At 43.3% G+C, this 71,790-nt stretch overlaps 2 protein-coding genes across 4 annotated transcripts; both read left to right on the top strand.

Annotated features, from left to right (window-relative positions):
- The first annotated feature begins 1,330 nt into the window (after positions 1-1,330).
- LOC306784745 (dual specificity mitogen-activated protein kinase kinase 7-like) lies at positions 1,331-8,280 on the top strand. Of its 2 annotated transcripts, XM_079278852.1 has the most exons (12): positions 1,331-1,460; positions 1,963-2,010; positions 4,533-4,677; positions 4,927-4,993; positions 5,816-5,929; positions 6,356-6,475; positions 6,566-6,673; positions 6,776-6,955; positions 7,089-7,169; positions 7,417-7,559; positions 7,769-7,814; positions 7,924-8,280. In XM_079278852.1, exons 3-12 carry the CDS (start codon positions 4,628-4,630, stop codon positions 8,065-8,067), a joined length of 1,053 nt encoding a protein of 350 aa, XP_079134978.1. In that variant the 5' UTR covers positions 1,331-1,460; positions 1,963-2,010; positions 4,533-4,627; the 3' UTR covers positions 8,068-8,280. The 2 variants fall into 2 exon arrangements, with proteins under 2 accessions (XP_079134978.1, XP_079134979.1); XM_079278853.1 differs by lacking the exon at positions 1,963-2,010 and having other exon boundaries at positions 1,381-1,460.
- A 38,394-nt stretch (positions 8,281-46,674) lies between these two features.
- On the top strand, positions 46,675-69,914 carry LOC306784502 (myosin-9-like). 2 transcript variants are annotated; one of them, XM_079278527.1, is made up of 43 exons: positions 46,675-46,836; positions 49,959-50,149; positions 50,337-50,477; positions 50,607-50,763; positions 51,069-51,096; positions 51,624-51,717; positions 52,127-52,147; positions 53,227-53,319; positions 53,601-53,664; positions 54,038-54,136; positions 54,285-54,428; positions 55,146-55,241; positions 55,382-55,458; positions 55,743-55,937; positions 56,319-56,492; positions 56,694-56,867; positions 57,402-57,516; positions 57,944-58,134; positions 58,289-58,410; positions 58,694-58,763; positions 58,851-59,011; positions 59,106-59,214; positions 59,454-59,585; positions 59,757-59,963; positions 60,040-60,177; positions 60,298-60,421; positions 60,887-61,058; positions 61,197-61,409; positions 61,566-61,710; positions 62,221-62,427; positions 62,567-62,671; positions 63,334-63,486; positions 63,738-63,986; positions 64,338-64,550; positions 64,750-64,962; positions 65,099-65,260; positions 65,444-65,572; positions 66,250-66,338; positions 66,483-66,606; positions 66,983-67,191; positions 67,426-67,534; positions 67,699-67,871; positions 68,921-69,914. In XM_079278527.1, the coding sequence occupies exons 2-43, from the start codon at positions 49,964-49,966 to the stop codon at positions 69,027-69,029; spliced, it is 5,886 nt and encodes a 1,961-aa protein (XP_079134653.1). In that variant the 5' UTR covers positions 46,675-46,836; positions 49,959-49,963; the 3' UTR covers positions 69,030-69,914. The 2 variants fall into 2 exon arrangements, with proteins under 2 accessions (XP_079134653.1, XP_079134654.1); XM_079278528.1 differs by lacking the exon at positions 46,675-46,836 and adding an exon at positions 49,170-49,256.
- Positions 69,915-71,790: the final 1,876 nt, after the last annotated feature.

The following is a 71,790-nucleotide window of genomic DNA, read 5'->3' as shown; positions in this document are numbered from 1 at the left end:
GTGAGTGTGTGTGCGTGTGTGTGTGTGTGTGTGTGTTTGCTCCGTCTCGTTCATGCTGCGACACGCTACCCCTACATTTTTATCCGCTCATCTTTGATGTGTGACAGATCAGGAGGACCGGGGCTCCGGGTAATGACAGGGTTTGAGAAGAAACTTTACACCCGCACTGCAAAAACACAACAATAGACCACGCCCCCCTCCACCTCTGCTGTTTCTGCAGATCTTACTCTTTCTCTGTCTCCTCGCTCTGACCATATATGGTAGAAAATTAAACCAAAAGCTCATTGGTTGATGGGAGGCAAAGTGCAGGTAGATATTCCCCCTGGTTTGGGGTATATTTTGGTAAGATTATGTGCTCATTTACTTGTTTTGCTTATGTGACTGAAATGATTGTAAGTTACTCTTTTAATTTTATTTTTACAGAGAGAACACAATACCAGAATTGCAAAGAAGTTGTGTTTCACTCCTGTGAACTGCACTGTTTTTACATACTTCACTGACATTAGACCCACTGTTTTGTCTCTAGAACCATGAACAGATAAATATGGACATACTCTTCCATGCCGGTTGGCCCTCTTTACATTTGTTTCCTCTCTGCAGCCAGTTTTGTGTTTTGTGTCATATTTCCAGCAGTGCCACACACCTGCTCCTGTTGCAGGTACAGACAGGGCTCTGCATTCCTAAACACACACACACACACACACACACACACACACACACACACACACACACACACACACACACACACACAATACTCTCGTACAACAGATAATCACTGACTCTCTTCCAATAAAGTAAACATATCTCAACATATAAACACTTAACCCCTTTACAGTTTACAGCGTTGTGAGTTTCTTGTTCCTATTTTTGTTTGAGGTGCAAATTTTAATTTGAAAAAAGGGATGTCTAAACTTCACACTAGGTGTCCAGATATATCTGAGAGCAAAAATATTATAATGAGAAATATTTGAAAAGCTATATGCATATATATTTATTCAGAATAGTGCTGCACCTAATTACTAGTTGAATCATTTTTTATTTGTTATTATTCAATTAGTCATTTACGAAAAAATGTCTTGAGTCTTCAGATTGCTTGTTTGATTCAACCAAGACCAAGATGTAAACAAAGAATGTAATTTTTGATCGATAAATGACTGAAATGATTCGACAACTCATACCTCCAGGTTTTAACGTGGAGCTCTTGAACGCACCACAGACCGCGGGGGGCGGGGCGTTTTAATTTACCTGCAAATAACTAAACCTGGGCGGATCAAAGGTGCAGACGGTCCATCCTCGCAGAGCCACGCCTGAGCAGCTGGACCACATGAGAGCGTCGAGACGCGGCGGAAGACAGAGACGTTTAGTGGACAAAGTGTCTTTCAAAGGGACTTTGCTGCTGCAAACACCGGACAGGAACAGACGACACGAGCTCACGCACAGTGCCTGCCTTTGAAAAACAGGTGTGTTCTCATTATTGTTAATATTACGGACAGCTGGGTGGTATTAACTGTGTCTTCTTCAGCAGATGGGCGTTCTTATGAGCTGCTGTACACTAACATTTTGAGCAGCATAAGTTTAGTTTTTAGTTCAAGGAAGGACGAGTAGAAATATGCTTGTTTAGAATCTGCCCAGGTGTTTTCATCAGGCGACACAGAGGAGCCATTTAAACCCGCGCATGCTCAGGTATCACCTGGTTGTCTCCGAATATTAATTCATTTGTATTATATATTATGCGCTGGGCTCTTAATTTATTGACAATAAGAAAAAGATAGAATAGAGACAGATCTTATCCTCTAATATACACTCCTATTGAGAACAAGGGCCTTATAAAGAAGAAAGTGTGGGTTTTGTCCCCCCCATTTGTTATATGATGGAGTGTGTGTGCGTGTGTGTGTGTGTGTTTGTCTCAGTAGAACAGTGCAGTAATATGTGTGTGTGTGTATATTTTTTCCCTCTGTCTAGTCATCGTGATCCAGCTCAGTCCTGCTCCAGCCCCTTCCCAGCGTGCAGGTATCATTCAATCCATCGCTCTCTCTGCCACTGCACCTTTCTGTCTCCCCCCCTCAACCCCCCCCCCCCCTCAAAAAAAACCTGTTCCCCATCCCCTCCTCCCTTATCTTTGATGGGATTCAAAAAATAAGAAATACAGCGATAAACACAGGCAGTTATCACATTTTCACGAGTCAGGTTTCCCTCCTTTCCTCACGTTCGTCTTTTTAACACTTTGATGCACGTTTCTCACATCCAGTGTAATTAACAGTCTTTAAAAAAAGTCTTCTTATGCCTTTAACGAGTGACTGTAAAAGTCCATTCACCCTCTCCAGCAAATAAAGGGGCATGTTGTATTCCAGCCAGCTTGACGAGATGGTCTTTTAAGTAATCAAGTAATATTTAAGAATTAATTTATGTTGGCATCAGGTGACCAGGTTGGTGTCATAGACATGTATTAACCACATCGTTGAGCAAGCCAGCGTAAACACATGCACGCACGTACTTAGTTTCTTATTCCGGTTCTCACACCATTATCTGTGGAGTTTACTCCTGAATGAGAACCTCCACTGAGCGGCAGCAGTTAAACCCGTGTCTGTGAGACTACTTCTGATATTTAGGCCCATCAGTTATGTCGAACCTCCCCTAAAAGTCACGTCCTCGCTCCATCTTTCCATTCTGACTCCTCTCTCTTGTCAGTGTGTGCCAGTGGCAGGGCAGTGTTGGTGTGCGTTGATGTTCACTGTGTGTGTGTGTGTGTGTGTGTGTGTGTGTGTGTGAACGTGTGTCTGATGATTAACCTTCGTTTTGCGGGAGGCGGAGAATCACGGTGCATGCGGCTTTTTCTGCACGACACGATGTTTTGGGTTGTGTTTTGTCCGACACAGCCTCTAATCCAGCATCCCCACTGGTCCGTCTGCAGTGCCGTGAACACTCCGGCTGCTCTTTCTCCCTCTGTTATCTGTGTGTGGCGCCCGAGGACTTCCTGTCCGAGTCTAACTGACTGACTTCCAGCTTAGTCTGTGCTATGCAGTTTTGGCCGAATTTCTCCCCTCTCTCCGTTTGATGTTGTTTGCCCGTTATTCATCCTCTGGCATCCCCCCCCCCCCCCCCCCCCCCCCCCCAATGCTCCTTCGTTTTGCAGCAGCACTGTGTGAGCTGGAGGCGGTGCAGCGGTGCCTGCGAGAGAATCTGTGTGTTTTGTGTGTCTGCCCGTCTGTCCTCGCATCCGTCCATCTGGAGCCAGCCGAACTCTGGAGATGCGGCCTGTGCCAAAGACTGCCTGAGTCGCTCTTCCTCTCCCCACTAACCCCGACCTCCTCTTCACTAACTGATTCTCCCCTTGCAGGCTGATCCATCCTCAGGTGGCGCAGAAGAGCTGCCAGCCTTCTGCCACAAAAACTACAACAATGTTAATGATAAAATGTATAACAGCTGCATGGTCCTGTGCGTGTTTTGCAAAAAAACGTTGCTGGAGTGAAATTGTGAATAAGTAGGCATTTAAACTCCTCTCGCACTTAGCGTTCATACTCATCGTTGGTGCTAATACTACTTTAGATTGTTCTCCATTTAAAAACGTGGCAGTGCTTGCTGGCACGTACACCTGATATTACCAGGTCGGCTGAGTTTTAACACGTCCTTGAATGCATGACGTCGACCTATGGTTGAGAACGGGACCTACGTCCGTCAACGCTGTCCAGGGTTTTAAAGTCGTCTTGGGATCACGGTGACACCGCAAAGAAGATGTCCAATGGGGCAACAAATACGAGAAGTTAAATGATGATGTAGGTTAAAAGAAATACTCAGCTTCGCCAAAGTAATTTGGGAGAGACACAAACACTGTTTTCACAGATTGACTTCCTGGTTCAGCTTTGACCAATGGTTCGTCGTGGTTGTGCCCCCTCCCAGTTTTCCTGTGCAATGACGGATTATTAACATCATAACGGGAGCGCTCACTTCTGATTTTCCATCCAAATAAACAGTTGAGTCGTTTACAACCTGTATGATCGACTTTTTCCCGCGTTGACCGCATGGTTTGTAATGTTGCCACATTCTGAAATCTCAGCAGTCGTGTTGGTGTGTACAATGCTGTCATAACTAATAAAACCAATGGCTGCAGCTAATGAAAGACAACCCGAGTGTTCATAAACCTTAGTTTCCCTTTAAAGACGATCTGTGGACGTCCACATCCCTAAACTGAACCTCCTAAGCTGCGGGGCTAATCCTGCGCCGTCCCTCGCAGGTGGTTTTGCTTCTGCTCCGAGATAACCGTCGTGTTTGTTTCAACGTGAGGTCGGGACATCGGTGAAAAAACAAAATTGTAGCTTCGGGGGAAACAAAAACACCAAGTTTATGTGGCGGTTAAATTATACGTCAAAGAGAACATTGACATCTGTAACCCACTAAAACGGTGGAGTCAGTGAATGCATGAATACACATCATCTTACACCTTCTGGCATGCTGGCCTCGGGCGAAAAACGTACTGTGCCATTCGTTCTGTTCTGTTCTCTGTTTCTAATGTGTCATGTCCCCCCCCCCCCCAGCCCTCCAGCTGCCACTGGCCAACGATGGGGGCAGCCGATCATCTTCTTCAGAGAGCTCTCCTCAGCACCACCCCTACCCCAGCCGCCCGCGACACATGCTCACCCTGCCCACGCCTCCATATGGCCTGCAGAAGAGCTTAGAGAAGTATGTGGACACATGCTGATGTTCATCTGAGGACCTGTATTTATGGTTCTTATTGTGTTTATGTGGTATCAGTAAGAGGTGTACAGAAACACACACACACACTCTCTGCACGTGGATCCATCATGTGTGACACAGCATCCATTTGAGTCAGAAGCCTCATCTTGCTGTGGACGTTTCACACTGAAACACACTTCACGTCTCGTTTCCGCTCCCTCACGTTGTGCGTTATCGTGTGTTTCGTCCCCGCAGTGCAGAGATCGACCAGAAACTGCAGGAGATCATGAAACAGACGGGTTACCTGAAGATCGACGGTCAGGTGAGATGTGACGCGCGATGACACACGTTGACTTTCTCTCGTGTGGAAATGTCAATGCCCGACATGTGATGCATTACATGAGAGGTCATGAGGCAGGTGATATTTGAGTGATACATCTTTTTCCTCTTTGCCATTTATCTCTGTGATGCTGCACTGCTGCACAGGGGGACATGTTCCTTCATTACGATGAACATGGGCACTGTAGTTTATTTTGAATCAGTCCCACACACTCCGTCCTGCTGCTGTGAATACTCCCAACAGAGTTAAGTGTGTATTAATCCACAGCTGAAAATAGTCCCCAACAAATGTACGTGCTACACCTGTTTGCTAGAAACTACAGTGCTCAGTTCCTTTAGGAAATTACTTTGACTTTTGTACTCGTGAGTTGTGTTGAAAGATTTATATTTTCGGTCGGAGTCAAAGCCAGTCAGGGTTTAAAGGAAGCTGGAGAAAACGATTTGACTCATCGTCGCTGTTTGTTTGTACTTCCTCTCATTCGCCCAGAGGGGTCGCTACATCAAGCACTCGACGAGGCACCACTCACAGCATCTCAGTCGCACAGTGATTCAATTTTAACGAAGCGGGGAGATGACGCATCTGCCCACTGTGTGCTGGTATTCTGAGACATGGCCAATGAGGGAGCAGCTTAATTACACATCATTTGTTCCTGAATGACCCAGAGGGGTTTACTGTTTCCTCACGAAGCAGAAAATCTGAACTTGCCTCTCTCATCTATTTTCAGCTCGGGAGTGTTTGCACAGAAACAACATTGACCAGAAACAATATCTTGAGCGTGATTCCAAAGTCTTGTTTTGCCCACAGCGGTATCCAGCGGAGGTGACGGACCTGATCAGCGAGGGGGAGATCGGCAGCGGGACCTGTGGACAGGTCTTCAAAGTGCGATTCAAGAAGACCGGCCATGTCATCGCTGTCAAAGTAGGAACTTTATGCACCACCGTTCACGAATCACGCAGCACGTCCTTTGCTCTAAAAATACAGACTAACTTTTGATAGGTTGATAAGAGGCAAACAGAACAAATGCACATTATGCGGGCGGTCTTTTCTTGAGGCTTAGTTTCAAAATACAAGACAGAATTTCCCCACAGGGACCACAAAGACTTCAACAAGATCAAAATACAGCAGGAGCTCGACGCTAACCCCGGCTTAGCGCTCTGATTTTGTGTTGTGATCTAATTGTGACTAATTTACCAACACAGTGGCAGTAATAACCCCACATAACAACCCTCCTATTTAAGAGATGACTTAATTGTAGCCGCCCGAGCTGTTTAACAACCAGGCAGTCAGTCAGCGCACCAGAGGAGTCTTTTCTGATGGCTTGTTTCTCTGTGTGTGTGTCACCAGCAAATGCGTCGCACAGGAAACAAGGACGAGAACAAGAGGATCCTGATGGACCTGGATGTGGTGCTGAAGAGTCATGACTGCCCGTACATCATCCAGTGCTACGGAGCCATAGTTACCAGCGTGGGTGTCTCCAAAATACATACACGGGCACCTTAAACAAACCTTAAACAAACTGCTAAAAGCTGGATGTGCGTGTGTGTGTGTGTGCAGACGGATGTATTCATCGCCATGGAGCTGATGGGAACGTGTGCGGAGAAGCTGAAGAAGAGAATCCAGGGCCCCATCCCAGAGCGAATCCTTGGAAAGATGACAGTGGCAGTAAGTGGCAGAAACACACACACAGATGGGAAAATGTGACACTGCTCTCTTGATTGCTTTGTTCTCATATTCTTAGTGTGTGTGTGTGTGTTTCCGCTCCAGATAGTGAAGGCGTTGCTGTACCTGAAAGAGAAACACGGCGTCATCCACCGGGACGTCAAACCCTCCAACATCCTCCTGGACGCGAAAGGTCAGATCAAACTGTGCGACTTCGGCATCAGCGGACGCCTCGTCGACTCCAAGGCCAAGACCCGCAGCGCCGGCTGTGCTGCCTACATGGCGGTGAGTGAAAAACCCACTCAAGCTACACCCGAAACGCAAACGGAAGAATACAAAATAGACACATGACACACACACACACACACACACACTGATCCCCTAAACCAATGTGTTGCCTGATCTCGTATTCTTGCAGCCCGAGAGAATAGACCCTCCAGATCCCACCAAACCTGACTATGACATCCGAGCAGACGTGTGGAGCCTTAGCATCTCTCTGGTAAAACAGACCTGAGATCAGCAGCCAAAATAACATGCACCAAACATAAAAGGATGAAAACGTTTTAAAAAATGTTAATCATCTGTTTTTGTTGTTGTTATTACTATTGTTCTGTATAAGATAAATCCATGGGCCGTCCCGGGAGATATATGGCCTTACGCACAGTTCGTTGTAAGCATACAGGAAGAGGTGGCGCTGCTTTGTCGTCGATGGCGGTGGATGTTAATGGCTCCTTGTTTTCCTCCAGGTGGAGCTGGCCACGGGACAGTTTCCCTACAAGAACTGCAAGACAGATTTTGAGGTTCTGACCAAAGTGCTGCAGGAAGATCCTCCTCTGCTGCCTCTCGGCATGGGCTTCTCCCTCGACTTCCAGTCCTTCGTCAAAGACTGGTGAGTACAAATCTCACTCTAAAACGGATCCAGTCAGAGCTCTCAGGTCATCAGGTGAGTTTCTAACTGCAGATAGAATAAGATCCCGGTGCTACATTCAAGAGCAAATCATTTTCTTTAGTATAGTCAAATGTCACTGTTGCTCTATGTATCACATTGAATTTCCCTGGCAAGAAATGTTTCATAAATTTATCGTTTACAATTCACAGCCTCACAAAGGATCACAGAAAAAGGCCAAAATACCACCAGCTGCTGGTGAGAAACCAGTCATAAATGTATGAGATTCACCAGAATTACCCAAAGGTGAAATGTAACTGAACCGTCTCCCTCCCTCTGTATCTCTGTGCCTGTCTCCCTCATCGAGGAGCATAGTTTCATCCACCGTTACGAGGTGCTGGACGTGGACGTGGCCGGTTGGTTCCAGGCGGTGATGGATCGCACCGAGTCGCCCCGCAGCAGCCAGTGTTACAGCCATCAGCACCAGCTCCACTCGCTCTTCAGTAGGTAGCCTAGCACCTGCCCGGCCGTTAGCTTAGCCAGACGCTGGTCTTTGCCAAGCCCAGACTCGGTCTGTCCTAGTCTAGCCTAGCGTTAGCAGCTAAGCCTAGCGTTCGACCCAGCCCGCCTGTCCGTCCGTCCGTCCGCCGGAGAACCTGAAGAGCCCACAGAGGAGAGAGCGGGACGGAGACTCGGTGGAGCGATGGACTGATGGACGGATGGATGACGCTGGTGGTTCTGTTAATCAGTGTGTTGAATCTGGACAGACAGACACGGGAGGGAGGGAGGGAGGAGAAAAAGGTGCACACTGTAGTTAGCTTCATTCTTTACAAGCGTTGGTTCACATCACGTCACGTCAGTATCTCCTATGTGTTTCTACATTTCCTCCACCTGTCACTAGTTTTTCACCCACATGTCTGTCTCAAGCATTGATCCAAGCCGTTGGATTAGTCAACAGAGTACCGGTAGTCACTACACACTGGAACAAAGCATCTGCTGCATGAGCAAACATGAATCTGTCTTGTACATAAACGTTAAGGAGGACACAACAATGTCCGGTGCAATTATGCTTCTTCAGGTGTTTCTACTATCACACATGCTCAGGCGGAATGTGTGTGTGTGTGTGTGTGTGTGTGTGATTGTAAGTGTGTTTGTGCGCGAGTGTGTGTGTTTATGGATAAATATCAAGACACAGTCACTTTCCCAGTCGTTTATTCACCCTCACATTACACCCGTAACACACACACACACACACACCGTTATGTATTAATCCATCGGCTGTGCTTCATTTTTAACATCCAAGGATAGTAACTCATTAACTTTGAGATTAAATATGTTTAGAATACCATCATTGTATTTAGCAGCTGCACAATTGGAAAAAACACGATGAAAAAGACTTACAAAAAAAATTAGTGTTGCATTCTAGCGTCGTAGAAAAGGAGTCGATTCGTGTTTTTGTTTTTGTGCGTTCAGACGTAGATGTACTAAAAGAGATGGAGGGATGCGAAGAAGAGAAAAAGATGCGTTGGAGAGGAGGAGACTCTTTGTAGCAATGTGGGAGAGAAAAGCAGAGAAAGTAGAAGAAGAAGAAGGGAGTTGTGGTCGCGTTGAAGACCACTTGGAAGCTCGAGGATCCGTTTGTGAGAGAGGCTGGAGGTAAAAATGGGAGCGGAGTGTTTTTTCATTGAGAGCGCTTATCTTGTACAAAGAATACACATGGAGTAGATCCTACGACCTGTGGAGCTTTTCTTTCCTCTCTTGTTCGTCGACCTCTTCCTCTTCGTCCAGCTCTCTGTCTGCCTCTCTGTTTAGTGTGACGTAGTGCTCCACAGCGTTACCGGTCAGGGGTCTCAAACTACTCGTTTGAATAGACTCTAAAGTCTGCCTCTCAAATCAAGTTTGTTGTGTTGTCTTACGTTTTTAGTCTTCTATTGTAAAGTCATTATTTACTTTTTCCAGGGCTGCAAGTACCAATTGCAATACCCCTCAAATTGCTAATCATCTCCTAATTATTTTCTTAATTATTCATTCAGGGGTTAGTGTCCTTTTTAAAATCGGACAATTTAGTTGTTTGCTATCTTTTATGACAAAGAAAAGCAGAACATCTTCTCTTTTTCAATCCAGAAATCAATGCATTTTACACAATTTGTCAAAATTGTTGCAGATAAATGTTTCCGCTAATCGACTCATCGTGAAATCGTCACCTAACTACCATGAACGAAGACCAGCAGCACGCAGATTTAATTGTAAATATTATTTACGGTTGTCTTTTCTTGGAGTTAAGTGTGAGAGTCTGCTCTCCCATCTGTGAGGACAAAGGAGCATTAGCGGTCGCTACTTTGAGACCCCTGAACTAGAGGAGTATTTCAATACAACTGAGTGCGTCCGGCTTTATAAACCAGGCACAGCAACTGTGTTCAAACTGCGACGTGTCGATTAACGATGTGAGCGCAGGTCAAACCAAATCACTGCTAGACACAGAGAACTGAGAAATGGCGACGATACAGAGAGGAAACCGTTAAGTGTCGGAGAGCGAGAGATTCAGGGAGGTTGTCGAGGTGGCAGACAGGATGAGCGGAAATGTAATGTCAGGAAAACGAGAGAGAGAGAGGGAGGTAGAGAGAGAGCACGGAGTGAGGTGGGGAGTTTAAAGAAGGTGGGATTGAAAGTTAACGAAAGGTCTGAGACAAACTGGAGTTTGATGACGTGAGTGTGAATAAGGAGAGAGGAAACGAGGAAGGCGAGCCGGTCATTGTAAAAAGCTTTCATGGTGTTACACCAGCGTACCAATTCAGATTTTAGCGAGTGAGTTAGCGCGTTGTCTCGATGATGTTTACTGTTTGAACAATGTTATTTATTTACATTGCTACTGCTGCTACTTTATATTGCTTTAGACGCTGCGGTCACTTCTTTTTCCCCAAAGGACAAATACTTTATTATTATTTTATTTTTATTTTTTTGTCAAAGCCAAATAAGTGAAATACCAGTAATGCAATGTCAGCACGTGTTACCAAATACAGAGCAAGTCTGAAGAGAGCAAAAGCAAGTGAGGAGTGGATTAGAAGAGAGAGAGAGAAAGTACAAACTAACACTTAATATAAACACGCCTCACCTCACATGTGGCTCTACGTGTACTGCAAGTAGTGATTCGTTTGTATCCTGACGTCACACTAAACTGTACAGTGTCCGTACCGTTGGAGGGGAAGTCTGTCTGTCCGGATGCTTTTTTTTTTTTTTGACTCAACCATCCTTCACTCCGTCCATCCGTCCCGCCGTCTGTCCACTGGTCGCCCGCAAGCTCGACAACCCTGACAGTCAACACCAAAGGTGTCCACAACTCAACAGAAATACGAAAGAGCGTTGTTATTGTTATTATGACGATTGTTATTGACCTTTATAATTGATGACTCTCAGCTACGATATATATGAAATCTTTCTATAGCTAGTGGGGGGGTCAGCGCTGTTCTATAGCAGTGCTGTGTGTGTGTGTGTGTCATATACTGTACAGGGGGAGACTGGTGCACTAACCTGGCATTGAAACCAGCTGGCTCATCCTTCTGCTCAGTGAGTCGGCTGGCTGGGGGCCTGTATCTAAATAACCTCACGCCTACTTTGACGTCTCTGTACTGCAGTGTCTTGTTACTTTTCGGGCGACGTATACACCGGTACTGATATATTTGCAACAAGCTAGTGTCAATTCATTGGTCTTGCTCTACTAATTTCCCCTTAAAAATAGCCTTGATGATCATCAGGCCTACTTTTCAAACTTAGGAAAGCTCATACAACTGGTGAGTAAACTAAACGTCATGTGTTGAAACAGTGAGACTCTGACTGTGTTTCCTTGATACAGGCCCCTGAGCCGGCACAGCTGCGTTAGCTCAGCTTCTGTTTCGGTTTTAATCTGGTCGCTGCGACCTGGAACTGACTGATCTTCCAACAGTCGACAGGGACTTTTGTTGCTGGTGGTCCCGCTCTTGTAAAATCTGCAGGGCTGATTGCAACAGATCTGCTCCGCCTCCCCGTTAAAACTCCTGTTTACATAGGCCTGGATCTGGTGCTTGGCATCCATCAGCTATACTGCACTGCCAGCGCAGTCTCCGTAGGCGTGTCTCGGCTCACTTGTGTCCGAACACAAAGCTGGTCCCAGTCTCCCGATGCCGAGGGTCTTTGTTCTTGAGCTGATGTGTTTTTTACGAACACGCGCACACACACTCGCTTGTGTGCATTTCCATCCAAACGCCTGATTGGGTGACGGTGCCACGCTCCACCTCTGTGAAACCTGCGTGCGTGCGTGCGTGTGTGTGAGAGACACATCTGTGTGTGTGACATCTGATTACTAACCTACACACTCACCAAATGTTAAAGTTCGACACAGCAATGCTGGCTCCTGCCAACAGTGGCTTTATGTGTATATTAGCTTGCCGCGGCTGTAAGAAGAAAAAAAACAGCGAGCTCATAGCGTGCACCTGCGCCGTGCCTTGGCACTGAGGGGGAGTGTGTGTGTGTGTCGGTCGGTCGTAAACCCATCTGTAAGTAAACCAAATATCATCTTCACTATGCAGTCATTCAAATCATGTCAGCTTGCTTCGATGGCGGTTAAAAAAAACAAATCCTCCTGTACATACACAGAGTTACGGATCAACTGGAGTCAGCGACGGTGTGTTTTGCTACACATGTCCCCCATCACCGCCTTCAGCTAGTTCAAAGAGAAAAGAGACGGCAAGAGATGTGTTTTGAGTGAGCTGACAAATATTTAAGGATTGTATTGGGGTTCGGGGAGGGACGCGGGGGTTAGATTGGGGTTTGTAGTTTTGGGGAGAGACAGATCAACGCTGTAAAGTATATCAATTGCATGTTGTTTGTCACCGTTGTAACTGCCATTGTTTTGTTTTCCGTTGTTTTTTTCCAAGACAATGGTTGGTCGGGGCGGGGATGCACAAAACGTTCTCCTTATTTATAATTTGTACACTTATAGTTTGTATGTTTGTTTTTGAAAATGTTGAATTATTGTGTACTTAGGAAAAGACACACTTCTGCCTTTTTTCCTTTTGTTTGTTTTTTTAAAGTTCTGTCAACTTTGCTATATATACTTTGTCGATGGTTATTATTAGCTTTTATTTTTGTCCATTGTTTTTTGTTATTATGATTACTACAATTACTGTTGTTATTATTATTATTCAGGGCAAAGATGACACCAAATTGAACAAAGAAATAAATGGGTGATCCCAGACAGAGCTGGACATTGTCGTCCGTCTTTCTGAGGGTTTTTTTTTTTTTACTGGTGAGGTGGAGCGATCGCTTTTGTCCCGTTACGCTGTAGAGTCTCCACCTTATTTAAAGCGCCACAAAAAGATAACCTCTGAACTGAAAATTTAATAGTATTTTTTTATTATTGTATGTTTTCCTTTGATCAGATCTCATGATCAATTCATTTCTTGTTACCCCAGTTTGGGTCATAAATTGTGTGCTGTTATTTAATTTCTTTGTTCCTCATCCCTGCCCACTGCTTTTTGGGTCGTTTTTTTTAAATTCTATTTTACGAGTATTATTATTTTTTTATTCTTTCTGGTTTGTCGGATGCTGTCGCAGTGAGCTGATTGGTCAAATACCAGAGTTTTTTTGTTTTTCCTAATGCTGAAACTGCCGTGACTGATGTTGCATTAGTGATGGGTTTTATTTTGTTTGTTTTGTTTCGTGTTGCAGATTTGGGATTGTTGTGCGGAGAGGAGAATATCGGGTGTTTTCCTTATTTCCTTTAAGTCACAGCAGTTATTTTATCAATCATAGATCTGTGACACAGAGCAAGAAAAAGATTCAACGGTGTATTTTTTTCACTGATATTTATTTATTGGTCATTTGTTTGTTTTATTTGGTTTTATGTGAATTGCTTTTTTTGTGGAGGGCAAACAGGACTCGAGGTAGAGGAGTAGCCTCTCATTGGCGTTTTACTTTGTGTACAGAAAGCTAAATATTGTATCCAGCCATCACACTAACGTACAGTCTATAAAGTAACAGATAAACAGGTTGAAATAGAAACCTACAGCACAGTAAGGTGCACTGTTTCTGGCTTTACTGTGTCTGTCCGACTTATTTTGTTTGCTGTTTACCCTCTCAGAAGGCCCCAACAAACAAACTTCTCATGGTTAAATGTAGCAATGGCAGGATAGTGCTTTGCTAAAACTCACAGTTAAAGCTTGTATTGTTTGAAACTTGTATGGTTTTTCATCTGAATGCCAGCTACAAAGCAGACTAGATTTGTTAGTTTTTTTTAAGTTGAAGGTATTCCCGCTGATGATAACTACTATGATAGTGGACTGATTGGCTTGTTATTAACCTGCACTCTCTGTTAGCGAGGTGGGACACGCCTGCTTTGAAACATCATTGAGGTTTGTTGCTTTTTTTTTTTTAAATGCAATCTAGATTGCATGACTCTGCTAGTTTGCAGGGTGGGGGAAGGATTGACTATAGTCTCCGTTGTTGCAGTTCAAAAGCTGCTTGTATGTACGACATCATGGATTTATCGTCTCGACAGTTGTATCAATCGACACAGCTTAACTGCCTTTTCTTTTTTTCCTCTTTTTGTTTTGTGTTTTCACTGTATTTTATCCCTCCTTCCCCCAGCCTCATTTCAAAAAGAATGAATGCCATTATATTGTGAATACCTCAGGATTTATTTGGAGAGAAAAAATAATAAAACACTTAAAAATCAAATAAATAAATAAATAAAAACTCATAAAAAGTTGGTGTCATTTTGTCTTTCTTTTCCAGCAGGAGGGTTTCATTACGTTACGTCATCGCGTCAACATCAAGTCACAAACCACGTTATAAAGCAACACACGTCACAGAATTCTGGAATGTCTATATCTATATCTATGACAATGTCCAAACATTCAGTCATTTTGCAGAAGAGTTTATCCGAAGCAACTTACAAAATGACTGAACCACAGATGGACAAGATTTTGAACATCAGATTAACCCTTGAACAGCTGATCAAATCCTTCTTTAAAAAGGTGACAGCTGAACAGAGGGAACAGCTGAAATCAGGAACCCTAGACCACACCACCCTAGGCCTTGTAATGGGTCTGCTTTGGGGCTTGATAAATACATTAGTTGAAGTGATCAGTGATCACCCGGCCACTGTTTGGGACAGGAACCTGGAGGTGATGGAAGGACTCACCAAGTCCAGTCTGAGCAACATGGTCACCGACAGCTTTAAAGCTGCTCTGGGCATCACAGACATCACAGACCTCGATCAGTTGACGGACATGATCATGAACGAAGTCAGGGTTAGAGTCCATGCCTTCCCTATTCAGAAATCTCTCACCATGCCCGACAGAAACGGGTTTCTTCCACTCACCTCCATAATGATCAAGGTGTTAGGAAGGGAGAGGAATACCTCGCTCACGCCACAAAATTCTTGGAGCCCTGGGCTGGCCGTCAAGGAGAAGAAAATGTTTTCGTCAACCCCTGAGATTGAAAGTGATTACTCTGATTCTTCCAGTCCTGTGGAGATAATAGAACGGCCGCCCCGCGAGGAGGAGCAGACAATGAAGGAAACCTCAAGCTCTGAGAGTGATCACCTGGCGGAGAAGGAGAAGAAGAACTACTCTAATTCTTCCAGACCTGTGTGGATAATAGAACGGCCTCCCCGCGAGGAGAAGAAAAAGTTTTGGTTGGATTCGTGGCTTGAAAGTCATTACTCTGATTCTTCCAGTCCTGTGGAGATAATAGAACGGCCGCCCCGCGAGGAGGAGCAGACAATGAAGGAAACCTCAAGCTCTGAGAGTGATCACCCGGCCGCCAAGAAGAAGAAGAAGAAGAAGAAGAACTACTCTGATTCTTCCAGACCTGTGGGGATAATAGAACGGCCGCCCCGCGAGGAGGAGAAAAAGTTTTGGGGGGATTCGTCGATTGAAAGTGATGACTCTGATTCTTCCAGTCCTGTGGGGATAATAGAACGGCCGCCCCGCGAGGAGGAGAAAAAGTTTTGGGGGGATTCGTCGATTGAAAGTGATGACTCTGATTCTTCCAGACCTGTGGGGATAATAGAACGGCCGCCCCGCGAGGAGGAGAAAAAGTTTTGGGGGGATTCGTCGATTGAAAGTGATTACTCTGATTCTTCCAGTCCTGTGGGGATAATAGAACGGCCGCCCCGCGAGGAGGAGAAAAAGTTTTGGGGGGATTCGTCGATTGAAAGTGATTCCTCTGATTCTTCCAGTCCTGTGGAGATAATAGAACGGCCGCCCCGCGAGGAGGAGCAGACAATGAAGGAAACCTCAAGCTCTGAGAGTGATCACCTGGCGGAGAAGGAGAAGAAGAACTACTCTAATTCTTCCAGACCTGTGTGGATAATAGAACGGCCTCCCCGCGAGGAGAAGAAAAAGTTTTGGTTGGATTCGTGGCTTGAAAGTCATTACTCTGATTCTTCCAGTCCTGTGGAGATAATAGAACGGCCGCCCCGCGAGGAGGAGCAGACAATGAAGGAAACCTCAAGCTCTGAGAGTGATCACCCGGCCACCAAGAAGAAGAAGAAGAAGAAGAACTACTCTGATTCTTCCAGACCTGTGGGGATAATAGAACGGCCGCCCCGCGAGGAGGAGAAAAAGTTTTGGGGGGATTCGTCGATTGAAAGTGATGACTCTGATTCTTCCAGTCCTGTGGGGATAATAGAACGGCCGCCCCGCGAGGAGGAGAAAAAGTTTTGGGGGGATTCGTCGATTGAAAGTGATTACTCTGATTCTTCCAGTCCTGTGGAGATGATAGAACGGCCGCCCCGCGAGGAGGAGCAGACAATGAAGGAAACCTCAAGCTCTGAGAGTGATCACCCGGCCACCAAGAAGAAGAAGAAGAAGAAGAAGAACTACTCTGATTCTTCCAGTCCTGTGGAGATAATAGAACGGCCGCCCCGCGAGGAGGAGAAAAAGTTTTGGGGTGATTCGTCGATTGAAAGTGATGACTCTGATTCTTACAGGCCTATGCAGATGATAGAATGGCCGCCCCGTGAGGAGGAGCAGACAATGACGGAAACGTCAGGCCCCGTGTCTCCACATGACACTCAGAAGAAAATGGACGTGCAGACCTTAGTGGAGATTCTGGTCCTGAAAATATTGAAGAAGTCCAAGGTGAACTCAATCATTGTGGACATCACTGACATCATCGCACAAATGTTCGCGAGGACGTGGGCCGTGCTCGAGAAGGTCGACTTCGATGTCTCCGAGCAAACCTTCGACCTCAACAAGGTTGTTAAGAAGGTGTGCAAGAAGTGGGGCAATGCAGAAACAGTGCTGATCTGCATCAGCACCACAAAGTACCCGGAACTTGAGAACCTCATCATTTCCGCCCTCATAGATCACCTCGTGACACCACCAAAGAAGAAGAGCGCCATCAGCCGGTTCTTCTCGTCTGTGGGCCAAGCCATCACTAACATCAAAAGAAGACGAAGGTCGGCATCGTACAGGTGATGGGTCAATGTTAGGGTTTGAGAGTGGTTCTCATAGCCCCGTGGCTCCATCAGCGACTCGTCCCGACGCAGGAAACGAAGGAAACGTCAGGCTGTGAGAGTGGTTCTCACAGCCCCGTGGCTCCATCAGCGACTCTTCCTGCGCAAAGATGCAGGAAACTAAGAGGAAAATGGCCGTGAGGATCTTCGTGGAGATGCTGGTCACTCAAATATTGAGGAAGTCCAAGGTGAACTCGGACGCTGTGGACCTGATGTTTCCTTCGTTTCCTGCGTCGGGACGAGTTTGTGCCAAATTTAAAGAAATTCCCTCCAGGTGTTCCTGAGATCGGACTGGGCAGACGGTAGGAAAAGGATGGTCTTGTAGTCATAGGTTTGGGTTAAAGGGGCGGTGATGAAGAGACAACCCTTATCATGGCATGCAACTGAAGGCTTCACTTCTATTATTGGATATAGAGTATACATTTTAGGGTTAAGACTTGATTTAAGGTTAGGGGTTAGGATTAGGCTGGTAAACACGGGTTAGGGTTAGGGTTAGGTTTAGTTAAGAGCGGGGCCCTCCTAAGAGGGCCACGAGGGGCACTGGCACAAGGGGGCTGTCCTTTAAAAAGGCTTTAAAAAAAACCCTAAGAAATAAAAAAACAATTAAACAATTTTATTAAAAACAGCCTGACAGCAGAGCAACCGCCAGCGGGACAGACGGAGAGGAGATGCTAAAAGGGGAAGGGAGGTTAAAAAATTAAATTTTCTGCTTACCACAGATAAGCTGAAAGCACGGGCACATGAGGTTCCTCTTAATCCCTCTTCTGGGTTAGGGTTAGGGTTAGGGTTGGGGTTAGTGTGACAATTACATCAATGAGGTAGATAAATGATGCTTAATGTTCAAACAAAATAAACCAAACATCTTTATTTTTTCAATTGTCATTATTTATAGCCTCATGATCATGAACACATGCTCGCTCTTCCATGTAGGTATGTTTCGTTCTTAAATGACACAAATATAACTTGTAAATGCATGATGTATAGGCCTACAACTCATGCACATTAACCATGAACATCAGAGCACAGTATCGCGATATTTTGCGTGGCGATATTGTATCGATACACGGACGCCAAGTATCGATCTTTTATGATATAAACTATGAAAAAAAAAAAAAAAAAAAAAAAAAAAAAATTACTAGAAAAATCAAATCAATTGCTTTTTCAGTCCACTAGATGGTGCTGAGTTGTTTTCTAGTGAGGTCAGCGTGATTGGTAGGAAGTTGGTCAAAACAAAGAGAGAGACATCTGGCCTCACAACGGGGTTAAATCTGCCAACAGCAGCCAGGCTCATGGGGAGAGTGCAGCGCATAACTGTCTCTCTGCCCTCGACGTCCACGCATCGCAAGTTACACTGAGTTCTATAACTCTTATAGCCTACTTATACAAGTTATAGTTCATATACTGAGTCCAGACGTTTGAATTTAGTTAAGTTGGACGATGTAGTAATACAAACAGGTCAGTTTGTATTACTAAATCTATGGTTTAAATGCAGTTATACTGCCATCTACTGGTAGAAAGGTGAACACTTGCTTTGCGTGTCCTTACAGGCTATGCGTTCACTAAATCAACAGCACAATATAGTGGACAAATAAATATCAGTGCCAACAGCAACATTTCTGTGGGTCAGAAACAAGATGCAGCAGTTTCTACACGAGGCCGAGGTTGGTGCTACGAGTTTTCAGTGATCCCGAAAATATTTTACATTTTTATAAATACTGTATGGATCCCATGTGGACTTCAACAAAAATATATATTCACCTACAAAAGTGTTTGTTTTCTCCATTTTTATGATTCTGTAACTTCTCTTTTCAGTTTCTTTTGTGCTGTTTATTAATAAAGAATCCTCTTGTGACTCGTTTATATTTGAATGAATGAATTATTAAAGTGAGGACATTAAACAACATTAATCTTTCTTTACGTGAAGAAAACAAACAGATTGGTGATTGTTGTAAAGATTCAACAGTGAAATATATATATAGATAGATATATATATCTATATAGATATATATATCTATATATATATCTATATATATATATATATATATATATATATATATAGATATATATAGATATATATCTATATATATATCTATATATATATAGATATATATATAGATATATATATATATATCTATATATATATAGATATATATATATAGATATATATATATATATATAGATATATATATATATATATCTATATATATATATATATATATATATATATATATATATATATATATATATATATATATATATATATATATATAGATATATATATAGATATATATATCTATATATATATAGATATATATATCTATATATATATATATATAATAAAAAAGTCCAAGTCCAAGTTGTTGTTCTTTGAGAATTTGATCGGCTGAATTTGCACCACTGAAGAAAAAATATCAACCGGTTTCTTGCATATTATGTGATTAATATGATTAATTATTTTAGTGTACAAGCCTGATTTATACATTTAATTCCTAAACATGTGGAAAACATTATTGATTGTCTCTGTTAACCGTATTTTCTGATTTATGGAGTGATGAAAAGAGATTTCCAAAATTCTCTCCAAAAAAAACCTGTTGACTCTAATCTGTCAACGAAATGTATCAATAATGTTCAACTGGCTTTATCCAATATTCACATTTTTATTGTGTGTTGACATATCTGTTGACGTGTGTATGATCCAGAAAAGTATTGTCATCTTACTCACTCACTCACACACACACACACCTCATAATGACCTCAGTGTGAGTCGGTTTCCCTGTGCTGAAGGGAGCAGCAGGAAGCTGCTTCATATGTGAGGTGGTGTAAGAGAAGACAGTGCCCTGTGGCTGCAGAAATGAACCAACAGGATGACGACCGAGTGAAAGAGTAGAGCTACGGATGGACACTTTGTTTTCACAGTGTGCACATTTAAACACCGTATTGCAGTACGTTAACTGTTTAAAGGCAGAAAGATGTGCACTGAATTTGCAGAATGATAGCAAAACTCTTCTTCTGTGGTAACTGCTGACTGAGGGGAATTGCAGTAAAAGCCAGTGAACTCCCTTTTATTCAATCACAAAGGAAGAGAAGCCGGCAGCTCAGGAGGATTTACAAATGTTGAGGGTTTTTTTAAGTAGCTGAATTTGTAAATATGTCTGTAATATTTAATATATTTGGAAACACTTGTACTAACTGTACATACCATATAGGAGAGATAGGAGGCTTTTTTATCTGAAGCAGGATGGAGGCTGAACAATGAACAGTTAAAGGAAACAATACTTGCATGCCAATATGCACATTGAATGCGCTATTGGTTATTAAAATCATTCCTCCTCTCCATACAACGTAATATAAAGTTGATGTGTATTTTGTGTAATTGTATTGCTTACATAGTGTAAGCACACACCTTGCAATGCTAACAGTGTGTGAGTGTGAGTGTGAGTGTGTGTGTGTGTGTGCGTGTGTGTGTGTGTTTGCTCCGTCTCGTTCATGCTGCGACACGCTACCCCTACATTTTTATCCGCTCATCTTTGATGTGTGACAGATCAGGAGGACCGGGGCTCCGGGTAATGACAGGGTTTGAGAAGAAACTTTACACCCGCACTGCAAAAACACAACAATAGACCACGCCCCCCTCCACCTCTGCTCTTTCTGCAGATCTTACTCTTTCTCTGTCTCCTCGCTCTGACCATATATGGTAGAAAATTAAACCAAAAGCTCATTGGTTGATGGGAGGCAAAGTGCAGGTAGATATTCCCCCTGGTTTTGGGTATATTTTGGTAAGATTATGTGCTCATTTACTTGTTTTGCTTATGTGACTGAAATGATTGTAAGTTACTCTTTTAATTTTATTTTTACAGAGAGAACACAATACCAGAATTGCAAAGAAGTTGTGTTTCACTCCTGTGAACTGCACTGTTTTTACATACTTCACTGACATTAGACCCACTGTTTTGTCTCTAGAACCATGAACACATAAATATGGACATACTCTTCCATGCCGGTTGGCCCTCTTTACATTTGTTTCCTCTCTGCAGCCAGTTTTGTGTTTTGTGTCATATTTCCAGCAGTGCCACACCCCTGCTCCTGTTGCAGGTACAGACAGGGCTCTGCATTCCTAAACACACACACACACACACACACACACACACACACACACACACACACACACACACACACACACACACACACACACACACACACACACACAATACTCTCGTACAACAGATAATCACTGACTCTCTTCCAATAAAGTAAACATATCTCAACATATAAACACTTAACCCCTTTACAGTTTACAGCGTTGTGAGTTTCTTGTTCCTATTTTTGTTTGAGGTGCAAATTTTAATTTGAAAAAAGGGATGTCTAAACTTCACACTAGGTGTCCAGATATATCTGAGAGCAAAAATATTATAATGAGAAATATTTGAAAAGCTATATGCATATATATTTATTCAGAATAGTGCTGCACCTAATTACTAGTTGAATCATTTTTTATTTGTTATTATTCAATTAGTCATTTACGAAAAAATGTCTTGAGTCTTCAGATTGCTTGTTTGATTCAACCAAGACCAAGATGTAAACAAAGAATGTAATTTTTGATCGATAAATGACTGAAATGATTCGACAACTCATACCTCCAGGTTTTAACGTGGAGCTCTTGAACGCACCACAGACCGCGGGGGGCGGGGCGTTTTAATTTACCTGCAAATAACTAAACCTGGGCGGATCAAAGGTGCAGACGGTCCATCCTCGCAGAGCCACGCCTGAGCAGCTGGACCACATGAGAGCGTCGAGACGCGGCGGAAGACAGAGACGTTTAGTGGACAAAGTGTCTTTCAAAGGGACTTTGCTGCTGCAAACACCGGACAGGAACAGACGACACGAGCTCACGCACAGTGCCTGCCTTTGAAAAACAGGTGTGTTCTCATTATTGTTAATATTACGGACAGCTGGGTGGTATTAACTGTGTCTTCTTCAGCAGATGGGCGTTCTTATGAGCTGCTGTACACTAACATTTTGAGCAGCATAAGTTTAGTTTTTAGTTCAAGGAAGGACGAGTAGAAATATGCTTGTTTAGAATCTGCCCAGGTGTTTTCATCAGGCGACACAGAGGAGCCATTTAAACCCGCGCATGCTCAGGTATCACCTGGTTGTCTCCGAATATTAATTCATTTGTATTATATATTATGCGCTGGGCTCTTAATTTATTGACAATAAGAAAAAGATAGAATAGAGACAGATCTTATCCTCTAATATACACTCCTATTGAGAACAAGGGCCTTATAAAGAAGAAAGTGTGGGTTTTGTCCCCCCCATTTGTTATATGATGGAGTGTGTGTGCGTGTGTGTGTGTGTGTTTGTCTCAGTAGAACAGTGCAGTAATATGTGTGTGTGTGTATATTTTTTCCCTCTGTCTAGTCATCGTGATCCAGCTCAGTCCTGCTCCAGCCCCTTCCCAGCGTGCAGGTATCATTCAATCCATCGCTCTCTCTGCCACTGCACCTTTCTGTCTCTCCCCCCCCCCCCCCCCCCAAAAAACCTGTTTCCCATCCCCTCCTCCCTTATCTTTGATGGGATTCAAAAAATAGGAAATACAGCGATAAACACAGGCAGTTATCACATTTTCACGAGTCAGGTTTCCCTCCTTTCCTCACGTTCGTCTTTTTAACACTTTGATGCACGTTTCTCACATCCAGTGTAATTAACAGTCTTTAAAAAAAGTCTTCTTATGCCTTTAACGAGTGACTGTAAAAGTCCATTCACCCTCTCCAGCAAATAAAGGGGCATGTTGTATTCCAGCCAGCTTGACGAGATGGTCTTTTAAGTAATCAAGTAATATTTAAGAATTAATTTATGTTGGCATCAGGTGACCAGGTTGGTGTCATAGACATGTATTAACCACATCGTTGAGCAAGCCAGCGTAAACACATGCACGCACGTACTTAGTTTCTTATTCCGGTTCTCACACCATTATCTGAGGAGTTTACTCCTGAATGAGAACCTCCACTGAGCGGCAGCAGTTAAACCCGTGTCTGTGAGACTACTTCTGATATTTAGGCCCATCAGTTATGTCGAACCTCCCCTAAAAGTCACGTCCTCGCTCCATCTTTCCATTCTGACTCCTCTCTCTTGTCAGTGTGTGCCAGTGGCAGGGCAGTGTTGGTGTGCGTTGATGTTCACTGTGTGTGTGTGTGTGTGTGTGAACGTGTGTCTGATGATTAACCTTCGTTTTGCGGGAGGCGGAGAATCACGGTGCATGCGGCTTTTTCTGCACGACACGATGTTTTGGGTTGTGTTTTGTCCGACACAGCCTCTAATCCAGCATCCCCACTGGTCCGTCTGCAGGAGTGCCGTGAACACTCCGGCTGCTCTTTCTCCCTCTGTTATCTGTGTGTGGCGCCCGAGGACTTCCTGTCCGAGTCTAACTGACTGACTTCCAGCTTAGTCTGTGCTATGCAGTTTTGGCCGAATTTCTCCCCTCTCTCCGTTTGATGTTGTTTGCCCGTTATTCATCCTCTGGCATCCCCCCCCCCCCCAATGCTCCTTCGTTTTGCAGCAGCACTGTGTGAGCTGGAGGCGGTGCAGCGGTGCCTGCGAGAGAATCTGTGTGTTTTGTGTGTCTGCCCGTCTGTCCTCGCATCCGTCCATCTGGAGCCAGCCGAACTCTGGAGATGTGGCCTGTGCCAAAGACTGCCTGAGTCGCTCTTCCTCTCCCCACTAACCCCGACCTCCTCTTCACTAACTGATTCTCCCCTTGCAGGCTGATCCATCCTCAGGTGGCGCAGAAGAGCTGCCAGCCTTCTGCCACAAAAACTACAACAATGTTAATGATAAAATGTATAACAGCTGCATGGTCCTGTGCGTGTTTTGCAAAAAAACGTTGCTGGGGTGAAATTGTGAATAAGTAGGCATTTAAACTCCTCTCGCACTTAGCGTTCATACTCATCGTTGGTGCTAATACTACTTTAGATTGTTCTCCATTTAAAAACGTGGCAGTGCTTGCTGGCACGTACACCTGATATTACCAGGTCGGCTGAGTTTTAACACGTCCTTGAATGCATGACGTCGACCTATGGTTGAGAACGGGACCTACGTCCGTCAACGCTGTCCAGGGTTTTAAAGTCGTCTTGGGGTCACGGTGACACCGCAAAGAAGATGTCCAATGGGGCAACAAATACGAGAAGTTAAATGATGATGTAGGTTAAAAGAAATACTCAGCTTCGCCAAAGTTATTTGGGAGAGACACAAACACTGTTTTCACAGATTGACTTCCTGGTTCAGCTTTGACCAATGGTTCGTCGTGGTTGTGCCCCCTCCCAGTTTTCCTGTGCAATGACGGATTATTAACATCATAACGGGAGCGCTCACTTCTGATTTTCCATCCAAATAAACAGTTGAGTCGTTTACAACCTGTATGATCGACTTTTTCCCGCGTTGACCGCATGGTTTGTAATGTTGCCACATTCTGAAATCTCAGCAGTCGTGTTGGTGTGTACAATGCTGTCATAACTAATAAAACCAATGGCTGCAGCTAATGAAAGACAACCCGAGTGTTCATAAACCTTAGTTTCCCTTTAAAGACTATCTGTGGACGTCCACATCCCTAAACTGAACCTCCTAAACTGCGGGGCTAATCCTGCGCCGTCCCTCGCAGGTGGTTTTGCTTCTGCTCCGAGATAACCGTCGTGTTTGTTTCAACGTGAGGTCGGGACATCGGTGAAAAAACAAAATTGTAGCTTCGGGGGAAACAAAAACACCAAGTTTATGTGGCGGTTAAATTATACGTCAAAGAGAACATTGACATCTGTAACCCACTAAAACGGTGGAGTCAGTGAATGCATGAATACACATCATCTTACACCTTCTGGCATGCTGGCCTCGGGCGAAAAACGTACTGTGCCATTCGTTCTGTTCTGTTCTCTGTTTCTAATGTGTCATGTCCCCCCCCCCCCCCCAGCCCTCCAGCTGCCACTGGCCAACGATGGGGGCAGCCGATCATCTTCTTCAGGGAGCTCTCCTCAGCACCACCCCTACCCCAGCCGCCCGCGACACATGCTCACCCTGCCCACGCCTCCATATGGCCTGCAGAAGAGCTTAGAGAAGTATGTGGACACATGCTGATGTTCATCTGAGGACCTGTATTTACGGTTCTTATTGTGTTTATGTGGTATCAGTAAGAGGTGTACAGAAACACACACACACACACACACACTCTCTGCACGTGGATCCATCATGTGTGACACAGCATCCATTTGAGTCAGAAGCCTCATCTTGCTATGGACGCTTCACACTGAAACACACTTCACGTCTCGTTTCCGCTCCCTCACGTTGTGCGTTATCGTGTGTTTCGTCCCCGCAGTGCAGAGATCGACCAGAAACTGCAGGAGATCATGAAACAGACGGGTTACCTGAAGATCGACGGTCAGGTGAGATGTGACGCGCGATGACACACGTTGACTTTCTCTCGTGTGGAAATGTCAATGCCCGACATGTGATGCATTACATGAGAGGTCATGAGGCAGGTGATATTTGAGTGATACATCTTTTTCCTCTTTGCCATTTATCTCTGTGATGCTGCACTGCTGCACAGGGGGACATGTTCCTTCATTACGATGAACATGGGCACTGTAGTTTATTTTGAATCAGTCCCACACACTACGTCCTGCTGCTGTGAATACTCCCAACAGAGTTAAGTGTGTATTAATCCACAGCTGAAAATAGTCCCCAACAAATGTACGTGCTACACCTGTTTGCTAGAAACTACAGTGCTCAGTTCCTTTAGGAAATTACTTTGACTTTTGTACTCGTGAGTTGTGTTGAAAGATTTATATTTTCGGTCGGAGTCAAAGCCAGTCAGGGTTTAAAGGAAGCTGGAGAAAACGATTTGACTCATCGTCGCTGTTTGTTTGTACTTCCTCTCATTAGCCCAGAGGGGTCGCTACATCAAGCACTCGACGAGGCACCACTCACAGCATCTCAGTCGCACAGTGATTCAATTTTAACGAAGCGGGGAGATGACGCATCTTCCCACTGTGTGCTGGTATTCTGAGACATGGCCAATGGGGGAGCAGCTTAATTACACATCATTTGTTCCTGAATGACCCAGAGGGGTTTACTGTTTCCTCACGAAGCAGAAAATCTGAACTTGCCTCTCTCATCTATTTTCAGCTCGGGAGTGTTTGCACAGAAACAACATTGACCAGAAACAATATCTTGAGCGTGATTCCAAAGTCTTGTTTTGCCCACAGCGGTATCCAGCGGAGGTGACGGACCTGATCAGCGAGGGGGAGATCGGCAGCGGGACCTGTGGACAGGTCTTCAAAGTGCGATTCAAGAAGACCGGCCATGTCATCGCTGTCAAAGTAGGAACTTTATGCACCACCGTTCACGCAGCACGTCCTTTGCTCTAAAAATACAGACTAACTTTTGATAGGTTGATAAGAGGCAAACAGAACAAATGCACATTATGCGGGCGGTCTTTTCTTGAGGCTTAGTTTCAAAATACAAGACAGAATTTCCCCACAGGGACCACAAAGACTTCAACAAGATCAAAATACAGCAGGAGCTCGACGCTAACCCCGGCTTAGCGCTCTGATTTTGTGTTGTGATCTAATTGTGACTAATTTACCAACACAGTGGCAGTAATAACCCCACATAACAACCCTCCTATTTAAGAGATGACTTAATTGTAGCCGCCCGAGCTGTTTAACAACCAGGCAGTCAGTCAGCGCACCAGAGGAGTCTTTTCTGATGGCTTGTTTCTCTGTATGTGTGTCACCAGCAAATGCGTCGCACAGGAAACAAGGACGAGAACAAGAGGATCCTGATGGACCTGGATGTGGTGCTGAAGAGTCATGACTGCCCGTACATCATCCAGTGCTACGGAGCCATAGTTACCAGCGTGGGTGTCCCCAAAATACATACACAGGCACCTTAAACAAACCTTAAACAAACTGCTAAAAGCTGGATGTGCGTGTGTGTGTGTGTGTGCAGACGGATGTATTCATCGCCATGGAGCTGATGGGAACGTGTGCGGAGAAGCTGAAGAAGAGAATCCAGGGCCCCATCCCAGAGCGAATCCTTGGAAAGATGACAGTGGCAGTAAGTGGCAGAAACACACACACAGATGGGAAAATGTGACACTGCTCTCTTGATTGCTTTGTTCTCATATTCTTAGTGTGTGTGTGTGTGTTTCCGCTCCAGATAGTGAAGGCGTTGCTGTACCTGAAAGAGAAACACGGCGTCATCCACCGGGACGTCAAACCCTCCAACATCCTCCTGGACGCGAAAGGTCAGATCAAACTGTGCGACTTCGGCATCAGCGGACGCCTCGTCGACTCCAAGGCCAAGACCCGCAGCGCCGGCTGTGCTGCCTACATGGCGGTGAGTGAAAAACCCACTCAAGCTACACCCGAAACGCAAACGGAAGAATACAAAATAGACACATGACACACACACACACACACACACACACACACTGATCCCTAAACCAATGTGTTGCCTGATCTCGTATTCTTGCAGCCCGAGAGAATAGACCCTCCAGATCCCACCAAACCTGACTATGACATCCGAGCAGACGTGTGGAGCCTTGGCATCTCTCTGGTAAAACAGACCTGAGATCAGCAGCCAAAATAACATGCACCAAACATAAATGGATGAAAACGTTTTAAAAAATGTTAATCATCTATTTTTGTTGTTGTTATTACTATTGTTCTGTATAAGATAAATCCATGGGCCGTCCCGGGAGATATATGGCCTTACGCACAGTTCGTTGTAAGCATACAGGAAGAGGTGGCGCTGCTTTGTCGTCGATGGCGGTGGATGTTAATGGCTCCTTGTTTTCCTCCAGGTGGAGCTGGCCACGGGACAGTTTCCCTACAAGAACTGCAAGACAGATTTTGAGGTTCTGACCAAAGTGCTGCAGGAAGATCCTCCTCTGCTGCCTCTCGGCATGGGCTTCTCCCTCGACTTCCAGTCCTTCGTCAAAGACTGGTGAGTACAAATCTCACTCTAAAACGGATCCAGTCAGAGCTCTCAGGTCATCAGGTGAGTTTCTAACTGCAGATAGAATAAGATCCCGGTGCTACATTCAAGAGCAAATCATTTTCTTTAGTATAGTCAAATGTCACTGTTGCTCTATGTATCACATTGAATTTCCCTGGCAAGAAATGTTTCATGAATAAAGTTGCCTTGCCTTCAAATATATCGTTTACAATTCACAGCCTCACAAAGGATCACAGAAAAAGGCCAAAATACCACCAGCTGCTGGTGAGAAACCAGCATAAATGTATGAGATTCACCAGAATTACCCAAAGGTGAAATGTAACTGAACCATCTCCCTCCCTCTGTATCTCTGTGCCTGTCTCCCTCATCCAGGAGCATAGTTTCATCCACCGTTACGAGGTGCTGGACGTGGACGTGGCCGGTTGGTTCCAGGCGGTGATGGATCGCACCGAGTCGCCCCGCAGCAGCCAGTGTTACAGCCATCAGCACCAGCTCCACTCGCTCTTCAGTAGGTAGCCTAGCACCTGCCCGGCCGTTAGCTTAGCCAGACGCTGGTCTTTGCCAAGCCCAGACTCGGTCTGTCCTAGTCTAGCCAAGCGTTAGCAGCTAAGCCTAGCGTTCGACCCAGCCCGCCTGTCCGTCCGTCCGTCCGCCGGAGAACCTGAAGAGCCCACAGAGGAGAGAGCGGGACGGAGACTCGGTGGAGCGATGGACTGATGGACGGATGGATGGCGCTGGTTGTTCTGTTAATCAGTGTGTTGAATCTGGACAGACAGACACGGGAGGGAGGGAGGGAGGGAGGGAGGAGAAAAAGGTGCACGCTGTAGTTAGCTTCATTCTTTACAAGCGTTGGTTCACATCACGTCACGTCAGTATCTCCTATGTGTTTCTACATTTCCTCCACCTGTCACTAGTTTTTCACCCACGTGTCTGTCTCAAGCATTGATCCAAGCCGTTGGATTAGTCAACAGAGTACCGGTAGTCACTACACACTGGAACAAAGCATCTGCTGCATGAGCAAACATGAATCTGTCTTGTACATAAACGTTAAGGAGGACACAACAATGTCCGGTGCAATTATGCTTCTTCAGGTGTTTCTACTATCACACATGCTCAGGCGGAGTGTGTGTGTGTGTGTGTGTGTGTGTGTGTGTGTGTGTGTGTGTGTGTGTGTGTGTGTGTGTGTGTGTGTGTGTGTGTGTGTGTGTGTGTGTGTGTGTGTGTGTGTGTGTGTGTGTGTGTGTGTGTGTGTGTGTGTGTGTGTGTGTGTGTGTGTGTGTGTGATTGTAAGTGTGTTTGTGCGCGAGTGTGTGTGTTTATGGATAAATATCAAGACACAGTCACTGTTTGTTTTTAATAAGTGAGCTTATCTTTCCTAGTCGTTTATTCACCCTCACATTACACCCGTAACACACACACACACACACCGTTATGTATTAATCCATCGGCTGTGCTTCATTTTTAACATCCAAGGATAGTAACTCATTAACTTTGAGATTAAATATGTTTAGAATACCATCATTGTATTTAGCAGCTGCACAATTGGAAAAAACACGATGAAAAAGACTTACAAAAAAAATTAGTGTTGCATTCTAGCGTCGTAGAAAAGGAGTCGATTCGTGTTTTTGTTTTTGTGCGTTCAGACGTAGATGTACTAAAAGAGATGGAGGGATGCGAAGAAGAGAAAAAGATGCGTTGGAGAGGAGGAGACTCTTTGTAGCAATGTGGGAGAGAAAAGCAGAGAAAGTAGTAGAAGAAGAAGGGAGTTGTGGTCGCGTTGAAGACCACTTGGAAGCTCGAGGATCCGTTTGTGAGAGAGGCTGGAGGTAAAAATGGGAGCGGGGTGTTTTTTCATTGAGAGCGCTTATCTTGTACAAAGAATACACATGGAGTAGATCCTACGACCTGTGGAGCTTTTCTTTCCTCTCTTGTTCGTCGACCTCTTCCTCTTCATCCAGCTCTCTGTCTGCCTCTCTGTTTAGTGTGACGTAGTGCTCCACAGCGTTACCGGTCAGGGGTCTCAAACTACTCGTTTGAATAGACTCTAAAGTCTGCCTCTCAAATCAAGTTTGTTGTGTTGTCTTACGTTTTTAGTCTTCTATTGTAAAGTCATTATTTACTTTTTCCAGGGCTGCAAGTACCAATTGCAATACCCCTCAAATTGCTAATCATCTCCTAATTATTTTCTTAATTATTCATTCAGGGGTTAGTGTCCTTTTTAAAATCGGACAATTTAGTTGTTTGCTATCTTTTATGACAAAGAAAAGCAGAACATCTTCTCTTTTTCAATCCAGAAATCAATGCATTTTACACAATTTGTCAAAATTGTTGCAGATAAATGTTTCCGCTTATCGACTCATCGTGAAATCGTCACCTAACTACCATGAACGAAGACCAGCAGCACGCAGATTTAATTGTAAATGTTATTTACGGTTGTCTTTTCTTGGAGTTAAGTGTGAGAGTCTGCTCTCCCATCTGTGAGGACAAAGGAGCATTAGCGGTCGCTACTTTGAGACCCCTGAACTAGAGGAGTATTTCAATACAACTGAGTGCGTCCGGCTTTATAAACCAGGCACAGCAACTGTGTTCAAACTGCGACGTGTCGATTAACGATGTGAGCGCAGGTCAAACCAAATCACTGCTAGACACAGAGAACTGAGAAATGGCGACGATACAGAGAGGAAACCGTTAAGTGTCGGAGAGCGAGAGATTCAGGGAGGTTGTCGAGGTGGCAGACAGGATGAGCGGAAATGTAATGTCAGGAAAACGAGAGAGAGAGAGAGGGAGGTAGAGAGAGAGCACGGAGTGAGGTGGGGAGTTTAAAGAAGGTGGGATTGAAAGTTAACGAAAGGTCTGAGACAAACTGGAGTTTGATGACGTGAGTGTGAATAAGGAGAGAGGAAACGAGGAAGGCGAGCCGGTCATTGTAAAAAGCTTTCATGGTGTTACACCAGCGTACCAATTCAGATTTTAGCGAGTGAGTTAGCGCGTTGTCTCGATGATGTTTACTGTTTGAACAATGTTATTTATTTACATTGCTACTGCTGCTACTTTATATTGCTTTAGACGCTGCGTTCACTTCTTTTTCCCCAAAGGACAAATACTTTATTATTATTTTTTTTTTATTTTTTTGTCAAAGCCAAATAAGTGAAATACCAGTAATGCAATGTCAGCACGTGTTACCAAATACAGAGCAAGTCTGAAGAGAGCAAAAGCAAGTGAGGAGTGGATTAGAAGAGAGAGAGAGAAAGTACAAACTAACACTTAATATAAACACGCCTCACCTCACATGTGGCTCTACGTGTACTGCAAGTAGTGATTCGTTTGTATCCTGACGTCACACTAAACTGTACAGTGTCCGTACCGTTGGAGGGGAAGTCTGTCTGTCCGGATGCTTTTTTTTTTTTTTGACTCAACCATCCTTCACTCCGTCCATCCGTCCCGCCGTCTGTCCACTGGTCGCCCGCAAGCTCGACAACCCTGACAGTCAACACCAAAGGTGTCCACAACTCAACAGAAATACGAAAGAGCGTTGTTATTGTTATTATGACGATTGTTATTGACCTTTATAATTGATGACTCTCAGCTACGATATATATGAAATCTTTCTATAGCTAGTGGGGGGGTCAGCGCTGTTCTATAGCAGTGCTGCGTGTGTGTGTCATATACTGTACAGGGGGAGACTGGTGCACTAACCTGGCATTGAAACCAGCTGGCTCATCCTTCTGCTCAGTGAGTCGGCTGGCTGGGGGCCTGTATCTAAATAACCTCACGCCTACTTTGACGTCTCTGTACTGCAGTGTCTTGTTACTTTTCGGGCGACGTATACACCGATACTGATATATTTGCAACAAGCTAGTATCAATTCATTGGTCTTGCTCTACTAATTTCCCCTTAAAAATAGCCTTGATGATCATCAGGCCTACTTGTCAAACTTAGCAAAGCTCATACAACTGGTGAGTAAACTAAACGTCATGTGTTGAAACAGTGAGACTCTGAATGTGTGTTTCCTTGATACAGGCCCCTGAGCAGATGTGGCGGTGAGCCGGCACAGCTGCGTTAACTCAGCTTCTGTTTCGGTTTTAATCTGGTCGCTGCGACCTGGAACTGACTGATCTTCCAACAGTCGACAGGGACTTTTGTTGCTGGTGGTCCCGCTCTTGTAAAATCTGCAGGGCTGATTGCAACAGATCTGCTCCGCCTCCCCGTTAAAACTCCTGTTTACATAGGCCTGGATCTGGTGCTTGGCATCCATCAGCTATACTGCACTGCCAGCGCAGTCTCCGTAGGCGTGTCTCGGCTCACTTGTGTCCGAACACAAAGCTGGTCCCAGTCTCCCGATGCCGAGGGTCTTTGTTCTTTAGCTGATGTGTTTTTTACGAACACGCGCACACACACTCGCTTGTGTGCATTTCCATCCAAACGCCTGATTGGGTGACGGTGCCACGCTCCACCTCTGTGAAACCTGCGTGTGTGTGTGCGTGCGTGCGTGCGTGTGTGTGTGTGTGTGAGAGACATCTGTGTGTGTGACATCTGATTACTAACCTACACACGCACCAAATGTTAAAGTTCGACACAGCAATGCTGGCTCCTGCCAACAGTGGCTTTATGTGTATATTAGCTTGCCGCGGCTGTAAGAAGAAAAAAAACAGCGAGCTCATAGCGTGCACCTGCGCGGTGCCTTGGCACTGAGGGGGAGTGTGTGTGTCGGTCGGTCGTAAACCCATCTGTAAGTAAACCAAATATCATCTTCACTATGCAGTCATTCAAATCATGTCAGCTTGCTTCGATGGCGGTTAAAAAAAACAAAGCCTCCTGTACATACACAGAGTTACGGATCAACTGGAGTCAGCGACGGTGTGTTTTGCTACACATGTCCCCCATCACCGCCTTCAGCTAGTTCAAAGAGAAAAGAGACGGCAAGAGATGTGTTTTGAGTGAGCTGACAAATATTTAAGGATTGTATTGGGGTTCGGGGAGGGACGCGGGGGGGATCAACGCTGTAAAGTATATCAATTGCATGTTGTTTGTCACCGTTGTAACTGCCATTGTTTTGTTTTCCGTTGTTTTTTTCCAAGACAATGGTTGGTCGGGGCGGGGATGCACAAAACGTTCTCCTTATTTATAATTTGTACACTTATAGTTTGTATGTTTGTTTTTGAAAATGTTGAATTATTGTGTACTTAGGAAAAGACACACTTCTGCCTTTTTTCCTTTTGTTTGTTTTTTTTAAAGTTCTGTCAACTTTGCTATATATATATATATATATATATATATATATATATATATATATATATATATATATATATAATTTTCACTTTGGACCCATCACTCATCGTGGAGGAGGAGCTGTATCAATAATAGCTGACAGTGTGTGTTTCTTTCACTTAGCTGCGTGTGTGTGATGTTTATTCGTCTACCAAAAGTCTTTGTCGATGGTTATTATTAGCTTTTATTTTTGTCCATTGTTTTTTGTTATTATGATTACTACAATTACTGTTGTTATTATTATTATTCAGGGCAAAGATGACACCAAATTGAACAAAGAAATAAATGGGTGATCCCAGACAGAGCTGGACATTGTCGTCCGTCTTTCTGAGGGTTTTTTTTTTTTTTACTCGTGAGGTGGAGCGATCGCTTTTGTCCCGTTACGCTGTAGAGTCTCCACCTTATTTAAAGCGCCACAAAAAGATAACCTCTGAACTGAAAATTGAATAGTATTTTTTTATTATTGTACGTTTTCCTTTGATCAGATCTCATGATCAATTCATTTCTCGTTACCCCAGTTTGGGTCATAAATTGTGTGCTGTTATTTAATTTCTTTGTTCCTCATCCCTGCCCACTGCTTTTTGGGTCGTTTTTTTTAAATTCTATTTTACGAGTATTATTATTTTTTTATTCTTTCTGGTTTGTCGGATGCTGTCGCAGTGAGCTGATTGGTCAAATACCAGAGTTTTTTTGTTTTTCCTAATGCTGAAACTGCCGTGACTGATGTTGCATTAGTGATGGGTTTTATTTTGTTTGTTTTGTTTCGTGTTGCAGATTTGGGATTGTTGTGCGGAGAGGAGAATATCGGGTGTTTTCCTTATTTCCTTTAAGTCACAGCAGTTATTTTATCAATCATAGATCTGTGACACAGAGCAAGAAAAAGATTCAACGGTGTATTTTTTTCACTGATATTTATTTATTGGTCATTTGTTTGTTTTATTTGGTTTTATGTGAATTGCTTTTTTTGTGGAGGGCAAACAGGACTCGAGGTAGAGGAGTAGCCTCTCATTGGCGTTTTACTTTGTGTACAGAAAGCTAAATATTGTATCCAGCCATCACACTAACGTACAGTCTATAAAGTAACAGATAAACAGGTTGAAATAGAAACCTACAGCACAGTAAGGTGCACTGTTTCTGGCTTTACTGTGTCTGTCCGACTTATTTTGTTTGCTGTTTACCCTCTCAGAAGGCCCCAACAAACAAACTTCTCATGGTTAAATGTAGCAATGGCAGGATAGTGCTTTGCTAAAACTCACAGTTAAAGCTTGTATTGTTTGAAACTTGTATGGTTTTTCATCTGAATGCCAGCTACAAAGCAGACTAGATTTGTTAGTTTTTTTTAAGTTGAAGGTATTCCCGCTGATGATAACTACTATGATAGTGGACTGATTGGCTTGTTATTAACCTGCACTCTCTGTTAGCGAGGTGGGACACGCCTGCTTTGAAACATCATTGAGGTTTGTTGCTTTTTTTTTTTTAAATGCAATCTAGATTGCATGACTCTGCTAGTTTGCAGGGTGGGGGAAGGATTGACTATAGTCTCCGTTGTTGCAGTTCAAACGCTGCTTGTATGTACGACATCATGGATTTATCGTCTCAACAGTTGTATCAATCGACACAGCTTAACTGCCTTTTCTTTTTTTCCTCTTTTTGTTTTGTGTTTTCACTGTATTTTATCCCTCCTTCCCCCAGCCTCATTTCAAAAAGAATGAATGCCATTATATTGTGAATACCTCAGGATTTATTTGGAGAGAAAAAATAATAAAACACTTAAAAATCAAATAAATAAATAAAAACTCATAAAAAGTTGGTGTCCTGGTGTCATTTTGTCTTTCTTTTCCAGCAGGAGGGTTTCATTACGTTTTGAAGCCGTAAACCCATGTGTATGAATATGTAGGAGAACGCTGACTATATTACAGATTACATGAAGTGTTTTAAATGCTGTATAGCACTCATTACAAATATACAGATATAATATTGACTATATTTATTATTCTCCGATTTTCAATAGAAACTAATTTCACTTCCTGTTTCTGTTTCCCCACCGGTATAAACCAATATCAATATTTATTTTATATAGTTAATAAATGATACTGGCATTAATAAAACGGTGAACATGCAGCTCAAAAATGCTCCAAATGTGGGCACGCGTCATGGACAGCTTTGTCCACTGCACGGTGCTCTATTCATTCAGAGACCGATGGCTCCAGGTCGGTGTAGCTGTCACCAACACAGGCAGAGGAACATCGTGAAACATCTTCTGTCGCTGTGTTTCAAATATAACTCCTGAGGTGTTTTAGTGGGGCAGCAGCTGTGATCGATGGACTGGATGTGGACGGGTGTTGTCCCAATCCCCTAACATAAGGTGAAGTCATTGTAGGTCAAATCTGCCTTCTACACGCCGAACACAAGCAGGCCGATGTGCTCAAACACGTCAGGATAATAAACTCATGCAGACCTATACTCTTGACGACAGTCCACCACCTCTCTTCATGTTACGGCCTCTGCACTTCCCCCCTCAGTGAAATTTACCACAATTACCAACATGACTCGACTCGACTCTGCTGCTCCTCGTTGAAAGCTTCCTCAACAGCAGATGATACATGATTGAAATAACTTGAAGCACTTTTTAATGGTATCCACGGATAGGTAGATACTTTTTTAATCCCGCAAGGGGAAACGTGTTCACCGCAGCAGCATTATGAGACAGGTAAGCAGTCAAAGTAACAGAGTAAAACATAAACGATATTGAGTACTATAACAATGCACAATATATACAACAGAAATATAATGATATTAAATGAACTAACTAAACAGCAGTGCAAAGATTTAACCAAACAAACAGTGTAACGGTGTTATCGTTTGTGAATGATTTGGCCAGAGGTGATTGTTGTGCTAGTTACGTCGTCGCTAGCTGCTAAGCTAACGTACGGTAGCTAACGTTACCGAGCAGAACTGAACAACGTGTAAACAACTGTTGGATTGAGCCAGGAGTCACTAAAAGATGGAGCGAGCTACGAGTGTTTACATGTTTAGATGTACAGCAGCTGGTACTGAATAATAAACATACAGCGAGACAACCGACAGGCTGGAGACCGGAAGTGAGACGGTACGCTTAGCGTATTGCGTCATCGCGTCAACGACGTCATCGCGTCAACAACATCAAGGCGTCAACATCAAGTCACAAACCACGTCATAAAGCAACACACGTCACAGAATTCTGGAATGTCTATATCTATATCTATGACAATGTCCAAACATTCAGTCATTTTGCAGAAGAGTTTATCCGAAGCAACTTACAAAATGACTGAACCACAGATGGACAAGATTTTGAACATCAGATCAACCCTTGAACAGCTGATCAAATCCTTCTTTAAAAAGGTGACAGCTGAACAGAGGGAACAGCTGAAATCAGGCACCCTAGACCACACCACCCTAGGCCTTGTAATGGGTCTGCCTTGGGGCTTGATAAATACATTAGTTGAAGCCACCCTGCCAACTGTTGGGGACAGGAACCTGGAGGTGATGGAAGGACTCACCAAGTCCAGTCTGAGCAACATGGTCACCGACAGCTTTAAAGCTGCTCTGGGCATCACAGACATCACAGACCTCGATCAGTTGACGGACATGATCATGAACGAAGTCAGGGTTAGAGTCCATGCCTTCCCTATTCAGAAATCTCTCACCATGCCCGACAGAAACGGGTTTCTTCCACTCACCTCCATAATGATCAAGGTGTTAGGAAGGGAGAGGAATACCTCGCTCACGCCACAAAATTCTTGGAGCCCTGGGCTGGCCGTCAAGGAGAAGAAAATGTTTTCGTCAACCCCTGAGATTGAAAGTGATTACTCTGATTCTTCCAGTCCTGTGGAGATAATAGAACGGCCGCCCCGCGAGGAGGAGCAGACAATGAAGGAAACCTCAAGCTCTGAGAGTGATCACCTGGCGGAGAAGGAGAAGAAGAACTACTCTAATTCTTCCAGACCTGTGTGGATAATAGAACGGCCTCCCCGCGAGGAGAAGAAAAAGTTTTGGTTGGATTCGTGGCTTGAAAGTCATTACTCTGATTCTTCCAGTCCTGTGGAGATAATAGAACGGCCGCCCCGCGAGGAGGAGCAGACAATGAAGGAAACCTCAAGCTCTGAGAGTGATCACCCGGCCACCAAGAAGAAGAAGAAGAAGAAGAAGAACTACTCTGATTCTTCCAGACCTGTGGGGATAATAGAACGGCCGCCCCGCGAGGAGGAGAAAAAGTTTTGGGGGGATTCGTCGATTGAAAGTGATGACTCTGATTCTTCCAGTCCTGTGGGGATAATAGAACGGCCGCCCCGCGAGGAGGAGAAAAAGTTTTGGGGGGATTCGTCGATTGAAAGTGATGACTCTGATTCTTCCAGACCTGTGGGGATAATAGAACGGCCGCCCCGCGAGGAGGAGAAAAAGTTTTGGGGGGATTCGTCGATTGAAAGTGATTACTCTGATTCTTCCAGTCCTGTGGGGATAATAGAACGGCCGCCCCGCGAGGAGGAGAAAAAGTTTTGGGGGGATTCGTCGATTGAAAGTGATTACTCTGATTCTTCCAGTCCTGTGGAGATAATAGAACGGCCGCCCCGCGAGGAGGAGCAGACAATGAAGGAAACCTCAAGCTCTGAGAGTGATCACCTGGCGGAGAAGGAGAAGAAGAACTACTCTAATTCTTCCAGACCTGTGTGGATAATAGAACGGCCTCCCCGCGAGGAGAAGAAAAAGTTTTGGTTGGATTCGTGGCTTGAAAGTCATTACTCTGATTCTTCCAGTCCTGTGGAGATAATAGAACGGCCGCCCCGCGAGGAGGAGCAGACAATGAAGGAAACCTCAAGCTCTGAGAGTGATCACCCGGCCACCAAGAAGAAGAAGAAGAAGAAGAAGAACTACTCTGATTCTTCCAGACCTGTGGGGATAATAGAACGGCCGCCCCGCGAGGAGGAGAAAAAGTTTTGGGGGGATTCGTCGATTGAAAGTGATGACTCTGATTCTTCCAGTCCTGTGGGGATAATAGAACGGCCGCCCCGCGAGGAGGAGAAAAAGTTTTGGGGGGATTCGTCGATTGAAAGTGATGACTCTGATTCTTCCAGTCCTGTGGGGATAATAGAACGGCCGCCCCGCGAGGAGGAGAAAAAGTTTTGGGGGGATTCGTCGATTGAAAGTGATTACTCTGATTCTTCCAGTCCTGTGGAGATGATAGAACGGCCGCCCCGCGAGGAGGAGCAGACAATGAAGGAAACCTCAAGCTCTGAGAGTGATCACCCGGCCACCAAGAAGAAGAAGAAGAAGAAGAAGAACTACTCTGATTCTTCCAGTCCTGTGGAGATAATAGAACGGCCGCCCCGCGAGGAGGAGAAAAAGTTTTGGGGTGATTCGTCGATTGAAAGTGATGACTCTGATTCTTACAGGCCTATGCAGATGATAGAATGGCCGCCCCGTGAGGAGGAGCAGACAATGACGGAAACGTCAGGCCCCGTGTCTCCACATGACACTCAGAAGAAAATGGACGTGCAGACCTTAGTGGAGATTCTGGTCCTGAAAATATTGAAGAAGTCCAAGGTGAACTCAATCATTGTGGACATCACTGACATCATCGCACAAATGTTCGCGAGGACGTGGGCCGTGCTCGAGAAGGTCGACTTCGATGTCTCCGAGCAAACCTTCGACCTCAACAAGGTTGTTAAGAAGGTGTGCAAGAAGTGGGGCAATGCAGAAACAGTGCTGATCTGCATCAGCACCACAAAGTACCCGGAACTTGAGAACCTCATCATTTCCGCCCTCATAGATCACCTCGTGACACCACCAAAGAAGAAGAGCGCCATCAGCCGGTTCTTCTCGTCTGTGGGCCAAGCCATCACTAACATCAAAAGAAGACGAAGGTCGGCATCGTACAGGTGATGGGTCAATGTTAGGGTTTGAGAGTGATTCTTACAGCCCCGTGGCTCCATCAGCGACTCGTCCCTACGCAGGAAACAAAGGAAACGTCAGGCTGTGAGAGTGGTTCTCACAGCCCCGTGGCTCCATCAGCGACTCTTCCTGCGCAAAGATGCAGGAAACTAAGAGGAAAATGGCCGTGAGGATCTTCGTGGAGATGCTGGTCACTCAAATATTGAGGAAGTCCAAGGTGAACTCGGACGCTGTGGACCTGATGTTTCCTTCGTTTCCTGCGTCGGGACGAGTTTGTGCCAAATTTAAAGAAATTCCCTCCAGGTGTTCCTGAGATCGGACTGGGCAGACGGTAGGAAAAGGATGGTCTTGTAGTCATAGGTTTGGGTTAAAGGGGTGGTGATGAAGAGACAACCCTTATCATGGTATGCAACTGAAGGCTTCACTTCTATTATTGGATATACAGTGTACATTTTAGGGTTAAGACTTGATTTAAGGTTAGGGGTTAGGATTAGGCTGGTAGCGGTTAAAGTTAGGGTTAAGTAAATAAATGTAAGTCAACATAATGCCGCTAGAAGTCATGGAACACGATTGTGTGTTTTTATAATAACAATGACGGAAACGTCAGGCTCTGAGAGTGATTCTCACAGCCCCGTGTCTCCACATGACACTCAGAGGAAAATGGCCGTGAAGTCCTTAGTGGAGATTCTGGTCGTGCAAATATTGAAGAAGTCCAAGGTGAACTCAATCTTTGTGGACGTCACTGACATCATCGCACGAATGTTCGCGAGGACGTGGGCCGTGCTCGAGAAGGTCGACTTCGATGTCTCCGAGCAAACCTTCGACCTCAACAAGGTTGTTAAGAAGGTGTGCAAGAAGTGGGGCAATGCAGAAACGGTGCTGATCTGCATCAGCACCACAAAGTACCCGGAACTTGGGAACCTCATCATTTCCGCCCTCATAGATCACCTCGTGACACCACCAAAGAAGAAGAGCGCCATCAGCCGGTTCTTCTCGTTTGTGGGCCAAGCCATCACTAACATCAAAAGAAGACGAAGGTCGGCATCGTACAGGTGATGGGTCAATGTTAGGGTTTGAGAGTGATTCTTACAGCCCCGTGGCTCCATCAGCGACTCGTCCCGACGCAGGAAACAAAGGAAACGTCAGGCTGTGAGAGTGGTTCTCACAGCCCCGTGGCTCCATCAGCGACTCGTCCTGCGCAAAGATGCAGGAAACTAAGAGGAAAATGGCCGTCAGGATCTTCGTGGAGATGCTGGTCACTCAAATATTGAGGAAGTCCAAGGTGAACTCGGACGCTGTGGACCTGATGTTTCCTTCGTTTCCTGCGTCGGGACGAGTTTGTGCCAAATTTAAAGAAATTCCCTCCAGGTGTTCCTGAGATCGGACTGGGCAGAGGGTAGGAAAAGGATGGTCTTGTAGTCATAGGTTTGGGTTAAAGGGGCGGTGATGAAGAGACAACCCTTATCATGGCATGCAACTGAAGGCTTCACTTCTATTATTGGATATACAGTATACATTTTAGGGTTAAGACTTGATTTAAGGTTAGGGGTTAGGATTAGGCTGGTAGCAGTTAAAGTTAGGGTTAAGTAAATAAATGTAAGTCAACATAATGCCGCTAGAAGTCATGGAACACGATTGTGTGTTTTTATAATAACAATGACGGAAACGTCAGGCTCTGAGAGTGATTCTCACAGCCCCGTGTCTCCACATGACACTCAGAGGAAAATGGCCGTGAAGTCCTTAGTGGAGATTCTGGTCGTGCAAATATTGAAGAAGTCCAAGGTGAACTCAATCTTTGTGGACGTCACTGACATCATCGCACGAATGTTCGCGAGGACGTGGGCCGTGCTCGAGAAGGTCGACTTCGATGTCTCCGCGCAAACCTTCGACCTCAACAAGGTTGTTAAGAAGGTGTGCAAGAAGTGGGGCAATGCAGAAATGGTGCTGATCTCCATCAGCACCACAAAGTACCCGGAACTTGAGAACCTCATCATTTCCGCCCTCATAGATCACCTCGTGACACCACCAAAGAAGAAGAGCGCCATCAGCCGGTTCTTCTCGTCCGTGGGCCAAGCCATCACTAACATCAAAACAAGATGAAGGTCGGCATCGTACAGGTGATGGGTCAATGTTAGGGTTTGAGAGTGATTCTTACAGCCCCGTGGCTCCATCAGCGACTCGTCCCGATGCAGGAAACGAAGGAAACGTCAGGCTGTGAGAGTGGTTCTCATAGCCCCGTGGCTCCATCAGCGACTCGTCCCGACGCAGGAAACGAAGGAAACGTCAGGCTGTGAGAGTGGTTCTCACAGCCCCGTGGCTCCATCAGCGACTCGTCCCGATGCAGGAAACGAAGGAAACGTCAGGCTGTGAGAGTGGTTCTCATAGCCCCGTGGCTCCATCAGCGACTCGTCCCGACGCAGGAAACGAAGGAAACGTCAGGCTGTGAGAGTGGTTCTCACAGCCCCGTGGCTCCATCAGCGACTCTTCCTGCGCAAAGATGCAGGAAACTAAGAGGAAAATGGCCGTGAGGATCTTCGTGGAGATGCTGGTCACTCAAATATTGAGGAAGTCCAAGGTGAACTCGGACGCTGTGGACCTGATGTTTCCTTCGTTTCCTGCGTCGGGACGAGTTTGTGCCAAATTTAAAGAAATTCCCTCCAGGTGTTCCTGAGATCGGACTGGGCAGACGGTAGGAAAAGGATGGTCTTGTAGTCATAGGTTTGGGTTAAAGGGGCGGTGATGAAGAGACAACCCTTATCATGGCATGCAACTGAAGGCTTCACTTCTATTATTGGATATAGAGTATACATTTTAGGGTTAAGACTTGATTTAAGGTTAGGGGTTAGGATTAGGCTGGTAAACACGGGTTAGGGTTAGGGTTAGGTTTAGTTAAGAGCGGGGCCCTCCTAAGAGGGCCACGAGGGGCACTGGCACAAGGGGGCTGTCCTTTAAAAAGGCTTTAAAAAAAACCCTAAGAAATAAAAAAACAATTAAACAATTTTATTAAAAACAGCCTGACAGCAGAGCAACCGCCAGCGGGACAGACGGAGAGGAGATGCTAAAAGGGGAAGGGAGGTTAAAAAATTAAATTTTCTGCTTACCACAGATAAGCTGAAAGCACGGGCACATGAGGTTCCTCTTAATCCCTCTTCTGGGTTAGGGTTAGGGTTAGGGTTGGGGTTAGTGTGACAATTACATCAATGAGGTAGATAAATGATGCTTAATGTTCAAACAAAATAAACCAAACATCTTTATTTTTTCAATTGTCATTATTTATAGCCTCATGATCATGAACACATGCTCGCTCTTCCATGTAGGTATGTTTCGTTCTTAAATGACACAAATATAACTTGTAAATGCATGATGTATAGGCCTACAACTCATGCACATTAACCATGAACATCAGAGCACAGTATCGCGATATTTTGCGTGGCGATATTGTATCGATACACGGACGCCAAGTATCGATCTTTTATGATATAAACTATGAAAAAAAAAAAAAAAAAAAAAAAAAAAATTACTAGAAAAATCAAATCAATTGCTTTTTCAGTCCACTAGATGGTGCTGAGTTGTTTTCTAGTGAGGTCAGCGTGATTGGTAGGAAGTTGGTCAAAACAAAGAGAGAGACATCTGGCCTCACAACGGGGTTAAATCTGCCAACAGCAGCCAGGCTCATGGGGAGAGTGCAGCGCATAACTGTCTCTCTGCCCTCGACGTCCACGCATCGCAAGTTACACTGAGTTCTATAACTCTTATAGCCTACTTATACAAGTTATAGTTCATATACTGAGTCCAGACGTTTGAATTTAGTTAAGTTGGACGATGTAGTAATACAAACAGGTCAGTTTGTATTACTAAATCTATGGTTTAAATGCAGTTATACTGCCATCTACTGGTAGAAAGGTGAACACTTGCTTTGCGTGTCCTTACAGGCTATGCGTTCACTAAATCAACAGCACAATATAGTGGACAAATAAATATCAGTGCCAACAGCAACATTTCTGTGGGTCAGAAACAAGATGCAGCAGTTTCTACACGAGGCCGAGGTTGGTGCTACGAGTTTTCAGTGATCCCGAAAATATTTTACATTTTTATAAATACTGTATGGATCCCATGTGGACTTCAACAAAAATATATATTCACCTACAAAAGTGTTTGTTTTCTCCATTTTTATGATTCTGTAACTTCTCTTTTCAGTTTCTTTTGTGCTGTTTATTAATAAAGAATCCTCTTGTGACTCGTTTATATTTGAATGAATGAATTATTAAAGTGAGGACATTAAACAACATTAATCTTTCTTTACGTGAAGAAAACAAACAGATTGGTGATTGTTGTAAAGATTCAACAGTGAAATATATATATATATAGATATATATATCTATATAGATATATATATCTATATATATATCTATATATATATATATATATATATCTATATATATAGATATATATAGATATATATCTATATATATATCTATATATATATAGATATATATATAGATATATATATATATATATATATAGATATATATATCTATATATATATCTATATATATAGATATATATATATAGATATATATATATAGATATATATATATATATATATATATATATATATATATATATATATATATATATATATATATATATATATATATATATATATATATATATCTATATATATATATCTATATATATATAGATATATATATAGATATATATATATATATATATATATATATATATATATATATATATATATATATAGATAGATAGATAGATATATATATATATATATATATATAGATATATATATATATATATATATAGATATATATATATATATCTATATATATATAGATATATATATATAGATATATATATATATATATAGATATATATATATATATATCTCTATATATATATATATATATATATATCTATATATATATATATATAGATATAGATATATATATAGATATATATATCTATATATATATAGATATATATATCTATATATATATATATATAATAAAAAAGTCCAAGTCCAAGTTGTTGTTCTTTGAGAATTTGATCGGCTGAATTTGCACCACTGAAGAAAAAATATCAACCGGTTTCTTGCATATTATGTGATTAATATGATTAATTATTTTAGTGTACAAGCCTGATTTATACATTTAATTCCTAAACATGTGGAAAACATTATTGATTGTCTCTGTTAACCGTATTTTCTGATTTATGGAGTGATGAAAAGAGATTTCCAAAATTCTCTCCAAAAAAAACCTGTTGACTCTAATCTGTCAACGAAATGTATCAATAATGTTCAACTGGCTTTATCCAATATTCACATTTTTATTGTGTGTTGACATATCTGTTGACGTGTGTATGATCCAGAAAAGTATTGTCATCTTACTCACTCACTCACACACACACACACCTCATAATGACCTCAGTGTGAGTCGGTTTCCCTGTGCTGAAGGGAGCAGCAGGAAGCTGCTTCATATGTGAGGTGGTGTAAGAGAAGACAGTGCCCTGTGGCTGCAGAAATGAACCAACAGGATGACGACCGAGTGAAAGAGTAGAGCTACGGATGGACACTTTGTTTTCACAGTGTGCACATTTAAACACCGTATTGCAGTACGTTAACTGTTTAAAGGCAGAAAGATGTGCACTGAATTTGCAGAATGATAGCAAAACTCTTCTTCTGTGGTAACTGCTGACTGAGGGGAATTGCAGTAAAAGCCAGTGAACTCCCTTTTATTCAATCACAAAGGAAGAGAAGCCGGCAGCTCAGGAGGATTTACAAATGTTGAGGGTTTTTTTAAGTAGCTGAATTTGTAAATATGTCTGTAATATTTAATATATTTGGAAACACTTGTACTAACTGTACATACCATATAGGAGAGATAGGAGGCTTTTTTATCTGAAGCAGGATGGAGGCTGAACAATGAACAGTTAAAGGAAACAATACTTGCATGCCAATATGCACATTGAATGCGCTATTGGTTATTAAAATCATTCCTCCTCTCCATACAACGTAATATAAAGTTGATGTGTATTTTGTGTAATTGTATTGCTTACATAGTGTAAGCACACACCTTGCAATGCTAACAGTGTGTGAGTGTGAGTGTGAGTGTGTGTGTGTGTGTGCGTGTGTGTGTGTGTTTGCTCCGTCTCGTTCATGGTGCGACACGCTACCCCTACATTTTTATCCGCTCATCTTTGATGTGTGACAGATCAGGAGGACCGGGGCTCCGGGTAATGACAGGGTTTGAGAAGAAACTTTACACCCGCACTGCAAAAACACAACAATAGACCACGCCCCCCTCCACCTCTGCTCTTTCTGCAGATCTTACTCTTTCTCTGTCTCCTCGCTCTGACCATATATGGTAGAAAATTAAACCAAAAGCTCATTGGTTGATGGGAGGCAAAGTGCAGGTAGATATTCCCCCTGGTTTTGGGTATATTTTGGTAAGATTATGTGCTCATTTACTTGTTTTGCTTATGTGACTGAAATGATTGTAAGTTACTCTTTTAATTTTATTTTTACAGAGAGAACACAATACCAGAATTGCAAAGAAGTTGTGTTTCACTCCTGTGAACTGCACTGTTTTTACATACTTCACTGACATTAGACCCACTGTTTTGTCTCTAGAACCATGAACACATAAATATGGACATACTCTTCCATGCCGGTTGGCCCTCTTTACATTTGTTTCCTCTCTGCAGCCAGTTTTGTGTTTTGTGTCATATTTCCAGCAGTGCCACACCCCTGCTCCTGTTGCAGGTACAGACAGGGCTCTGCATTCCTAAACACACACACACACACACACACACACACACACACACACACACACACACACACACACACAATACTCTCGTACAACAGATAATCACTGACTCTCTTCCAATAAAGTAAACATATCTCAACATATAAACACTTAACCCCTTTACAGTTTACAGCGTTGTGAGTTTCTTGTTCCTATTTTTGTTTGAGGTGCAAATTTTAATTTGAAAAAAGGGATGTCTAAACTTCACACTAGGTGTCCAGATATATCTGAGAGCAAAAATATTATAATGAGAAATATTTGAAAAGCTATATGCATATATATTTATTCAGAATAGTGCTGCACCTAATTACTAGTTGAATCATTTTTTATTTGTTATTATTCAATTAGTCATTTACGAAAAAATGTCTTGAGTCTTCAGATTGCTTGTTTGATTCAACCAAGACCAAGATGTAAACAAAGAATGTAATTTTTGATCGATAAATGACTGAAATGATTCGACAACTCATACCTCCAGGTTTTAACGTGGAGCTCTTGAACGCACCACAGACCGCGGGGGGCGGGGCGTTTTAATTTACCTGCAAATAACTAAACCTGGGCGGATCAAAGGTGCAGACGGTCCATCCTCGCAGAGCCACGCCTGAGCAGCTGGACCACATGAGAGCGTCGAGGCGCGGCGGAAGACAGAGACGTTTAGTGGACAAAGTGTCTTTCAAAGGGACTTTGCTGCTGCAAACACCGGACAGGAACAGACGACACGAGCTCACGCACAGTGCCTGCCTTTGAAAAACAGGTGTGTTCTCATTATTGTTAATATTACGGACAGCTGGGTGGTATTAACTGTGTCTTCTTCAGCAGATGGGCGTTCTTATGAGCTGCTGTACACTAACATTTTGAGCAGCATAAGTTTAGTTTTTAGTTCAAGGAAGGACGAGTAGAAATATGCTTGTTTAGAATCTGCCCAGGTGTTTTCATCAGGCGACACAGAGGAGCCATTTAAACCCGCGCATGCTCAGGTATCACCTGGTTGTCTCCGAATATTAATTCATTTGTATTATATATTATGCGCTGGGCTCTTTAAACCTTTCTATGGTGCTTTTGCTGAGTCAAGGCTGCCGTGACATGAACCCACAGCTGACAGTCACTTCTCTTTATGACGCTCACAAGACAAACGACCACAACCAGTAACATCAAATAGTAATGTTTTCATAAGGAATATACAAGGTACATAAATATCACTTTCCAATCAAACAGGTGGCTAAACCCGGTTTAATTGTAAAGGTGAAATGAATGCCGTTGGTTTTATTTTACCTGTATAAACACACCTTTTTAATCTTAAATTGTAGGACTGGTAGAATTTTTTTTATTTAATTATTTTACCAGGAAATAATGATAATCATATGAACAGTGACTCAATCTAACTTGACAGGGAAAACCAGGATGTTTTATGAAGATTCCTCTTTTGATCTCAGGTGTTCTGTGTTGACTTGCATCTGTCATATTGACCCAGTTTGGACCCTGCAGTGCACTTTTGTTTGTCAGGTGAGCCCTGATATGATCTTTCACAAAACTAACACACCCTGCTGCTGCTGCCGCCGCTGCGTGCCTCTGCCTCGGGATACAAAATTGACATGCAGTCACAAAAGAGGACTTGGCTTTGTGTTGATGAGTTATGTCTGACAAGATGGCTCCAGCTCGGGGCATGTTTCTACTCATGACTTGCTGTGTAAAAAAAACAGTTTGCAAAATGTAGTCTTCCTCTTTTTGTTCAGCCCGGAAATGAGACTGCTCTACCACAATTCCTCATTCCTCATCACCTTTTTTTTTAAACATGAAAACAAATACTGACATCTTGTTGCGCTGATGACTTTTCGCCACTTTTTTTTTTTCTTCAGCGTGCACACAGAGCTGCGATCTACCAATCCACCTCAAAATCATCTCCTCGTTCACTTTGACTAATCCCTAATGTGTCAGTGCCACAGCATTGGGTTGTAGTGGATACTCTGAATGACGAGAATCAATACAGAAGGGTGTACGTGAAGCTTGAAGTGGTTTGTCTCGTCATTTTGATCCACATGGTGTCAGACTGTGCAGAGTTTGTGCAACTTCCTGAGGAAGTTCGCCCATGGATAGCTTTAGCAGTGAAGCCACATGCATGTGAATGTCACAAGTCCTCTGCGTGGGCTATTTGCATTCATGTTTTTCAAGCTTGATGGTGCATTCAGGACCCGGTATAGTTGCTGTGAATGCTCTTAGTTTTGTCTGAGCTCTGCTGCAGTTTTGATTCTGGTGCTGCGTGAAAGAACCAGAAGAAATGCGACTGCGTTCCTCGTCGGCTTCCTCCACTGATGTTCAAGAGTCTGAGCACTTAATGAACAGACACGACTGACACCCTGCGCACTGATCCCTTTATCCCTCGCTCTATAAACGCTCGGCTGTTTCTGTCATCATCCGTCCTCTACCTGAGAGGATGCTACTGTACAAACATTCATATATAACATTTCTATTTGTATAAATATCACCTTTTGATTGAGAAGTGACAAGTCTTTACTTGGTTTTAACTTGCACTCATTTCCTTTGGGAATAGTTGTTGTGAAGGGGTCTCAGGATAGAGGGTGTACCGGTTATAAGATTTGGTGTTGTTGGGCTTGATGGATGAAATTGACTTGCCTTTTATACAAATAATGATTTGAGTTTCGGATATTGTTCAAAGCCCTGGATGTTTTTCTTTATTATAAAGAAAAACATTGTAAATTCTAATGTCGGGATTTGTCGGACCCGCTTGAAGATGAGATGATGCAAGGGGACGATCTCATAAATAAGACATCTGTTTAACTAGTTAGTGAAGGCAGAATGGAGGTAATGGCCTTATCTTTTTGATGGTATCTTCCTTCTTTTTGAGTCTTATTCAGGGTGTGGTTGGTAAAGAATAACATTTCCGTCCGTGTCCAGACTTGCTCCTGACATTCCTCCCTGGTTTCTCTTGACTGCAGCGCATCCCTCCGCCGACCTCCACCAGCGCTTTTACATAACTCTCGCTGCTAGAGGCTTTAAATGCTCAGAGCCAGCCTCACTCTCCTGATGCCGACGATGTAATATCTGCACAGTTATTACCTGTGGCTCTGGAGAGAGGGTTGTGGATAATAAGGAGTCGGGAATTTGTGGAGTTCTGTGTTTTAATGAGCTGGTGAGGAAGGAATGTGGGTCAGACAGGTAATGGAGGACGGACAGGTAGAAATGTGGAGAGCGGGTGTCTCACTGTAGAGATCAGTAATGAGTTACTAATTGTTATGTGGACTGTGTTGAGACTCGGGTCATGAATAAACCGGCAAGGAAACGAAACAAGTTTGTTTGAACTAAATATTTGGATTGCTAATGCTACAGTGACTGTTTACCAGCCTCCCTGAGTTTGTCTTTATTCATGCAAGTTTTAGTGAAAGCCTGAAGTCATTCTCGTGCTCAACTCGGGCGTTGAATGACACGCGGTGAGTGGCGGTGTTAGTCTCATGACAAGCAGCCTTTGTGGTTTTAAAGACGGTGTGCTTTACTTCTTGCTTTGTACACTGGTGCATGTGACATTGAAAAGGTCTTCTGTCTCCCGGATGTCATTTGAGGCGAGGCAAAATGTCCTCAATATTGAGTACAATACAACGTCGGCACTATAGAGAAGTTTAGCTATTAGCTATTCTAATTGTATATAAGAATAGATATACTTTTTTTATTTGTGGCATTTTTGTTTTTATCTGATTTCAAAAGCAGAGAAATGACAGAAGAGAGGGTGGCCCGCCACGCCATGGAGTGTTTGTCTGCAACAAAATACATATGTTTTTAAAAAATTTATTTTGATTCCAGCTCCCTTCCCAAGGTCCGATGGCTTCATGTTGGTTTAAAATGTTCTCTTGCTCTGTCCTAAAGCTACCATGACGGACGCAGACAAGTTCCTATATGGCGACCGCAGCGCGGGGAGCGCCCCTCTGGCCCAGGCCGACTGGGCCACCAAGAAGCTGGTGTGGGTTCCCTCTGAGAAGCTGGGCTTCGAGCCCGGCTCTGTCAAGGAGGAGCAGGGAGAGGAGTGCATGGTGGAGCTGACCGACTCTGGCAAGAAGGTGAAAGTGGAGAATTTCTATTTTCGACTCTAAATTAGTTTGTCTGTTTCTTTTAAGTCGTTGACGACCGGCAAAGAGCCAGCAGTTTCATTTCACCATCGATGTCAAATGTACTTTTAACAAACGTGTTGTCGTGGTCTGGTTTAGGTCGTCCTTCTGACAGCTGTCGTGTCTCTGTAAATCTCAGGTGACGGTAAACAAGGATGACATCCAGAAGATGAACCCACCCAAGTTCAGCAAGGTGGAGGACATGGCGGAGCTCACCTGCCTGAACGAGGCCTCGGTGCTGCACAACCTCAAGGAGAGATACTACTCTGGGCTCATCTATGTGAGTTTGTGTGGACAAGCATGTTTGTATATATTCTCACGCAACGGGTCTCCTCTTAGTGGCAGATGTTTATTTAAGTGGTTGCATTCACACTCCTCTCTCACACTAACTAACTTCTGTGTTACCCAGACGTACTCTGGTCTGTTCTGCGTGGTGGTCAACCCGTACAAGTACCTGCCCATCTACTCTGAGGAAATAGTGAACATGTACAAGGGCAAGAAGAGACACGAGATGCCCCCTCACATCTACGCCATCACAGACACGGCCTACAGGAGCATGATGCAGGGTAACAGAGTTTAAGAGAAAACAGTGTGTCAGCTACAGTGCAAATAAGTCCCAGGGTGCCTCTTTCAGGCGAAAACTCAAAGATTGTGAATTAGCAATGATGTAAACAACGAAAACAAATCTTCACATTAGAGTAGCTGGATCCAGAGACTCTATTCATCAGTGTATTAATCAACCCGACATGGCTCACACGCCACAGAAACTGAAGAGTTAAACAATCGCATGTCTTATTATTACTGGGCGTCACTTCAGCTGCCTGTCTTTTGGCTGTAATGTCATGACTTCTCCTCCGTCTCTTCCTCTCAGATCGTGAGGACCAGTCCATCCTCTGCACGTAAGTCACTCTGTCCTCTTGGCATCTTCACAACAGCTTTGTTTAGAGAAGTGAACAGCTCTTTTTTTTTTTTTCTTTTTCTTTGATTCCTTTTTTGCACCGACTCATACAGATGCCTGTTGGTTGTAGGATCAAGCTTGAATTTAGTTTTCCTTCAAGGCCCGAACAAAACAGTCTCACTTTAAGCTTAATTTAGTGGCTTTTCATCACATCACATGATTATCAGCAGATACAATTTGCCAAGTTGTCATTGAATTGTAGATGTTAAAGTTATCAGTGTTTTATGAGCACTTGCTGATTTTTCTCACTCGTGTTTGGTCAAAGAAATATGTTCGAAGTTCGTTCTTGACCTTGGAAGCAGTTTTCTTGTTTTGTGTTTATGTCAGCTATGAGGGGGGAAAAAAGTAGTCTTCATTGCAAACTATGTCTTTATTCTTGTGTAGTGTGTCTCTAATGCCTGATTATAATGTTCCGTGTGCTGACTTCTCTGATGCATATTATGTGTCTACATCTTTCTGTCTCTACAGTGGGGAATCGGGAGCAGGGAAAACAGAAAATACCAAGAAAGTCATTCAGTATCTCGCCCACGTTGCCTCATCTTTCAAGTCCAAGAAAGAGCAGGTCAGTAAAAACGGAGCTGTTTTTCTTTTTCGTTCCCCCTCCTCTTCCTGACTCTCTCCTGATGGTTCGTCTGAAGGCTCTGGATGGAAACCCCCTTTATTTTTCCTCTCCCTGTTCTTCCCCTGATATCTCTATGAAGCAGTCTACCTGATGGCGACGACTGATGTGCATTCCTCTTTCAGGCCTCGACGTGCCTGCCTCGCCTCCTCGGCGTAAAAGTGAAACAGAATGAATGTGTCTGCTTGTACTCGTATTCTTTATATGTAGGTTGTTTCACAAGAAATGTTAGACGTATCGCTACTTCGCGGTGCATCAGGTGACACCAGGTTTCCTCTGCAGATATGTAATGTGTGTGCTGAAGTTGACATGAAATGTGTTGAACTCTGTCCTTTTTTCACCTCTTCTCCAGGGCAATGCAGTTTTATCACATGTGAGTTCATCTCTGACTCCATACGCATGGTGTCTGACTCCTTATGCACTTCTCTACTAACGGGAAACGTTTTGTCTTTGCCTGGGTTTTGGAGGAAATGTGTTAAAATATGACTTGAATATAGCCCACTGCACTCTAAATAAAGAAACAAACTTCATTTTTAGATGTGGGCATCACACAAAGAACCTTTACCTATTATGTAAGAAGAGATGTAATGTACCAGGTTTATGCAAATTGTTGTTTCCCTCCCATAATCTCATCCCTAGGCAGGTACATGGGACATTTTTGCAGCTGCTTAGCATACTGCGTGGAAATGTAGGAAACAGCTAGCCCCTTAAAACCCAATTTAACACTTTGGGGTTTGTGCCATTATCTTTGGACAGAAGCAGGCTAGCGATTCTCCCCTGTATTCAGTCTTTATGCTAAGCTAACTAGCTCTTGGCTATAGCTTCATATTTAGCATACGGTGGTATCAATGTTGTCATCATAACTCCTCGTAAATTCAATAGTTTGTTGTAAAATGCAAACCTAAGTTTTCCATCCACTATAAACAGTCTGGTGTGGGTTTAGAGGATAAAGAGACCCGTCTGCTCGATGGCAACACAGCAGAGTAGTTGAGCCGTAAACTTATATGCGGTTGTGTGCCTCTAGTTTTAAAGCTGTATTGGCTGACAGCTTTTTTTAAAATTTTTATTCTCAATCTGGTCAGTCCGGACTCCATTATTATGCAGTTGTTTGGGGTGATCTTGGCTAGCCAGCTTGTTTGTGCCTGCATGGACAGGGATGGTTTTACAAGAGTATTTTTTTTTTCTTTTTCTTTTTTTTCTTGCTTGAGTGGGCTTGCTGGTATGCGTGTTGGAATGTGCAGGATTCAGTACCGTATATGCTTGTGGGTGGTTGATTGGGCAATGATAACATCCCCTGAGGTAGTTAGTTGAAATGTTTGTTTTTTAGAAGCCATTGCAGGCTCTATGTAAATGCACGATTTTTAAGCTGTGCTTGCCTGATGAATTTCCAGCTTAGAGTCATGATAAATAAGTTATTGTTTATAGTTTCTGACACTGTATCCTCTCCGTCAGGGGGAACTGGAGAAACAGCTGCTGCAAGCAAACCCCATCCTGGAGGCCTTCGGCAACGCAAAGACCGTCAAGAACGACAACTCTTCAAGATTTGTAAGAAAACGAATCGAAGCCCCTGAGAACTGTATTGCTTTCTGAATAACATAACGTTCATGTCAAATAAGCGCCGCTCCAAATAAACAGCGTTTGCTATTATTAGGTTTGGGTTGAACACCCCGCCCACTTTCAACCAGTGAGAAGGGCACAGACAAAATGTGCACACATCTTTGAAACTTTGGCAGATTATTTTGTGTTCATGTAGAGAAGCTAACTGTGAACATGGGTCCGTTTTAGTACTGCATATCAAAATGATTTAACTTTGTTTTCTTTTGTAGGGAAAATTCATCAGGATCAACTTTGATGTCAACGGATACATTGTTGGAGCCAACATCGAAACTTGCATCCTTTTTAAAAATATGCTACTTACTTACTGGATTAACCTGTTCGGAGCTTCCCTCAACCCATATGTGATAGAAACCAGGGGCACAGAGCCGTGACTTCATTTTAGACTGATACTGTCAGTAAGATACAGACTTGTGAATCCTCTACAAGACAGGGCCACCAGGTGGGGTAAAAGTGCCGCTGCAAGAGCAACCTGTAAATCTCAGTTTTTTTTTTAAATTGTCCTTTAGTGCATATTACCAAACGAGTTTAGAAATGAATCGCATTATTGCTAAAAACATGTGGGTTAATCCAGTTTTGCGTCTATACGTTCAAAGATGCTGTTGTCTTGCTGCGTTTGCATGTTTGTCCTTGACTGAAATGTCGCTAGATCTGCTGGAGAAGTCTCGGGCCGTCCGACAAGCTCAAGACGAGAGGAGCTTCCACATCTTTTACTACATGCTCAGTGGAGCGGGGGACGAGCTGCGCTGTGAGACATTTTATTACGACGGGAATCTGTCCAACTGGGATACGTTTATTGATGTTTACTGAACCTGTTCAAGAGCCGGTACATTTATTAAGCAACTTATGGAGGTCAATTGTTCATAAATGGTTCTCTCTCCTTTTTCACTGTCTAGCTGAGTTGTGTCTGGAGGATTACAGCAAGTACCGTTTCATGTCCAATGGCAACGTGACGATACCTGGCCAGCAGGACACGGACATGTTCACTGAGACCATGGACGCCTTTCAGATCATGAGTGTCCCAGAAGAGGAAAGAATTGGTACCTAACCATGATATTTTTTTTTTTTTTCAAACTTGTTTATAGAGCTGTGACTAAGGATTTAGTTCATTATCAATCTAAGGTTCCCTGTGGAGTTTTGGTGGGTGCCCGGTTTGTTTATCTCATTCACAAGGACGCACACTCTCAAAGGTGACGCGATGCACATTCCCGTCAATGGTTTCATACCGTTCCACTGACCTACAGATGGCTGTAATGCTCCAGCAATGTGTCGGCAAAGATTGGGAAGAAGAAGACTGCAAGCTAGTAAACATGGCTGAAAACGATGCAGAATTTGAAATACTTGTAAAAAGAAAAACCTATGCTGAGCTGACACATTTGTTGGAGCTCGAGGAAACACGCACTCATTTGAGAATGTAGTACCAGAAAATGTCTGCGTTTTTACTCGTCAAAAAGCCGCTGGTTAATTTTCCATGACTCATTGATTAATCAACTAATTGCTGCAGGTTATTTATAGAAGTGGATGTATTAAATACTAGTAAGATTGTGTTTATTTCTAACTACTTTAGTGACATTCCTGAATGCAAAACGGAATGAAAGGTTTTGCTTTATGTCAACTTTTAAAGTTTGTTTTAAAATATCTTAATATACAGAATGAGTTTTTGTTTTTTTGATAGGGTGAGATCATCAAACGTGTGGCACATAAGCTTCATGTGATTCTTGCCTCTGCAGCACACAATGACTCTGTCTGTCTGTCAGGTCTGCTGAAGGTGGTGTCGGCCGTGCTGCAGTTGGGGAACATGAGCTTCAAGAAGGAGCGTAACTCTGACCAGGCCTCCATGCCCGATGACACCGGTACGCTCATTTACACAGACACGCCACCATCATCATCATTTCCGCTGTGCATGTTGTCTGTCGCATTTTCTCAAACCTTCCCACTTCATCAAATATCCACCTTCACGGCCTCCAATGTGACCCCCATGTTTCACCCCCAGCCGCCCAGAAAGTGTGTCACCTGCTGAGCATCAATGTGACCGACTTCACACGAGCCATCCTGTCTCCCAGAATAAAGGTCTGCATGGCAATGGAAACACGATTGTTTCTTTGACATTCGATAATATACCCATTCGTTCACCATATTTCTTTCAACTCATTGCTTGATGCAAATTTCCACTTTTTTTTTTTTTTTTTGGCCTGTGAGTTTGTGGATGCAATGTCGGGACATTTTTTCTGTTTGAAAATGGTGTGAATTTTAGTTTCTTCATCCAAATTAAATGAAAGCGATTTTGTCAATTGTCTGCTTATTTTTGTGATTGTGACTTCAGGAGGATGACATTGGAGTATTTGTTTTTGCAGGTTGGCAGGGACTATGTCCAGAAGGCACAGACCCAGGAGCAGGCTGAGTTTGCTATCGAGGCTCTGGCCAAAGCCTCTTATGAGAGGATGTTCCGCTGGCTGGTCTTGAGGATCAATAAGGCCCTGGACAAGACCAAGAGACAGGGAGCCTCCTTCGTTGGCATCCTTGATATTGCTGGATTTGAGATCTTTGAGGTGAGCTGTTCAGGGCTTGACAGATTTGATAGTCATGCATCGTAACTCTAGTTCTGTGATCAGAGAGAGCACTCTGATGGGGCTCAGCCACTCTGTTTGTCAGCAATACAGGAGTCTGTTTAATGCTGCATGCTATAGAGTGGTGTCAAAGTTTAATTTGATTAAAAGACGTGAGTTTAATTCACAAACGGAAGTCGATACCGAATTCCTCATAGAAATGAATGGGCAACAGGCAGACCTGTGAGGTTGGTCTTTAACAGTGTCCCTGTAACACCTTATGATGAGGTCTGCAGCCCCGTCACTCTCCAGGTGTGGAGGGCTTCTGACGAAAGTTGCAGATTTTTAACTATTTGGCGTAATAGTTTCTCTTCTCTCTTGCAGTTGAACTCATTTGAGCAGATGTGTATCAACTACACCAATGAGAAGCTGCAGCAGCTCTTCAACCACACCATGTTCATCCTGGAGCAGGAGGAGTACCAGAGGGAGGGCATCGAGTGGAGCTTCATCGACTTCGGCCTCGACCTGCAGTCCTGCATCGACCTCATTGAAAAACATGTGAGAAGTCTCCCAGTTATTATTCCGCCTCAAGACTTGTACAGATAACATGGGCAGTACTTCTCTCCACTAGAAGTAACACTTGAGATGACGGTTACAAGCCTTTTTCTGCAGAAGTCACTGACTAAACACAAGCGGAGGCATGTGATTATTTGAACTGCAGACTGACGTGCGTTTTGTTTCTTCCTCCGTTCATCACAGGCCGGTCCTCCCGGCATCCTGGCTCTGCTGGATGAAGAGTGCTGGTTCCCTAAAGCCACAGACAAGAGCTTTGTGGAGAAAGTGGTTCAGGAGCAGGGGACAAACCCCAAGTTCCAGAAACCCAAGAAACTCAAGGACGACGCCGATTTCTGCATTATACACTATGCTGGAAAGGTCAATGATGATAAAGTTTATATTGTTGGGTTTGTTAAAGAGTGACTTATTATTATTGGTGGACTAACATGACTGTAGTTAGTGGAGGGAGATCATATTTTGGCTACTTTACAACCTATTGGGTTGTCTTATCGAGAAGAAAGATCCATATGTTATGAAGTGATCACATACTTTTAGTTGCACAATTTCAATCTGCAGTTGAACTAGTATTTACATCCGTCGTATAAATATGTATTTGAGTAAAAAGTACAATTTTTCCCTCTTATTATGAGTATAAAGTACTCAAGTAAAGTAATAGCAGCTGAAAATTGTACTGCTCCACTAGATGGCCGCAACATATTTCTCTGGCTCACTTCTGAGTACACAAAGTAAGTCCACTGGTTACACGCCGTAGACCTTCGATTTGTAAATTAAGTCGGCGTCATAAAAACGTTCTGTGCTTCAGAATAAAACGGGACATCAAGCTTCAGTAACGAGGATCTGGTAACCTCAACTTTGTAGTCTTTTATTTTAAACATGTCTCCTCTGGTGCAGGTTGGCTACAAAGCAGACGCGTGGCTGATGAAGAACATGGACCCTCTGAATGAATGTGTGGCCACGTTGTTCAACCAGTCTACGGAGAAATTTACTGCTGAGCTGTGGAAAGACAGTAAGTAACTCAATTCATCCTAAATCACGTAGCGCTTACTGCTGTGCGCTACTCTTGATGCTGAAATTATTGGAGATGCAACATTTGATGCCTGTTGAAGGTCCATGACTGGAACATCTTGGGCATTTCCAACAAACTTGGTGCTGACATTGTGAATTAAATTTTTTCTACACACGTGTGCATTGGACAAGACCTAGTTTGGATCTGTAGCGTTAAAATCACCCTCAATTAATTTGTCAGTAATGTATAAATACTGAGATGCACAGATAGTAGAAGTAGGTTTTAAAATATTTGTTTGCACCTTCTGGTGTTGTCAAAATGTATTTTATCTACATGTGAAAAGTGTTACAAATATGTTTTCATTATGAGAAATGATTTAATTTCAGCATCATAAAACGCACTGACAACCTTGTTTGTGTCCTGGCAGTGGACCGTATCGTCGGCCTGGATAAGGTGGCAGGAATGTCTGACTCTATTCACGGTGCGTCCAGAACCCGTAAGGGCATGTTCCGCACTGTGGGCCAGCTGTACAAGGAGCAGCTGAGTAACCTCATGGCCACACTCAGGAACACCAACCCGAACTTCGTCCGCTGCATCATCCCCAACCACGAGAAGAAGGTACAGAACAAGCACTCGTGGTACAAGTGAAGGAGCATTCAATATAATGAACTACCAATGTGCGCTGGCAATACTGGTGTAAAATATTTTTTCAGTTTGACGAAACATAATAGTCTGAAAATAGAAAGACGGTGATGCTTTGTTTCTTCTTCAGGCTGGTAAACTGGAGCCTCACCTGGTTCTGGACCAGCTCAGGTGTAATGGAGTCCTAGAGGGGATTCGCATCTGCAGACAGGGCTTCCCCAACCGTGTCGTCTTCCAGGAGTTCAGACAAAGGTGACAAACAAACAAAACCCATACCTGACAAACATTTACTATATATTTTACACACTCAATTAAAAACCCAGTCCTGGTCTAAACTTCATCAAGTTCTCAAGTGGGACAAACATGAGACATTAAGACCAAAAAAGAGATCATTCAGACATGCATCCACAACAGTGAATGTGCCTTTAACGACATGACTCCAAAAGGCCTAAAGTTTTAAAAAAATATGCACATTTATTCTAAAAACAACTGTCAAACTACCAGAGTAATTTAATTCTGCTTGTCTGTCTCTCAGGTATGAAATCCTCACTCCAAACGCCATCCCAAAGGGCTTTATGGACGGCAAGCAAGCCTGTGTGCTCATGGTAAGAACAATAAATCAGAAAAGAATTTGCTCATTGTTCAAGGTTTGGAACTCGTCACTGAGTCTCTTCATGTCTTCTTCATGTCAGAGCAAAGCTCTGGAGCTGGACCCAAACCTGTTCCGCGTCGGTCAAAGTAAAGTGTTCTTCAGAGCCGGAGTCCTGGCTCACCTGGAGGAGGAGAGGGACATCAAGATCACTGATGTCATCATCAGCTTCCAGGCCTTCTGCAGAGGATATGTGGCTCGCAAGTATGAATCAGTAGGATTAACACTATACATATTTCATCAAGAAACATATTTACAACATTTCTAGACAAGATGGCAAATATGTTTTTGACTTCAGAGCCTTTACCAAGAGGCAGCAGCAGCTGACGGCCATGAAGGTTATCCAGAGGAACTGTGTTGCTTACCTGAAACTCAGGAACTGGCAGTGGTGGAGGCTTTTCACCAAGGTAAGAGATTAATGACGCTGCTCGTCACTGGACAGCGTCTTCTATCTAAAAGAAGATTGTTAGCAGACATGTCCCAAGTCGAGTTGCAAGCCCTCATTTCCGCAACTCTGCTCCAACTTAGATCCAAATCTGAGTTCTTCAGTTTCTCACGAGAGTGCCATTTCATCCACCCTAAAAAACATCTCCATATGCTCTAATAGATTATTTTATTTATTTATTTTTTGCTTTTTGTCTTCCAGGTGAAACCTCTGCTGCAAGTGACTCGGCAGGAAGAGGAGATGCTGGCCAAAGAAGAGGAACTGGACAAAGTGAGGGAGAGACAAGAGCAGGCTCAGCAGCAGCTTCAAGAATTTGAGTCTAAGCAGCAACAGGTAGGCGTCTCCACGAAGACACTGGAGGGAGCTTAAGCTATGGTCAGCCTTATTTTTTAAATATGTGAAGTGGCTTAGTTAATTAGTGGATCTTCATTAAGTCACGAGTCTTCTTTATTCCGAATGATGTGATTATCAAAGTCTCACTTTCCTTTGACTCCCCGCTGCTAGCTGAATTCTGAGAAGTTGGCTCTTCAAGAGCAGCTCCAGGCAGAGACGGAGCTGTGTGCGGAGGCTGAGGAGATGAGATCCCGCCTGTCCACCAGGAAGCAGGAGCTGGAGGAGATCTTGCATGACCTGGAGTCTCGCCTGGAGGAGGAAGAAGAGAGGGCCACCCAGCTGCACACAGAGAGAAAAAAGATGCAGCAGAACATCACGGTCAGTTGAGTCCTGCGGGATACACAATGTGAGACTGCGAAAATGCTTCAATATTGCAAATTGTTTGTTTATCCAGGACCTGGAGCAGCAGCTGGACGAGGAGGAAGCAGCCAGACAGAAACTCCAGATGGAGAAGCTGACCACGGACGCCAAGATGAAGAAGCTAGATGAGGACGTCATGGTGCTGGACGACCAGAACAACAAGCTCATCAAGGTCTCGTACAACATGTTAACGTAGCCCACACATTCAGCATTCACCAGACAAATGCAGCCTAAATAAACAACCATTACACCTGGGGCAATGAGTCATTTCTTTTTTCTTTTATAATCTCAGGAGAAGAAACTTATGGAGGAGAGGATCTCTGAGTTCACCACCAACCTGACTGAGGAGGAAGAGAAGTCCAAGAGCCTGCAGAAACTCAAGAATAAACATGAAGCCATGATCACAGATTTGGAGGGCAAGTATCCATTGTTTCATATACGATTCATAATTATTTGCGTTGTTTGAAATTCATTTTTATTTCATTTGTTTAAAAAGAATATCTAACATCGCACACATTTCATGAAGCCATGGAGAGGAAAAAGCACTTCGCCCAAACAATATGAGAGCTATGTGAACACACTCGAGGTCTCTTAATGTAGCCCATTGCAGAGGTGAATTCCCCAAAAAAGCACAGAGGCAGTCTGCTTCATTTACATGTCGCTACTGTATATTTTCTATTCTTAAATATATTTATTTTTTTCTCTCAATTGTTTGGGTGTCGTGAGAGCCTGTAATCGGATGTGTTATTATTAAATTGAGAACGAAAAGTAATTTATGGACTGTTCCTTTTTCTCCTTTCACCTCCATCCTTTGAATGTATTTTTTATTTTTACCTTTGCAAGTAAATGTCAAATTTGTGTTTCTGTCTTCTCGCACACAGATCGTCTAAGAAAAGAGGAAAAGGTGCGTCAGGAGTTGGAGAAGAACCGTCGTAAACTTGAGGGAGACTCCAGTGAGCTCAATGACCATATGGGAGACTTGCAGGCTCAGATCGATGAACTCCGAGCTCAGCTGGCTAAGAAGGAGGAGGAACTCCTCGCTGCACTGTCCAGGTTCAAGAAAAATAAATACTTTTTTCTTTTTTTTTTTTTAACTGAAAGCTTTAGTGCAGTGAATGTTCTTGGAAGTGAGAACTAACACACAGAGTACCTGTTTGGCAATCTCATCCCTTCTCTCTTTCTCGCCTTCAGGATCGAGGAGGAGGCTGCAGCCAAGAACATGGCCCAGAAGAAGATCAGGGAGCTGGAGGCTCAGATCTCCGAGCTGCAGGAGGATCTGGAGCTGGAGAGGCAGGCGCGGGCCAAGGCTGAGAAACACCGCAGGGACCTGGGAGAGGAGCTGGAGGCCCTCAAGACTGAACTGGAGGACACTTTGGACTCCACCGCAGCACAGCAGGAGCTGAGGTAACGGTCAAAACTACGTCGACTTACTGCCAGAAGTGTGTTTTAAAGTGTTTGATGGACAGCTCGAAGTCTTCATGTGAAAGACTTGCGTGCGCAAAGATTTATACATTTTGTTTTGCTTCGGTTCTTATTCACTTCCTCATTCTGTCTCTGCAGGTCCAAGCGGGAGGTGGAGGTCACCCATCTGAAGAAGAATCTGGACGAAGAGGCCAAGCTCCACGAGCAGCAGATGGCTGACATGAGACAAAAACACAACCAGGCATTTGACGAGATCAATGAACAGCTGGAACAGGCCAAGAGGGTAATGGCAGTCTTATTTATGTAGTTCATTACAGGTAAACTCAAAGTACTCTACATTTAAAGGCAGAATGTTCAAATACTGCATACTAACATTTTAAAGATGGCAGTGAGATCAAGCAATACAAGAATCAAAGTTCTCTGCGAGTCACTGTTTATATTAAGGCCTTTGAAGACTCGTAGAGAGCTGTTTCACTGTTATAATGTGGCTCTGAAACCAGATTGGTATGCGTCGTATATATTGTGGGTTTTTATATACATTTCTATCCAATTCTTTATATAACAGTATTTTGTTCAGAAAAGGAAGATTAGAAATGACTACTCTGCACAGAGCTTTTAATAGTATTTTCAATGTTCTTTATAAAGCAATGAAAGACAGATTTGAACAGTTTGGTAGGGATTGAATCAGGAGAACAGGTGCAAGAATGAACTGGGTGGTCAATGGAGAAGGATGCTCAATGCGTAACAAACATCTGAATAACAATCGCATGCTTCATGTGTGCTGCTCCTGCAGAACAAGGTGTCTGTGGACAAAGCCAAGCAGGCTCTGGAGAGCGAGTGGAACGAGTTGCAGATCGAGATGCAGACTCTGACACAAGGCAAAGGAGACTCTGAACAACGTCGCAAGAAGGCCGAAGCCCAGGTCCAAGAACTGCAGATCAAATTCAGCGAAAGTGAGCGACAGAGGCAGGAGGTGGCCGACAAGATGGTCAAGATGCAGGTACGGTTTTCAAGGGCGGAGAACTGAGTGACTGGGACGTAAATGAAGTGTAGGTGGCGGAAAGGAGGATAGTTTGTGATGGTAGTATGGGTTGAGTGGCTAAATATATTGTGTCCATTATTAATTTTCTGGTGTCTAGTTGGAGGTAGACAATGCCAACAGCCTCCTGAGTGAAGCAGACCACAAGAACATCAAATCCAGCAAAGACCTTTCTTCTACAGAGTCTCAGCTGCAGGACACACAGGTACAAACACAAATGCATGTTTACTGTGTCAAATGCACTCTTGTCTGAAACAAGAAGTCGATTCAGCAATTGTTTTAATAACTCTTTTTCATTTCTTAAGCAAACATTTTAATATTTTCCAGTTCAAGCTTGTCCAATGTGATGATTTGCTGCTTTTCTCTATTTCATAACATTGTAAATACAATACTTTTGGGTTTTGAACTGTTTCTATTGACCAAGCCATGATTGGAGAAAACAATCTTTTTGCAGCTCTAATCTCTTACAGTATCTGCCCCACATGTTTTCTGTATATGGACATGCAGTATTTGCGTACAAGCAACACAGTATCTGCCACACATCTTAGCAACATGTTTGCATCAAACGTTTTAAGATTCAGTGTGACTCCCTCTTACCAAGGATATTCCTATCCCCAATGTCCGTAAATCTACTAAGAAATTCGAGAAAAAAGACGCTCCTTGATGTTATGTCTTCTTCACTGTTCTAGTGATAGTTTCTGTGCGTTCATGGTGATGCTTCAAACAGGAACTGTCAAGAGCTAATTCAGCATGACTTTTAATAGTGCAAATTTACCATGATGTGAACAAATGCATGCAAAAACACTTGACTTTAAAGGGTTTTTAGCATGTTTTTTTTTCTGATGTTTTGTCTTCTCTTTCCTCCAGGAGTTGCTCCAAGAGGAGACTCGTCAGAAGCTCGCCCTCTCCACCCGCCTGAGGCAGCTGGAGGACGAACAGAACAACCTGCGGGAGATGCTGGAGGAAGAGGAAGAGGGCAAGAAGATCGTAGAGAAACAGATCACCGCTCTGCAGACCCAGGTCGGTGCACAGTGTCACACTCTGTCTGTGCACTTAAACACATCGCACTCAACAGTAGTTTTTGAAATTGTACTGTGTTCTCAGATCTTTATCGTTCAAGAGTTTATTTCAGACTGGCCTCAAATCAGTGATGGAGAAGGACATCAAGGCTCCCTCCTGTAGCCTTGATTCATTCATCAGGAGTCCAGTGTCCCTGAACTTTCACATATTCTTATTGTCCTAATGCCCTCTCCTTTCTTTCACGTCTTCAGCTGGTAGACTTGAAGAAGAAGCTGGAAAATGAGACCTTGTCCCTGGAGGGGACAGAGGAGGGCCGCAAGCGATTACAGAGGGAGTTGGAAGGCGTAATGCAGCAGCTCGAGGAGAAGACGGCAGCTTACGACAAACTGGACAAGACAAAAACCCGTTTACAGCAGGAGCTGGATGACCTCATAGTGGACCAGGACCACCTGAGGCAGATCGTCTCCAGCCTGGAGAAGAAGCAGAGGAAGTTTGACCAGGTATCATGTCAAAAGTGTATTTTGTGCACAGAGCGAAACCAGTAATAATTCAGCAAAAGGCTGCATGGTTTTCTTTTGGCAGTTGAAAGGGTGAGATGTTTAAGACTACTGCGTAAAACTTTGCAGGCAAAACTCAAGCAACAGATATAATTATCCAAAAACGAATCACAACAGCAATAAGTGTCATCAGATTATATAGAAAGCACAAATCTGAAAATGTGGGATCATGATTTTGTTTTGAATGTACTGTTTATGTCAGCAGAAACAGTCACCTTTTATTGAAGAGTGTTTAGTTAAAAGAAAACATTTTTCAGTGTGCTGTAACTGCCTCTCCTGGTCTCCTCTCCCTAGATGCTGGCCGAAGAGAAAACTATTTCTACTCAGTATGCAGAGGAGCGCGACAAGGCCGAGGCTGAGGCCAGGGAGAAGGAAACGCGAGCACTGACGCTGGCCCGCGAGTTGGAGACCATGTCGGACCTTAAAGACGAGCTGGACCGCACCAATAAGCTGCTCAAAGCTGAGATGGAAGACCTGGTCTCCTCAAAGGATGATGTTGGCAAGAGTGTAAGAGAAAAAACACGAGTCAACTTTTGGTGCACGGAGAGCTGGAATTAATTGTTTTTGGCTAAAAATGTCAAACATCAAAACATGTAGTTTTTTTTTTTTTTTCAACGCTAAATAAGTCATCATTGGCAGCATTGACTCTCTTCACTGAATGCTTAAAAACGCTGATTGTGTAACAATGCAACCTCCTTGTCCGCAGGTTCACGAGCTGGAGAGGTCAAAGCGTGCCATGGACCAACAGCTGGAGGAGATGAGGGTTCAGCTGGAGGAGCTGGAGGACGAGCTGCAGTCCACGGAGGACGCCAAACTGCGTCTGGAGGTCAACATGCAGGCCATGAAGGCCCAGTTTGACCGAGACCTGCAGGCCAGAGACGAGCAGGGAGAGGAGAGGAGGAAACAGCTGGTTAAACAGGTACGAAACAATACTCTGACTTTTTTCCACAAAGCGTTGCACGGTGGTATTAAATTTCTGCATACCTTGTTTGCAAGAAAATGTTATAGTTTTACTGACTGACTCACAAATCAAAATGATTTGTCCTGTCCTTCAGGTGCGTGAGATGGAGGTGGAGCTGGAAGATGAACGCAAGCAGCGTTCTCAGGCCCTCTCGTCCAAGAAGAAACTGGAGCTGGACCTGGGAGATCTCGAGCTCCAGATCGATGCTGCCAACAAGGGCCGTGATGAGGCCCTAAAACAGCTGAAAAAACTCCAGGTGATATAGGCCTCCAATGCACTCACACATAAGCAAACAAATTGCCAAAGTGAGATTGGCTTTGCTCATAACCCATGATTGACTCGCTAGTTTAACTGAGAAAGTAACATAAACGGACACAAAGACAAATGAAAACAAAACAAATTTGAGCCTTGGTGTCCAACCACATGTCTACTGCTCTAGGTTCTAATGAAAGAGCAAATGAGAGAGCTGGAAGAGCTGCGTTTGTCCAGAGACGAAGTTGTCAACGGAGCCAAGGAGACTGAGAGGAAGCTCAAGGCCATGGAGACAGACGCCCTGCACTTCCAGGAGGTATGAAAGTAATAATGGGACACCTGGATAAACGGGCATTATTTAATATTAGCATATGAGAACTTTGTTAGTGCACTGGCTTCAAGGTTGTTTTTATTAACTCCTGAGGGGGAACACTTTTTTTTGGATTAAATGGAACAACAAGAAACCTGTCACAAAAGACACTTTACATTCCAGTCATTTAGCAGACGCTTTGAGCCAAAGCGACTTACAATAAGTGTATTCAAGAGAGAGCTACTAGTCATAAGTGCCTTTTTAAAAAAAAAAAAATTTAAATGTGTGTGTATATATAAACGAGCATCTAAGAGCATAAACCAGAGCGTCGGTGCAGAAACAAAACTAATATGAATACAATATATGCTAAGTGGAAGGCTCTGGGTAGTACTTCTTGAAGAGGTGAGTTTTCAGCCTGCGCCAAAAGATGGGCAGCGACTCTGCTGTCCTGACGTCAGTGGGCAGTTCATTCCACCACTGTGGGGCCTGGACAGAAAAAAGCCGTGACCAGGTCGATCGGCACTTGAGTAAATAAATGTGGGCGTTGGCACGCTGGCTTTATTCAGTACAGTGGAACGTGATTGTGTGTAGAGTCTAACGAGCTGAAATTGCGTCCAGGCAACTGTTCAAAGTGTTTAGTATCGAGCTCTGAAGTATACATTTGTGTCTTCTGCTTCCTGCAGGAGCTGGCCACTGCAGAGAGAGTGAAGAGACAGGTTCAGAGCGAGAGAGATGAGCTCCAGGAAGAGACTAGCAGCAGCAACGCCAAGAAGTATGACCCAAAACATAGTATTTCAATAAAAACACGTAAAATGCACCCACGAATATAGATAAATGTGCGTCCAAATTTCACAGCAACAAAGGAAATTTGTCTCTTAATTATTTACTGTCGCTCCTCTTCCTCACTCGTTTCCAGTTTGCTGCTGGCAGATGAGAAGAGGAGGCTGGAGACTCGTATCACCCAGCTGGAGGAGGAGCTGGAGGAAGAGCAGCTCAACACCGAGATGGTCAACGATCGTATGAAGAGAAGCACACTGCAGGTACGGACACGCAGATATGTTGATCATATGAGCTGATCATTTTGTTTGCGAGTAGGAGAAAACATTTAGTGTTCAGTGTAAAAGGAAGGAATGTGTTTACACTCGGCGGTGGGTAGAGCTTGTTGCCAGATCGATCCTCGGGCGCTTCACAGCAGCCCACTACTCCAAAATACCTACTTTTTTAAATTTTATTTCTAGCATCAGTAATAACACCACGCCTGAACATAATAATTTTTTTATCAGGATTAAATCCTTTGCAAATGTCTGAAGTTATTGTCAGCTGGAGTTGGAGAGTTGCAGCGAAGAAACAACACCGCGATTAGCGATTTTTAAAGGAGTACCCAGGGTGACTGTCTTTGCATGTTTCTGACTTCAGACCGAGCAGCTGACCACGGAGCTGGCTGAAGAACGCAGTGGCTCCCTGCGGCTGGAGGGGGCTCGCTCCCAGCTGGATCGCCAGACGAAGGAGCTGAAACTGAAGCTGCAGGAGCTCGAGGGAGCCATCAAGTCAAAGTATAAATCCTCCATCACCTCCCTGGAGGCCAAGATCGCTATGCTGGAGGAACAGCTCGACATAGAGTCAAAGTGAGTGCAATGGACTCTTTGAAATATCATCCCATTTTTATTTTGACTGGTTTCTCTGCTGACCACAACAGTTGTCTTTTTTTTTTTTTTTTTTTGGTGTTACAAAAAACATACCTGGGTCCTAAAAGTTTCAGTAATTGTGTACTCGTGATTTAGTACAGACTGATATAGAGATGGTGAATTAATCGGAAAAGCCCTGTACTGATGCCGCACTGCTTTTCCTACTCTGTTCAGGGAGCGCCAGCAGGCCTGCAGGTTGACCAGGCGCACAGAGAAGAAGCTGAAAGAGGTGTTGCTACAGGTCGAGGACGAGAGGCGCAACACAGACCAATACAAAGACCAGGTAACTCATCGCTAATCTCCCTTTTTAGATTGTTGAAGGGAGGACAGAGGAGTCCTGTTGCGTAGTTTGTTCCTGACTCGAATCCTTGCTGATGTGCTTGTCCCGTCTTTGGCACTTGTTCCTCTATTGGTGCTCTCCTCACCAAATGAACCCCGTCTCTGCAGGCGGAGAAGACGAACAGCCGAATGCGTCAGCTGAAGCGTCAGCTAGAGGAGGCAGAGGAGGAGGTGACACGGTCCAACGCCCAACGTAGAAAGCTGCAGAGGGAGGTGGATGATGCCACTGAATCGGCAGACATGATGAACCGGGAAGTCAGCTCTCTGAAGAGCAAGCTCAGGTAGAGGCGCCTATAACATTTTTATTGAGAGTTCTTTTTGATGTGTCAATACAGTCATCAAAACAGTCACTCATTCCATTGCCCCAGCACACGCATGCATCCTCTCAACTTGCCATCAATGTCAATATTCCATCATAAATTCAGTTCACATACAAAAATTTATAGCGATAGCTCCCCCTCTATTTTTTTTGTAGATTGTTAACAAGATTTCCCATATCCTGGAAAATGTCATGTGTTGCACTTTAACACAATGTATTTTATTTTCTGGGGTGTAATAAGTTTTATTGAAGGTGGGTTCTTTTGATTTCCAGTTAATTAACATACTTTTTTATTTTTTTATTTTTTTTGCTGCAGTAATTATTAAAAGTGTTAATTTCTTTCTACTATTACACTTTTTGAGCGTTGTCTATTAATTGTATTAAAATAAATGTAGTACATACTGCAGCTGCCCTTACAAAGTACGTAATGTTGCATGCAGTATGCGTTCATCAGAAACATACTTCTTCCTCATATTATTACACTATAAAGAAAGTATTCGTGGACATGGACTTTAGTAATGCCGCTATCATTGGAACAAAAAGATCCAAAATGTCCTGGAGGTTAATATAACAGTAAAAAGTAAACGGCACTTTAACGTTACTTCCCTCTTAAAATGGCATTGAACTTTAACCCTCTTGCTAAATATATTTGTTTAGCAGAGGACTTTAGGTCAGAACAGCCAGAAGTCTACTGGCTTGAATACTGAAAAATGCAACCTGATGCAGTAAAACATTGTGTTTATTTGTTGTTCTGAAAAAGAGGGCAGGGAAGGTCACTCGAAAACGAAGCTGCATTAAGTTGCTGAAAGGTCTGTTTACAAGTCTTGGCGTAGGGCTGCTTATGTGGGGGAAAAAACGTTGTATAAAGCCTTTTGTGGCTGCATAATCTTATTTATTTTTAAAATATATTTATTAATACTGTAAGTATCATCTTCTCTACTTGTAGCAAGTATTTGTGCAGCACCTGACTGTTTGATCCATTATGTGTTTGTGTTTGTTTGTGTTTTAAAGACGTGGGGAAGTGCCTTTCAATATGCGTCGTATCATAAATCGCACTGGCCTGGAAAGCGATGAGGATGTGGACGTGAAGACTGAAACACCTGAGCCTGCACCTGAGTGAACGGAGGGCCAAGAGGGAAATAATACAATGACTACAGTAAACATGCAGATACAGTTTTTAAAAAAAGCTATTAAGTAAGACTTTTTTTTAAAGAGGATTTAGCCATATATTCCCCTTGACATTCATCTTATAGCCTTATTGTTGCTTTCCATAAAACACATTTGTGTCGCAAAAATAATCTATTTCAACTCTGTGAATGTAAGGTGTTTTTCTAAAGCTTTACGGTCTATTTTTCTACTTAATGGGTATATTATACATTATTGCACTTGTAACAAGCAAATTCTTTTTTTTTTTTTTGTGCTTGAGGTACCTTTTTTGGGGGGGGGGGAAACATGTTATGCTTGTTTTGCACACGAATATAGGTCTTTTGGGAGTTTTTGATGCCGTTTGAAACCGGTTCACATTTGTGTTGTTAGCATAAATCTGCATTTGTACTGTAGGTTTTTCCTCTCACTGTGACATCATTTTGTGTCATTACCTCAACCAATTTTGCTTAACGCCAACACAGACAAAACGGACACGAGATTGGAAATTGTTCATTTCATCAGAGGTGGTGTAGTCGCAAAGCAGCAATGTTGGTAGAAATGTTGTGCCATCATCTATGATAGCTTGGTTGATGTATAATTTTTCTCTGGTTTTACACTTTATGGATTGTTGGTGGAGGGCCGTCACGTTGTAGCTCTCACTGTACTATGTTTGGCGCTATGCTTTGCACAGCAGAGGGGGCTTTCTATTAGCACATTATCCTCTCAATGTTTCCATGCAGATTTTAGATAAAGTCTGATACCCTACCAGTGTATTGACATAGTGATGCCAATATTTTAAGGCTTATCTATATTTCAACAAATGCCTTGAATGCAATAAATTGACAAATTATCAAATGCATTTGAGTTCCTCGTCTCTTGGGTGACTTTTGTCAATTTTGAAAGGTTTTGGGTGAAAGAATAGGGCTAGTTTTTCTAGTGTGTCATAAAACAATACTTGTGTGCATATTGGCACACTGACTGTTGGCGTCTTGTCTAAATGGCTGTGAGAAGAGCCCCTCTTAGGGCAAATTTGAATGAAAGTAATCGGGGAATAAATTCCCTCTTTGTGTTCCTTTCTCCTCAAAGTAAACCAGAGTGAATGATTGTCCTAAATAAGGAACAACCTATAATGGCTTAAAAAAAAACAAGCTGTCCTTCTACTGCAAATATTTCCAATGAAATTTATAACTTTCCTTTTTAAAATGATGCTGCTGTCATGAGGGAAAGCTGAAACCTACCGGTAATCTCAGTAAGCATCCCATCAACGGAGTCTTCGAACCTTATAGTGCGGCTGCGGTTGAACATTGAACTGCAGCGAGTCCTCTCCTGTGAGACTAAATGCAGCTCTCCAAAAACATTGATCTGTGAATGAAACCTACACCTTTTTTTTTTTTTTACACTGATGTTAAACTACATTGTGGTTAGATTGTGACGGGAGGATTTGTCTCAGGTTTGTACAGCATAGGACCTCAGAAGAGTAAGTCACAGTAGTTGGATATAATCTGCCGGTTGATTTAGGCTCCTACATAACCCATTGATGAGAGGACTTCATGATACTGTTGTCCGTTTTTGAATTAACGACCTATCTAAAACATGGGGGGGATACGAAACCACAATACGACGGTATTCACATATGTAGGCTTTAAATTACACAAACATCCTAAAATCCCACGGAGATGTAAGTGTTAAGACATTACATGATATCACTCATTACATTTCTGTATTCAGCCATATTAATGTAACATTGAACACATCGCCTGGCACATGTTTTTAGGGAGGTTAAATTGTTGGATTGAAATTCTAATCATGAAATACACATACTGTTGCCCTGTACCTTGGGCCGTCCATTTTGTACTGAACTGTGTTCTTCATTAACTGCACTGGTTTGAAAAAAGAGAAACCCAGAGGATGAAATGATGATTTTTTGCTAAAGAGCATTAGTTTATTTTCCACAGGTTACTTCAGAAACAGGTAATTATGTACAACATCTGGAATGTTGGATAAATGCACATCAATCGTCTCACTGTGGCAGTTTCCAGAGAAACCTTAGAAATACCAGCTATACATTAAGAACAGTTCCTCTGCATTGGAATGTATTGCTGGTTTCACAATCGTAAATCACTAATGCTGATGATTATTTTCTCAATGTTTTTTGAAGAGTATTTACAATTTGATTAGTAAGGTCTAAAACCAGAAGACTGCTAAATAAATAAGAACAATACAGGAGCATAAGAAACCGACCCACATGAGTGGCCAAGATTCCAAACTATTTGCATGCCAGACTACAAGGCTTTTGAATCAAGAAATAAAACATATCCCTTACAGATTAGTAAGTTCTTTACCAATAAAAGACACCATTAATTCAATACATTCAGGGGTTTTCTGCAACAGGCTTACTTGGTCTGGTCTGACCAGTAGTTTTCTATCGTATCTACTCGTATATGCATGCTGGATGGACCAGGGAAACTCCCCAAAGACAGTTTGGTTAAAGTCTGCGGGTTGAAATTGCCTTAATAATATTGCCCAAAAAGGTATAGTAACATTTAAAGTATATTCAATTCTTTATTCAATAATTCAAAGATCATTTCTGTTACTAACCATTATTGTTTTATTAACCATTCTGTCTCATACTTAACTTTTACAATACTCCACCACCTGAGCTGCTGCTGTTCACCGTGGACAAAAAAGGTTGGTATGAGCGTCAAAATATATTAATCATTTACTATCTTTGATTC

Source organism: Melanostigma gelatinosum (assembly GCF_949748355.1).
Source record: "Melanostigma gelatinosum genome assembly, chromosome: 11".
NCBI lineage: Eukaryota > Metazoa > Chordata > Actinopteri > Perciformes > Zoarcidae > Melanostigma > Melanostigma gelatinosum.
Note: the sequence above shows the minus strand (reverse complement) of the source record. Positions and strands in the feature narration are given on the sequence as shown.

Coding starts and splice junctions, on each gene's coding strand:
- LOC306784502 (XM_079278527.1), top strand. CDS start 49,964: ATGACGGACGCAGACAAGTTCCTATATGGCGACCGCAGCGCGGGGAGC. Junction 53,320..53,600: donor ACGACAACTCTTCAAGATTT/GTAAGAAAACGA, acceptor TTTCTTTTGTAG/GGAAAATTCATCAGGATCAA. Junction 60,422..60,886: donor CATGATCACAGATTTGGAGG/GCAAGTATCCAT, acceptor TCTCGCACACAG/ATCGTCTAAGAAAAGAGGAA.
- LOC306784745 (XM_079278852.1), top strand. CDS start 4,628: ATGCTCACCCTGCCCACGCCTCCATATGGCCTGCAGAAGAGCTTAGAG. Junction 6,476..6,565: donor ACGGAGCCATAGTTACCAGC/GTGGGTGTCTCC, acceptor GTGTGTGTGCAG/ACGGATGTATTCATCGCCAT. Junction 7,170..7,416: donor GGAGCCTTAGCATCTCTCTG/GTAAAACAGACC, acceptor GTTTTCCTCCAG/GTGGAGCTGGCCACGGGACA.